This window comes from Mirounga leonina, unplaced genomic scaffold (assembly GCF_011800145.1).
Source record: "Mirounga leonina isolate KUSES-001 unplaced genomic scaffold, KU_Mleo_1.0 Mir_91, whole genome shotgun sequence".
NCBI classification, from domain to species: domain Eukaryota; kingdom Metazoa; phylum Chordata; class Mammalia; order Carnivora; family Phocidae; genus Mirounga; species Mirounga leonina.
In genome coordinates, this window is record NW_023270839.1 from 9,554,944 (window position 1) to 9,623,595 (window position 68,652).

At 46.3% G+C, this 68,652-nt stretch overlaps 5 protein-coding genes and 1 non-coding gene across 12 annotated transcripts in view; 3 read left to right on the forward strand and 3 right to left on the reverse strand.

Moving 5' to 3' along the window:
• Positions 1 to 11,333: 11,333 nt before the first annotated feature.
• PNP (purine nucleoside phosphorylase) lies at positions 11,334 to 19,831 on the reverse strand. The gene is made up of 6 exons (XM_034993610.1): positions 19,623 to 19,831; positions 16,467 to 16,636; positions 13,479 to 13,582; positions 13,101 to 13,276; positions 12,791 to 12,981; positions 11,334 to 11,999 (listed from the first exon to the last, which is right to left on the reverse strand). Exons 1-6 carry the CDS (start codon positions 19,631 to 19,633, stop codon positions 11,782 to 11,784), a joined length of 870 nt encoding a protein of 289 aa, XP_034849501.1. The 5' UTR covers positions 19,634 to 19,831; the 3' UTR covers positions 11,334 to 11,781.
• LOC118003798 lies at positions 15,526 to 15,681 on the reverse strand. Its single transcript, XR_004677429.1, has one exon. It is a non-coding gene; the product is annotated as a U12 minor spliceosomal RNA (small nuclear RNA).
• Positions 19,832 to 37,948: 18,117 nt separating the features above from the next.
• PIP4P1 (phosphatidylinositol-4,5-bisphosphate 4-phosphatase 1) lies at positions 37,949 to 42,508 on the forward strand. 3 transcript variants are annotated; one of them, XM_034993603.1, is made up of 7 exons: positions 38,167 to 38,514; positions 38,826 to 39,016; positions 39,392 to 39,498; positions 39,944 to 40,049; positions 40,256 to 40,308; positions 40,410 to 40,500; positions 40,983 to 42,508. In XM_034993603.1, the coding sequence occupies exons 1-7, from the start codon at positions 38,352 to 38,354 to the stop codon at positions 41,124 to 41,126; spliced, it is 855 nt and encodes a 284-aa protein (XP_034849494.1). In that variant the 5' UTR covers positions 38,167 to 38,351; the 3' UTR covers positions 41,127 to 42,508. The 3 variants fall into 3 exon arrangements, with proteins under 3 accessions (XP_034849496.1, XP_034849494.1, XP_034849495.1); XM_034993604.1 differs by having other exon boundaries at positions 38,169 to 38,493; XM_034993605.1 differs by having other exon boundaries at positions 37,949 to 38,514; positions 40,410 to 41,825.
• On the reverse strand, positions 41,908 to 45,079 carry APEX1 (apurinic/apyrimidinic endodeoxyribonuclease 1). Of its 4 annotated transcripts, none has more exons than XM_034993601.1 (5): positions 45,038 to 45,079; positions 44,578 to 44,703; positions 44,194 to 44,378; positions 42,985 to 43,177; positions 41,908 to 42,679 (listed from the first exon to the last, which is right to left on the reverse strand). In XM_034993601.1, the coding sequence occupies exons 2-5, from the start codon at positions 44,633 to 44,635 to the stop codon at positions 42,162 to 42,164; spliced, it is 954 nt and encodes a 317-aa protein (XP_034849492.1). In that variant the 5' UTR covers positions 44,636 to 44,703; positions 45,038 to 45,079; the 3' UTR covers positions 41,908 to 42,161. The 4 variants fall into 4 exon arrangements, with proteins under 4 accessions (XP_034849492.1, XP_034849489.1, XP_034849493.1 ...); XM_034993598.1 differs by having other exon boundaries at positions 45,007 to 45,063; XM_034993602.1 differs by lacking the exon at positions 45,038 to 45,079 and adding an exon at positions 44,853 to 45,000.
• A 359-nt stretch (positions 45,080 to 45,438) lies between these two features.
• OSGEP (O-sialoglycoprotein endopeptidase) lies at positions 45,439 to 50,783 on the forward strand. Its single transcript, XM_034993597.1, has 11 exons — positions 45,439 to 45,723; positions 47,583 to 47,702; positions 47,897 to 48,072; positions 48,567 to 48,662; positions 48,798 to 48,847; positions 48,994 to 49,072; positions 49,643 to 49,708; positions 49,822 to 49,912; positions 50,152 to 50,227; positions 50,326 to 50,424; positions 50,572 to 50,783. Exons 1-11 carry the CDS (start codon positions 45,609 to 45,611, stop codon positions 50,609 to 50,611), a joined length of 1,008 nt encoding a protein of 335 aa, XP_034849488.1. The 5' UTR covers positions 45,439 to 45,608; the 3' UTR covers positions 50,612 to 50,783.
• An 11,074-nt stretch (positions 50,784 to 61,857) lies between these two features.
• Positions 61,858 to 68,652, forward strand: part of KLHL33 (kelch like family member 33) — a 7,694-nt gene continuing 899 nt past the window's right edge. Inside the window, exons 1-5 of one of the 2 annotated variants that reach the window (XM_034993925.1) lie at positions 61,858 to 61,968; positions 62,250 to 63,005; positions 66,393 to 67,317; positions 67,433 to 67,600; positions 67,708 to 68,652. The exon at positions 67,708 to 68,652 is cut by the window's right edge and continues 899 nt beyond it. In XM_034993925.1, coding sequence (XP_034849816.1) covers positions 62,261 to 63,005; positions 66,393 to 67,317; positions 67,433 to 67,600; positions 67,708 to 68,260 — 2,391 coding nt within the window. In that variant the 5' untranslated portion in view covers positions 61,858 to 61,968; positions 62,250 to 62,260 and the 3' untranslated portion in view covers positions 68,261 to 68,652. Of the gene's footprint in view, positions 61,969 to 62,249; positions 63,006 to 66,392; positions 67,318 to 67,432; positions 67,601 to 67,707 lie in introns of those variants that run through there. The other variant, XM_034993926.1, reaches the window with a different exon arrangement.

Sequence of the window (68,652 nt, forward strand, 5' to 3'; positions counted from 1 at the left end):
CACTTTCCTCATAAGCGAAGGCCCACACAAACAAAATCTCTCTAAATTGCTCTCCTGGAACAAATAGCTTCTTTCTCCTCTGACGGTTCCTCTGTGCAAAGCTTCTACCCATAAACCAGTCCATCCCCAAGGTTCCTGTGTCACCCTTCCCCCACATATCCTCTCTGAGTCAGGCCCCTGGTGAATTCCTCCCTCTGTGTTGCCAAGGGTTTCTCAATTGCTGAGACAAAGAGTTGCCCTTCCCTGCCCAGAGCAGTGAATTGCTTCCACTTTTGTCTGGGATCAGTCACAGCTCCCTCCTCTTCCTGAGCTAGCCTCCCAACTCCTCAGCTCCCATCCCAATTGGGAGCAGGTCAAGCAGAAATGGACATGCGTGGTGTATAATTATTGCAGCATGAAGGCACAGTGTAACATCCCATCTTCCTTTCAGGGAACTGGAGTGTTGGGAAAGCGTACTACTGTTACTCAAGCTTTTTGCAAACAAGCCCTAAATGTTTCCAGAGACTTCATTTGAATAGAATGTTAGAGGTTGTAACGTCAAAGAGTCCCCTCTGCAGCCTTGTCAAATAGTCTGCTAGCCCCTGCTTCAACACTTCAAGAATACAACTCGACAATTTCTTTTTTATGGAGGTCCTCACAAACTGAGTGGAATCTCTCTCTCTGTTCTAGTCTGAACTCTCCAAAGCTGCACAGAAAAAATTTGATTCTTCTACATCGGTATCAACAACCCTATTCAGACAGAGGACTGCTCCTCACTGCCCCATTTCATCTCCATTTGCCATCAAGCTTAAGCCCCTTCATACCTTTCATATTCGATCTAAACATGTTATGTGTTTCCACACAGTAACCCCCACAAGTCACTCTCTGTAGATGCAAAGGTACGGAGATGAAAGTCCTGAATCTGAGCCCTGGATTAGCCATTCCTTAGCTGTGTGATGGTGGAAAAGTCAGGTGACCTTTCTCTAAGCCTCTCTTTTTTCATCCGAAAAGTGAAAATGAGAATAACATCAGTGATATTTACTCAATGGTCTCTATAAATATCAAATGGAAAAAAGACAAAGACTGTGAAATCTTTTGTGGGCTGGAAGATCCTGTGTACATGTTCTAGGCTGTGGTTATTCACATTCAAGGTCAGTCAGAGCTGGGTGTCTTCCTCCCTCCACCATAATTAGGTCTTTCTCTACTTGGCTTTTTTTTTCTTTTCTTAAAATTTGGCCACACATTTTGTACATCAGCATCAATGTTTCTTTTGGAATGATTGTGGCAGTGATTACTCCAGGGGAATCGGTCTATTTATAATAACGATGGTCCAGCCTCAATTTATAAAAAAAATGCTTCACCATAATAGCTACAACTTCCCTCTGTACTGGCCATTCTTCCATGCTCAGTCAGCTTTATCATTGCTTCCTTCCCTCCACATCTCAAAGCCTGGCCACATTTTTCTCAAGTATGCCCCCAAGTCTGGAGACTGTGGGGTCTCTAAACTGGATTTGAGTGTTGAGGTTCCGAGGAGGACAGGTTGCATTCCCTTGAGTATCTTTGAAGACTATGTGACAGAGTCATTACCTGCCAGGGACCACCTTGCAGAACCTTCTCTGCTGCCCTCTTATGGACAGCTATGAAGTCAAGTCAAGCTCCCAGGGTGGACTCGTTTCCTTTCACTATCAAGGGACCCTATTGCACAATCCAGTTGTAACTGTACTGTCGTGTAAACTGTAGCAAGTCATAAGTCACTGTATCAATAATCAAGTAAAGGTCCCATTTAACTCCCAGACAATAGTACAACCCATCTTGTTGCCTCCCTCATCATACCCAAGGCCCACTGGGTTCTTTCCATTTCAAGATGTCTCCCATCATTAAAAATATAATTTTAAAAAAAATTTTAAGCCCCTTGCCTTGACCCCCACATCCTTCCTCCAGCTAACCACTTCCCTACATTGTAAAATTTCTCAAAGGGGTTGTACATATTGTCTCTACTTCCTCATCTCTCATTCTTTCTGATGGCCCCTCCAACCAAGATGTCATCCTTGTTGCTGCACTGAGACTACTTGTCAAGCAGTGACCTTGACCACTCTCTTCATTTGCCCCCTAAGATATCCTGCTTCTGATTTTCATACTACCTCACTAATGGTCATTCTCAGCTCCTTTGCTGGATCCTTCCCCTCATCCTGATTTCTGTCCCTATATGATATCCGGATCATTTGTTTTAATGCCATCTATGTGCTAATGACTTCCAAGTTTATATGTCTAGCTTACCTCTTTCTTTGATTCCAGACTCATTTATCCAACTGCATACTCCTCATGTCCACCTGGAGGTCTAGACTTTTCAAACTTCACAGCTGTAAAAACAAATTCTTGATTACCCACCCAAACTGTTCCACTCTTAAGGGTCTCATCTCAGTAAAGGACAAATTTTTGGCCTGCTATATTAGGCAGGCCAAAAATTTAGGAGCAATTCTTGATTCTTCTCTTTGTATCACACCCAATTCCCAATAAACTAGCAAGTCCTATCTGCTCCATCTCCAAAATATCTCCAGAATCTGACCTCTTCTTACCACCTTCATCATTACCACTGGCACAAGCCCAAACTAACTTTTGGCCTTGTCTACTGCAGTTAGTCCCCTATCTGATCTCCCTACTTCCATTTTTGCCCCATACAATTGATTTTTTAAAAAATATTTTATTTATTTATTTGAGAGAGAGAGCATGAGCTGAGAGGAGGGGCAGACGGAGAGGGAAAAGCAGACTCCCCACTGAGCAGAGAGCCCAACCAGCACTGAAGGCAGTTGCTTAACTGACTGAGCCACCCAGGCACCCCTTAATGGTCATTGATTTTCTTTTCTTTTTTTTTTTTAAAGATTTTATTTATTTATTTGAGAGAGAGAGAGCATGAGAAGGGGGAGGGTCAAAGGGAGAAGCAGACTCCCTGCTGAGCAGGGAGCCCGATGCAGGACTTGATCCCGGGACTCCAGGATCATGACCTGAGCCGAAGGCAGTGGCTTAACCAACTGAGCCACCCAGGCGCCCTCATTGATTTTCTACAAAGTAGGCAGTGAGGGTTTTGGTTTTGTTTTTTAAGGTAAACCAGTTAAAAATCCTTTCGGTAGACTTCATGCTCAAAATAAAACCCAAACTTCTTACCATGACCTACAACACCTGCTTACATCTTCAACCTTACTTCCCACAATTTTGTTGTTCACTCCACTTTAATACCATGGCCTTCTTGATGCTCCTAAATTGCTAAGTCTCTTTGGATCTTTATGCTAGTTGTACTTTCTGCTTCTACACTCTTCCCTAATCATTGCATTGCTCACTCCCTCATTCATCCAGGCCTCTGGTCAAATGCCAGCTCCTCAGGAAGGCCTTCCCTGCACTAACCCACTTGAAATATCTCACCCCTTTATTACTTTCTTTTTTAAAAAAAAATAACCTTCTGAGTTTATTTTACATATCATAAAATTCACCCATTTCAAACGTACAATTCAATGACTTTTAGTAAGTCATTGTAGTAACTCAGTGATGCACCCATCACCATAAATCAGTTCTGGAATATTTTCACCCCCTAAATAAGGTCCCTTATGCCCATTTCATTTCCATTTTCACCCTGAGCCCCAGGAAACCACTATCTACTTTCTGTCTCTACAAGTTTGTCTTTTCTGGACATTTCATATAAATAGAATCATAGAATACATGTTCTTTTGTATCTGAATTATTTTACTCAGTAGGTTCTTGAGGTTCATCCATGACATAACAGTGTTTGTAGTTTGTTTCTTTTTATAGCTGAATAGTATTCCATTGTATGGATGTATATATTTTGTTCACCATTTGTTTCATTTTTTGGTTATTGTAAGTAATGTTCTGTGAACATTTGTGTGTAAGTCTTTGTGTGGATACAGTGGTTTTTTTTTAAACATTTTATCTTATTTTATTTAAAGATTTCATTTATTTATTTGACACAGAAAGAGACAGTGAGAGAGGGAACACAAGCAGAGGGAGTGGGAGAGGGAGAAGCAGGCTTCCCGCTGAGCCGGGAGCCCGATGCAGGGCTCGATCCCAGGACCCTGGGATCCTGACCTGAGCCGAAGGCAGATGCCTAACGACTGAGCCACCCAGGTGCCCCTTGGATATAGGTTTTGTTTTTTTTTTTTAATTTCTTAAGATTTTATTTTTAAGGAATCTCTACACTCAACGTGGGGTTTGAAGTCACAACCCCAAGATCAACCTCTACCGACTGAGCCAGCCAGGCGTCCCTGGGTGGATATGTTTTTATTTCTCTTTGGTAGATACCTAGAAGTGAAATTGCTGGGTCATATGGTAGTTTTATGCTCAACTTTTTGAGAAACTGCCAAACTGTTTATTTAAAGTGGCAACACCATTTTACGTTCCCACCAGCGATGCATGAGGTTTCTTGTTTCTCTGCCTCCTTGCCAACATTGGTTAACATCTGCCTTATTATAGACATTCTGCTGAGTGTGAAATGGTATCTCACTGTAGTTTTAACTTGCCTTTCCTTCCTCTATTGCTATCCATTCCCTTACTTTATTTTTTCTTAACACTTACCATTTCCTTAGATTTTTTTACATTTGTATTTATTTGTAAATTGACTCCCCCAATTTAATGTGAACTCCATGAAGACAGGAACATTGTCTTGTTTTTCTCTGTTCCCCAATTCCTGGAACATTTATTAAGTGAATGAATAAACATACCTTCCTCATGTGTTCATCTTTTTCCCTGATGAACAGCCCAGAAAAATACATTTGAAGAGTGCCCTGTCTGAGACAGTGGAAAGCTTCAAGCTTCTTCAAGGTTTCATGGGCAGACAAGAGTTTATAAGTTGATAACTTTGGTTTTTGCAGACATATGCATATATGCACACACGTGCACACATGCACACACACACACGCATATCCCAGCATTTCTGGCTTAATATATCTGATTATAAAGGGACAAAGTTCCAAATAAATGGAGAAAAAATGGACAAACAAATGCAATCCAGGGTTGTCAGGTAAAAGTTATGGTTATCTGAGTGGCCATTACGTTGATACATGTCAAACCTAGATGCAGATTAATGACAAGACCGGACACAGACATCCCTTGAATAAAAACCAAGCAGGATTATTTATCCAAAGGGCACGAAATAGCTCAATCAGAGAGATGAACACATTCTCCAACTCAGACGGGACCACAAACATCTTGACTCCAATGCCTTTACCAGAAGAGTGCATTGTTACTGAAAACTCTAAGTAAGCGAGGGTCACATGAGAGTCTATAGAAATATAGCAGTCTCTCAGTCCAGCCTAGTTGTATGCATAAACAAGAGTGACTATGCCCAGAGCCCCTCCTTGGATGGAGGCAGCTCATGTGTCTAAGGGTTATACAATACACAATACTGCTGCAGGACGTGGTTTGGTTCTGTAAAGCATCTCTCAGATTCTCCAAACTAGTAGATCCTGGTCTAAGAACATTTCTGAATTGAGTATTGTGGAACCATAACGGGATCAGTTTCCTAGATCTTTGGGAATCCTGCTATCAAGTCCTTAGACCAGCCATAGAGGTATCTTGAAGTGGAGAGTCACTAGGTAGGAGATATTTTAAAAGCTGGACAACCATAAAGAATGACAGATTAGCAGAAAATATCCAGAATTACTCCTACCATAATTCCATTCTTGTTTTTTTAAACACTAGTGGTTCTTATCCATTTGTGAGGGAGGTGAGAGAGTTGGCAGAGTAAGCATCCAAGGAAATGACTCTCCTGGCCCCCAAATTCAGATGCTCACATAATTTTGCATTTCCGGGGCTTTGCGGGCTCCCTCACATCCTATCCATGGATGTCCAGAGTGAGAACCTTTCCACTCCAAAACACGTATATCAAAAACAACCACTGTGCTAAGTATCAACTTTATCCGTGACAGTAATTCAATTATTTTCATACTTTACTTGATGGGCTTGGTGGAATACTAACAATGATGGTAATTATATATTATTATGGGGGGGGGGGAGGGGAGCAGTGAGATATTGTGAGCTGGAATTGACCTTAAACAACTTTTGATGGTTGCACTGATAGAACTAGAACAGATCAGGCTACACATAGAGTAGTACTATGTTCCTACTAATGTTTTGTGGGGGTTTTTTTTGAGGAGGGGAGGGGCAGAGGGAGAGAGAAAATCTTAAGCAGGCTCCCTGCCTCGCACAGAGCCCAACACAGGGCTTGATCTCACAACCCTGAGATCATGACCTGAGCCAAAATCAAGAGTCAGACGCTTAACCGACTGAACCACCCCGGCACCCCAATTCCTACTAATCTTTTATTGTAAAATTATTAGCAGGAGTTCAGATAGAAATAGTCCAAAACAAAATAGGAAAATGGAAGGCTAAGGCCAAAATCAAATAGCCAACAGACAAAATGGCATAAAAAACATGAATAACAGAGAAGACAAAGAAAAAAGAAAAAAAGAGAGATTGGCAGTTGAGACAGTAAGCTTCCTATAATGAAAAAACTCAGAATGGAAGTGAATATGAAAACCAAATGGAAGGGGTGGGGGAGATCTTTGACCTAAATACCAGGGAATAAGGATTCATTCCAAACAATATCAAATCTAATTGAGTCCAAAACTAAAAATCTGGGGAAAAGGTTAAGGACTGGAAATTTTCCATTTTCATTAAAGTCCAAATCTACAATAACAGAAACACCAGGTAGAGAGCCAGTGTTTTTTCAAAAGATATCCTTTAGAAACACAAAGTAGTTATGAAAAGCAGATGCAGGTTTACAAAGAAAAAAGGAATGCAAATCAAAACCAAATCAGATTTAGACAGAGGGCACAGCACAGAAAGAACAGTTCTGTTCTCCCCCACCTTCTTGTTTTAAAGGGATGTCAGGTGGTGTTATCTCTGGCTCCTAATGGCAATCAACAAATGGACTGGGCAGTGGCTAAAGAACTTCAAGGCCATGTTCTTCCTTTGCTTCTAAAAAACTTGAGGTGACAGATGTGTATCCTTGACAGAGCTGACCTAAGTCATCAAGAAAGCACACTAATATATGATGCAAAACGTCTCCAAGACATAAAAGAAAGTAACAATCTCTCTCTCTGACAAATAAATAAAATCTTAAGAAAAAAAAAAAGAAAATAGCAAGATGCAGGATAACACATTTAATGCATTAACTTCCATGAATAATAAGAGGCAAAAATAAGAACATGTATTTGCATTTATTTTTTTTTTTATAAGTCCTGGAAGAATGCACAAGAAACTATTAAGTGGTTACCAGTGAGGTGGGGAAGGAAAGACAGGACAGATGGAGGACAGGATGCGAGGGAAACTTCACTGTACGCATCTTACGGTGCTTAAGTTTTTAACTATGCGCTCAAAGTTTTGTTTCTACCATCAAAACAGCCCTTTCTGCTTCCAGTTTGGTTTCTATCCATCAAAACAGTAGCATGATTTTCACCCATCAGTCCCTACTTAAAAAGCCTTCAATGGCTGGCCATTTTGCCTAAAGAAGGTTCTCACTCCTCAGCTTGGGATCAGACCCTTGAACAATCTAGCCCCGTTCCACCCTATCTCCCATGGCTCCCATTCAAGATTTCTTCAATTTTGCCATTTTGTTCTGTTCAGTGATCAAACATTCCTCAATTTGCCTGCATGGAGTGCCTTCCACTGTATCCCCTTTACCTATTTTTCCTGTGAGGCCTAACTCAAGTCTCACCACCCCTTCCCACTCCCCATCCTCTGCTGGTTCTCTTTGAATCCCTGTAGCACATTTTATCATTGGCACTTAGCATATGCTACTTTTCACACATTATTCCTTTTTCAAAAATGTTCCAAATGGTGACAACATAGGAAAAGACTAAAAGCAGGTGTAGAGGGCACAACTGATTCACCTTTTCTTTTTCTTTTTTTTTTTTTTGATTTTTTTTTTGAGACAGAGAGAACGAGAGAGAGCACATGAGAGGGGGGAGGGTCAGAGGCAGAAGCAGGCTCCCTGCTGAGCAGGGAGCCCGATGCGGGACTCGATCCCGGGACTCCAGGATCATGACCTGAGCCGAAGGCAGTCGCTTAACCAACTGAGCCACCCAGGCGCCCCTGATTCACCTTTTCTTTTATGCATGTATCCTGTCTCCCATTTAGATTGGAAGCTGTTTGTCTTTTTACTAATTTATTTTATGGTTTTTAGGACAATACAAAGTCTAGGATATACAAAGTACATGACTAATAAACTTTATTGGCATTGATAAAGATGACCATGATAAGGCCAGGGCAGAAAGCCTGCCTTGAAGTGTATGTTTTGACACCTATCCTGAGATCAAAGAGAATCCATTTTGGGGGGGTGCCTGGGTGGCTCAGTCGGTTAAGCATCTGCCTCCGGCTCAGGTCATGATCCCAGGTCCTGGGATTCCTGGTATCGGGCCCTGTGTCTGCGAGCCCCGTGTCTGGGTTCCTTGCTCAGCAGGGAGTCTGCTTCTCCCTCTCCCTCTGCCCCCCACCCACTTCTGCTCTCTCTCTCAAATAAATAAATAAATAAAATCTTTTTTTTTTTTTTAATCCATTTTGCAGGCCCCTCTAGAGAGCAATAGTCTCATCACAGGCTGTTTTCAAGAATTACCCTTCCCTGAATTACCTATCTCCCTTGACTTGCTTTTATTTTCTTGCTCACCTAAACTGATACATTCAGTTTGGGTTGAGTTGGTTGGCATTTTGAAGATACTTGATAAAATGCAGTATATCCATGCAATGGAATATTACGTGGTTATAAAAAGAAACAAAGTACTGATACACGCTACAACTTGGATGAACCTTGACAACATGCTAAGGGAAAGAAGCCAGATACAAAGTCCACATGATTCCCTTCGTATAAAGGTCCAAAATACTTCTATCTATAGAACAGAAAGTAGATTAGTGGTTGCTTGGGGCTAGGGAGTGTTGGGGGCAGAGTAACTAAAAGGTACAAGGTTTCCTTTTGAGTTGATGAAAATATTCTAAAATTTACTGTGGGGATGATTACACTTACCTTTGAAAATACTGAAAGCCATTGAATTATTTACTTTAAATGGATAGATGTTATTGTACGGAAATTATCTCAATAAAGCTGCTTTTATTCTTCTTTTAAGATGTTATTTATTTGAGAGATGGGGGCGGGCGGCAGAGGGAGAGGGAGAAGCAGGCTCCCCACTGAGCAGGGAGCCTGATAGGAGTGGGGTGGTCTCGATACCAGGACTGGGATTATGACCTGAGCCCAAGGCAGACACTTAACCTACAGAGCCACCCAGGTGCCCCAATAAAGCTGCTTTTAAAAAAGAAACTGAAGGCATTTTGTGTTCATGTTTTCTCCCTCCAACCCATACACCTTGAACTTAGTACTCTAGTGAATTTAGAATACTCATTATACGTGATTAAATAGTACTTGCTGATAGTATAGCTACTATCCTTATCGTACCTTAGTCTTACTATAAAGAACGTACAGTTTTGTTTTGTTACCATGATAATATATTTAATGGCCCAACATGAATATAATAAACACTTGTATAAAGTCAGCAAATCCTGTTTTTCATACTTTGACTTAGAACTGAAAAATTAAGATTCTTGAATTAGGATGCCAAATGCATTCTTCTTGAATCTAGTATTCTATCATGAATAGGGCAAATGGGCAAACGGACTACTAAATCTAAAAAGCTAGAGATGCATTTAAATATTCCACTTGAGTCTTTCTGGGACCTATTTTTCAGATGGCACCATTCTCATTCCTGAGACATCTCACCATGAGGCAAATCAGGGCTAAGAAAGCCGAACACCAAATGTGTTCTCCTTCTAACCTCCAAATATGTTTGCCCGTGTCTCATTAGAGCCTTCATGTCCTCTGTTCTCATCACACCTGTTGGGACAGTGACCCATGAACATGTCTAGTGCTTTTTATAGCTCTGTGCTTTGGCTCACCTGGTGTGAAATCCTTTTCTTCCCTTCCATCCTTTAGGACTGAACTCAAAGTTTTCTATGAAACTTTCCTTCAACAACCCAATCCTCAAGGTCCTGTGTATGCAATTGGTCTATCTGTTAGGCTCCCATTCTATTTAACTTGTACATATTTTCTACCATCTTCTATTAACAGTTAATGGTTTCACAAATGCATCTTTCTTAAGACTGAAGGGCAGTTAAGAGGACCATTGTCATATTCTCCATTTAACATTTTCTTGGCTGAGTGTGTTATAGAGGTAATTCAATAACTTGATTAAAAAAAACCGTTTATAAACCATCTCATTAAATGAACAAGTTAGAGTCCATATATATCTGAAGGACACACAGTACTTCCCTCTAAACCAGCTCTCATGGACACATGGCAAATGCTAGCAGAGCGCCTAAAGATCCAGGGAGGGTTTTAGAGCTGCTGGAGGTACAAAGAACTGACGAGATAGAGAGTGGGGACAGGGCCACTCCAGAACGCTTTTTCTTTGTGCTGGACTCAGGTAGGTAGGTCAGTTACCAAACAAAGGATGATTTCAGAGGTTTTTAAAAGTTTTCAATGGACAACTGACATATCACTACTATTAGTGGCTCATCCAACTCGATCTTTTCTCAAAAGGCAAAGGGGTCTGGGAGAGTAGCGTGGTTTTGCGACACACGGGCCAGCTGCATGCAAATTGATAAGTGCATAGAATAGTGCAGCGAGCCAGCAAAGGGCAATGCCTGGATGCTGTGTCACAGGCGGGTTCTGACCAAGCAAAAGTGAAGAGAAAGATTAGAACCCAGAAATGAAGCAATAGGACGGAAGGAGGGGCTCAAAGAGAAGCGAAGCATGAGCCAACTTCACAGGTCTGCCTGGGCCTGGCAGGACTCTAATCTGCAGCGGGGTGACTGTAGTAGAGAAAGAGGTATTCGCCACTGCATTGCCAGAATGCAGAGAAGGAATGTAGGGTTGCCGTTAATTACGGCAGAAGTTAGAGTAGGGGAGAAGAAAGAAACCAACAGGAAATATCATCAGGCCTTAAGAAGAAAATAGCAACTGTGGAACAGCTGAGACCAGTGAAGCAGTTCAGATACTCATGAGACTTATAGACAGGCATGAAACAATCAGAAGGCAAAGGACAGAGGCAAGACTGGTCTGAGGAAAGGGGCCCTCTTGTGCCAGTCGTTAGCCCTTCTTTCTTTATCTTCTAACATCTGTATCTTTCCTCCTTCCGTGCGTTCACACACCACCTCATTGTTCTTAGCTGCTTGTCTCAGAAGCAGATAGTCACACAAGACATGGGATCTCAGTCTTTCATGCCAAACTCGGCCTGTGCCCCTACCCTCATCCCAAAAAATATATTATTTTATATTATTCAAATATATATGCACAAAAAATATATTATTTCATCTTTTTATTCTTAAAATAGGGTAATACAAAACTCCAAGGGGTATTGGACTGGGCCAGCCCCCGTGTGGGCTCTAGTGCTTTGGAGGAGGCAGAACCAAGTCCCCAGGAATGTGAAAGCGTTACAGCAAAAGGACAGCAGTAGCTACCGTGCCAAGTTCAACAGCCAAGTCACACCCAGGGCACAGACACAGCAGGGGTTGGGTTCCAGCTCTTGGTGGGGAGGGGGGGAAGGAGATGATTAACTGCTTTGAGATAACTGAGCAAAAGAGCCAGTGCAGAAGGGTCTGGTGGGAGAAATGGGGGAGGTGAAGGATAGGGATCTTTCTCTCTCTTTTCCTACTACTGAAGGGCAGAGGCACGTGACCCCAGCAAGGGGCCGAAGTATGTAGTAGCTACTTGGATCCCATTATGGAGAGACCAGACCACTCCAGGGCTGGTTAGCTGGCTTTGGCAGGTGGTGGAATACTGGTCATAAGAATAGAGACAAAGCGTTCCAGTTTTTGTGCTGCTTGTCTCCCAGCCTCTAGTACTTCCTCATGATTGGCCTTCTCCTGGGCTTCATAATCCAAGATGACTTTGTTAGTGATGAGGGAGAAGCCAAAGACTCGAAGTCCACAATGCCTTGCAACTATAACTTCTGGTACTGTGCTCATGCCTGATGAGGAGAAAGAGGAAATCAACCGTCAGGATCCTCAAAGGACTCTTTTCTTCACCCTTTGGCCTCATCTCCATTCATTACCTCACTGACAATTTAACATCTCAAAAAATCATCCAAAGAGGGGCACCTGGGCAGCTTAGTTGTTAAGCGTCTGCCTTCGGCTCAGGTCACGATCCCAGGGTCCTGGGATCGAGCCCCGCATCGGGCAGGGGCTCCCTGCTCCGCGGGAAGCCTGCGTCTCCCTCTCCCACTCCCCTGCTTGTGTTCCCTCTCTCGCTATCTCTGTCTGTCAAATAAATAAATAAAATCTTAAAAAAAAAAAAAAATCCAAAGAAGCAGCTAATTTCCTGTCTAGCTTAGGTTGTTCTGTATTGCTTCAAAGAGTGGGGCCTCAGAGGGCCTTACACATTACTTACAAATATTATCATTACTTCTACATCTGTTTCTGGTCATTTTGAAGTCAGTTCTAAGGATGCAGCTCCATCTTGCAGCCAGAGGTACACAAAGTGGCTATAATACTATTTCTTAGAATAATCCTTAGAACTAGTATGGAATCGTGGATGGGGCATCAGCATTATAGCCATTAAAGCCCTAAGGGCTGCGGGGGGAGGTTTGAGGCTGACAACACACCAAATCTCAACACCTTTCAAATCAGTTTAACTCAATCTTCCCTTAAGTTAGATCCTCTCTCAACTTACCATCCAGGTCTGTAATCTTTGATCCCTTTCCATCCCTACTTTTACCACGTCCCTCCCTCTTCAAGCCTCCAGCCACGTTCCCCTTCTCACCAACAGCATCCGCCCCCAGCTTCTGAAGCAGCCAAGATTCAGCCACAGTCTCAAAAGACGGGCCTGCCACCATCACGTAGGTGCCTTCCTTCAGCTCCCTCTGCTCCCCCATCTGTTGCCAGGCCCTGTGAGCCTTCTGCCGCATATCCCGGTCATAGGCATCGGACATGGCAGGAAAACGAAGTCCAAACCTAGGGCACAGGTTGGAATCTCAGATTATTGCAACCACATGAGCCCTCTCCTGACTCCCAGACAAGTCTTTGAACCCTACCCAGCTATAAAAAAAAAAATTAAAAGGCAAGATACACACCTTCCGTCATTGGGCCCTATGAGAGGGTTCACACCACTGAAGCCAGGTAAGTTGATGTGATCACGGATGAGCATGATATCTCCGACCTCAAACTCAGGGTTGAGTCCTCCAGCAGCATTGGTGACCACTAGGGTGTCCACGCCCATAAGGAAGAAAACCCTCACCGGGAATGTCACCTTATGAGCCCAAGATAAAAGATCAGAAAGTGTTCTTTAACATTTCATCAATCCACCCACACAGATATGCAAGATATAGATCAGGAAAGAGGAGAAAGGAGGGGACCAAAATCTATCTAGCCTAGGCAGCTAGGCAATAAAATAGGATTGAGAACTCTCTCCCCCTTCTTCCAGATCCATCCAGGCTATGCCCCTGATTTACCTTCCAGATCGAGTAGCCTTCGTACATGTGGAACCTGCCCTGCATCATCACACAGGCCCTGCCATTCAGGAACCCAAACACCAGTCGACCAGCATGACCAGGCACTGTATGTAAAATAGAAAGGAGAAAGAATGGGGTGATGCTTTCACAGAACACATATCCACTGAGCACCCACTACCAGCCAACTCATTGCGCTCAACATGTGAGGCCATAATTAAGCCCAAGAAACATTATTATCTCTGCTTTCAGAAAGCTGAAGTCTGGTGGAGACAGAAATAAATCAATCATAAGCCTACAAATAAGTATATAAGTACATCCTGAGATTGGGACTATGTGAAGGTAAGGATGTTCAATGTGAACCATATATCAAGGCAAAGGAAGGAGAGGTATTTTTAAAGAAACTTCAAAAGAATGAGGAAGCCATACTATAAGAGAATGAAAGTGAGTAAAAAATAGAATAAGTGGGTAATAATAATTGCAGTGAATGCAGTCATTACAGATCACTTTTCCAAAAATTTTAAAATTCTCAAAATGTGTTATCTTGTTTCTTACCCTAACTAAACCATGTGCCTCCTCACTCTTGAAAGGGAGCTCATGGTATATTCTGGCTTCCCAAAGAGGCTACTGAACGGCAGGGCAAAGGGGCTGAGTTTGGACCCATCTAAGTCTCCTCCATTATGACCCACAAAACAGTCCTGTAGGAATACATGCCCCTGATGGGGCCTGCAGGGATGTGGGAGGGCAAAATAACTCTCCACACAGGACATAAGAACAACTATTACCATTTCCCTTCTCTGGCATTTCTCCTCTAATGGACCGGACCACCTATCCTGGAGGGAATGTGTGGTGTGAGAGAGGGACCCAAATCAAGAGGAAGAGTTGAGGGATGGTCAGAGATAAAAGAGCTTGTAAAAAAAAAACTGCCAGTAATAGAGCAGAGATAACAGAGTTAGGAAACCGAAAAGTATAAGCAAATAGGTCGATAGATAAAGTCTAAAAATTAATCCACTAATCACTTAGTGCAGCACCCTTCTTGGGGTGGGAGAGGACAGGCGGAGCCAATATCATTGTTATCTCCCTCAGAAAACTTTGCCCTCCAGGGCACCTGGGTGGCTCAGTCGGTTAAGCGTCTGCCTTCAGCTCAGATCATGATCCCAGGGTCCTGGGATCGAGCCCCGCATCGGGCTCTCCGCTCAGCGGGAAGCCTGCTTCGCCCTCTCCCACTCCCCCTGCTTGTGTTCCCTCTCTCCCTGTGTCTCTCTCTGTGTCAAATAAATAAATAAAATCTTTAAAAAAATTTTGGAAAAAAAAAAAAGAAAACTTTGCCCTCCCTCTATCTTTTTAAAGATTTATTTATTTGAAAGAGAGAGAGAGCGCGCACAGGGGGAGAGTCAGAGGGAGAAGGAGTCTTAAGCAGACTCCCTACTGAACGCCAACAGGATTCTGGGCTCCATCTTACAACTCTGAGATCAGACCTGAGCTGAAACCAAGAGTCAAGGGCTCTGAGCCACCCAGACGCCCCACCCTCCCCCTCTTTTTAATACTTCTTGCCCCAACCCCCACTCCCACCTCCCTGCTCTGGTCTCCCAATCTTGCTCCATAGGGTTTGAAAAATATCTGTGCAAAGTCTTAATTCTCTGGAGAAAAAGGGAAGGAAGGTAGAAATTTATAACATTAATAAATAAACCAATGGATGTTAGTTATCTGAGAATTAATAAGCAAATCAAATAAACTACCCTTGCCCTTATTTTATCTGGCCTCTCCGCCCTTCCCTCTCTTTTCCTCAGAGAACTGGCTAAGGTCACTAACCTAAGGTTCATGATCCATAGATAAAAATAGAGTTTCACAGGTGGTAAAATAGAAAAATGTTGGTAAATTAAGAGATTCAGCCAACATGGGAGAATAGTGAAGGGAAGTGCGGGCCGCTCCAGGGGTTGCCCACAGGGGGCCCATAAACCCCGGAGTTAACCCAGTTTATTACTTATAGGAAATAGGCACTTCCCAACCTCTGGGAGTCGCGATCTGCTCCTGCTCGACCCCTTTCACACGGGGGGATGAGCCTTGCGACTCCCAGGCATCTTGCAAAGTAGGCGCGTCACCTTAGGGGCAATCTTTACCCGCTCAAAAATTCATCTCACATTAGCATTGAGGATTCGGGCATCACCCCAATTTGTTATTTTCCTTATTCATAAATTGAAGATATGGCTTCCCCCCCTTTTTAAGTAAACTCTACCCCAAACATGAGATTTGAAGTCCCAACCCTGAGACCAAGAGTTGCATACTCTACCCACTGAACCCATCAGGTACTCCCTACCTGCCTCTTTTCTAAGGGGTAGCCTCAGAGTTTTCTAGCTGCTATTAGGTTGCTGGATATGCTATCCTCAGATCCCACAGAGCTCCATGTGCATAGGGGCCATCTGCTGCTTTCCCCCTCCAAAGGATCAGTGTGAATCAGGTCTACAAGAACATGGCAGTCTGTGTGTTCATTTATTGCTGTGCACTTGTGTGTGCCTTATCCTGGGACAGGAACTAGAGCTGGGGAGATTGGGAATGGCAGGAAGACGTAGGACAGGGCTCGCCTGACTGTCCTGGGAGGTTACGGGCACTACTTTTTCCATTTAATCTGCAGACTGAAGAAATGAGAGGGGCTGTGTAGATGTGCTGACTACATGGTGTGTGGCGGGGAACAGCATGGGAGTGAGGTGCTGCAAAGCTTTACGGAGTTCAGAATCATTACAGCACCGGAAATATGTCATCACGTGGTACCCCTGCCGCACACATGCCCTGTGTGTTATGAAATTTCTACTGGGGGGATTTCTAAAGTCATTCTGATTCGTGGTGGCCTTTTTTTCCCCTCCCGTAGTAACCAAATTGTCTTGAGTCAAATGCTGTACAGGCCAGTGGGTGCAGGCATGAGAGAAGCATGCCTTCTCATCGGCATCCCATCAGTATCCTTCGGTCCCATCCTTCGCGGCCCCCTGCCAGTACCTGTACTTTGGGGAAAGTTTGGAATCTCGCTGTAGTCAAAGCTCTGGCTGTCAGTTAATTTATTGACCAGATTTCCTAACCCAGAGCCACAGATGACTGCCACTTGAGGTCGGTGCTTGGTGTGGCACAGAAGCCATTCACTCGTCTTCTGATAATCATCATACATAAATCTAGGAGAAAAGTAAAATCAAGGTAAGTTTCTTTCCCATCCCAAGGGCATCACAGACTAATGACCTTCGGTGCAGAAAGGCTGGGAGGTGTGCCGGGGTGGTAGGGGACACAGAAGCTAGCCAAAGAGCTGCCCCAGAGAGGAGGATCCTTGCTCTCAGGAGGCGCCACACTAAGCTCATCCACCCACCCACTCCTCTTTCTGAATCAGACCCACCGAGAAAAGACTGCTGGGAAACTCCCTCCTCATTCCAGAGCCGGGCAAAAGTTAATGATACCTATGTTTCCACCTCCCAGCCCCAACTGTAGTTTTGCGATCACTGGCAGGTTTAATATCTCTCTTAATGGCAAAGATTTAGAGAGGAAGGGCCTATAGATTCTACAGAGAAGTACAGTGAAATAATCAAATCAAGGAGGCTAAAAGGGCCGGGTTTCAGGATTAGACCTTCTTTAGGGCAATGACAAGCCCAATGCAATCCTCCTACCCTATCTATCACAAAGGATACTCAAAATGTAATTAAGACTACCCTGAGGGCAGGAATAAACCCAATTTCCTTTTGGACCCTTACCCTCCACATCCTCCCTCAGACAAATACTTTTTTTGGTTAACCTCCCCCACCGCCGAAAAAAAAAACAAAAAAAGGAAATGGGAACACTCCTGGTAGAAATCTATGTGCCAGTTAGTTCCCCCACATCCATATTTCTGGTACACCCAGACCAATACAGACCCTGTCATATGTAACTGCAAAGGGTAATTCAAGACCAGCGACCAGGTAAGCACAAAAAAGCAGAATTTGTTGTCAATGGCTGAAACAGAACTGACCGCCTCAAGTTTCTCAGCAGCAGCTGGTTAAAAATACAAATTCTGGAGCCCACCCCTAGAGATCCAGAATTCTGGGGAGAGTCCCGAGGATCTGTATTTTTTACAGAAGTGTTAGGTAATTCTGATTCAAAAACCAGGTTTAGTTATTTCTGGTCTAGAGGAAAGCAGAACTCAATCTGGATTCTAGTCTCAATTTTGTCTTTTTAAGCAAATAACCTGTGTTTCAAAGTCTTTCCTCAAGTATAAAGCAAAGGATCGCCATCATCCCCACCTATTTTATAGGTGCAGTTTGAAAATGAATTAGAGGGGCGCCTGGGTGGCTCAGTCGTTAAGCGTCTGCCCTCGGCTCGGGTCATGGTCCCAGGGTCCTGGGATCGAGTCCCGCATCGGGCTCCCTGCTCAGCGGGAAGCCTGCTTCTCCCTCTCCCACTCCCCCTGCTTGTGTTCCTGCTCTTGCTATGTCTCTCTCTGTCAAATAAATAAATAAAATCTTAAAAAAAAAAAAAAAGAAAATGAATTAGAAACTTATCTGTAAGTTCCAAAGGCCCTAGACTCCATAAATCAGGGTTCAGGTCCATAGTACTTGAACCTTTCTCCCACTTTCGCCCCTGCCAGTGTGCTCCATCCTGCTCTCTTTATCTCCTTTCTCCTTCAAGGTTCTTTGCTCTTTAGAGACCTAACCACTGATGCTTACCCAGAACCCATACGTCCCCAAGAACCAACTCAGAATTTTTCTCACAATCCAATCCAATTCTCAAACACCCATCTGGAAAAACCAAAGACTGGGGGAGAGGGGAGTGGGACTGAGGTGTGACAAGAGCTGAAGACAGCTAACCAAACCTCCTAAGGAAATCCTTTTCTTCAAAAGCAGAGGCCTTGAAACTAGATGACTCTACGGTACAACAGGCTACCCTCAGGGAAGTAGCTGGGCAAAGGGACGGGGGTGGGGACAATGGATCTGGGGCCACAGGATGATGCAGAGAAGCAACGAAATGGTAAAAAGTTAATCAAATAGCATCCCCAAGAGATGCAAAGGAAATGAAAGAAGTGAGAAGCCCTGGACACCTAGCATATCTAGCAACACCTTATTCAAACTTCTTCATGGGCCATCAGTCTCCCAAGAACACGCTGGATCCCGGTGCATCCAAGAGTTACCACGATCCCTAAAGCCAGTGACTTGGAATGGGATTTCTGGGACCAAAGCAGACGGAAGAGTTTTCAAAGGTGTGAAGTGAGAGGAATGCACAATCTTTTGCTCAGTTCAATAAATAAGGATTTCCTTCTCTCCTTGGAGACTCCATCCCCAACTTATTAAAAAAAAAAAAATGGGGGGTCGGTGGGCGCCTGGGTGGCTCAGTCGTTAAGGGACTCACTTCGGATCATGGGGCTCGGGTCATGATCTTCGGGTCCCCTAATCGAGTCCGCCCTTGAGCTCCTTACTCAGCAGGAAGTCAGCTTCTCCCTGTCGCTCTCCCCTCCCCCCTCCTCCTGCGCGCATTCTCTCTCAAATAAATAACTAAAATCTTAAAAAAAAAAATTTTTTTTTTTTTTTTTAATTTTAAGTAGACTCCACGCCCAAGGTGGGGCTTGAACTTACGACTCTGAGATTAAGAGTCACATACTCTACGGACTGAGCCAGCCAGACGCCCCGACTCCAACTTATTTTAATTGAATCTCCAATTCGGAAGGAAGGAAAGGTGTGTGGGACTTGAGCTCTCTCTCCTCGGAATGCAGGCACCGGAAGAATCTCGCCGCTTTACCTAGAACCTACAACGGGAATCTGTGACAAGCACACGGGGTGGGAAGACCTCTTCCCTGTGTGCGTGTCGGGGTGGCTGGGGGATACGGAGTAAGCCTCCCCGCGACACCTGCACCTCAGTGCGCGCGCGCACGCACAAACACACCGGCTCCTTTCCCAAGCAGACTACACCGTACTACATACACGGGTCCCCTTCCTGCTCCCGCGACGCCAGCCCTGCTCGATTCCTGCCGCCCCACTGCTCTGCCGCCCTGCCCCGACACCTGGCTCCCCGCCAGGCCTCTCTGCCTCTCCCGGGCACTCGTGCCCCCCCGTGGCCCCCTGGGGGCCCGGTATCGGGCTTCCAGGTCTCGGTGACAACCATTCCCCGCCCCCCCAGGTTCCCCGGGCCTGGTGGCCGCCTCACCGCTTCTCCATGGTGCCGCCTCCGCCCTCTCGAGGAGCCCGCCCTTGGCCTCTGGGATCCCGTCCGCTGAGCAGCGCCGCGCTGAGCAGTTCTCGCCGGGAGCGCGGTGCACAGTGTCTGCAGTTACTCGCGGCTGGCTTCTATCCCAGCCCGGAGTCCCCAGCCAATGGCAGCCGAACACGCAAGCCGGCCCCCATCTCCATGGTGACACACCCAGATTCAACTGCCCAAGGCTGGGCTAACAACTTAATCTGAGTTCTTTCCAACGCTGGAACCCGACTCGAGCCCCACCCCACCCGCTGGAGGCTTCTAGCACTGCATCCCTGCCCTCACTTCCGTTTGCGAGGCCAAAGTTTCCCTCAAGGAAGCCTCTGCGAGAAGAGGGCTAGAAGCCCGAGGAGAGCCCCGAAACCTTTGATCTGTAACCCCATTGCCGGTTGTGTCTAGAGCAAACCGCGAGAGATTTGAAAAGACAAGAATTTAAACCTTACATCTTGCAACTGCAGAATAAAATTAAGTGAGCCCGTGTCTGAGTGGTGTCACACAAAATTTGCAGTGAGGCTGCAAGGCAAACACAAATTTATTTGGGGTCTTAGGAACTACAGTTTGGGAGACTTGGATTCCGGAGGAAAACCAAATTGTTTTCCCCTCCGCTGAGGGGAAAAGGGTAAAAAAAGGCCGGGGGTGGGGGGAGATTCCAAGAAGACTTACGTAAGTTGTTTTGCAAAATTATGATTGGCCAAAAGAGTCTAATTTCCATTGAGTTTCCAGTTTGCCTTCTGGGACTGCAAGAAGCCAAGATGTTGCAGTTTGGCAATGAACTATAAAGTTTATGCTCCGTTCGGAGGTGCACTACATAAGCCCCACTTCCTTAATAGCTTCCTGGCTCCATTTTTCCTGACAGGAATGATTCCATTTCAGATTTTTCGCTTCATATTCTCCCCTTTTTAAGATTTTTTAAATTTATTTATTTGAGAGAGAGAGTGCAAGAGGGGGTAGGGTTAGAGGGAGAAGCAGACTCCCTGCCGAGCAGGGAGCCCGATGTGGGACTCCATCCCGGGACTCCATCCCGGGACTCCAGGATCATGACCTGAGCCGAAGGCAGTCGCTTAACCAACTGAGCCACCCAGGCGCCCCATATTTTTCCCTTTTGACCAAGATCTTTCCTTGGAAAGCATTGATGATCAACCATAGGATCATCTGTTGTCCACCTAGCTCAGAAGGTTCATTCCTAAAAGGTCATGTCCCACAGAGGAGGGAAAGTGAAATGTTATAGATGATGAATGTCAGGGAGAGCATATAGTCGCAGCAACAAAGAGGTTTTCAGGAAGCAAGTCTTAGACATTGTCCTCATCTTAAAAGCCCATGGAGTTGACTTGTCTTCAGGGATTGCCAATGGATAGCTGTGGTTGATCATTTTAAGCCTTTGTGTGACCATAATTTTGACATCTTGGATGGCCAAACAACAGCGAGATATACAAAGCATCAGTAATTTAATTATAATTAAAAAGGAGCACGTAAGTACAATAATAAATATGATTATTTGTAATCCAGATCTTAGAAGGGCTTCAAGTCCTATGGGGAGTCCATTGAAAAGGTCTGAAAACTTAAAATTAAACCGACTTAGAGGGCTGAAAGAAACTCCTTTTAACGATGGCAATATAAGTATTTTGGTGGTTTTCAACTGAGCCTGTTTGTGAGGTGCAGCAGGAAGTCTTAGGGATGGCACAGACTCCTTGAGCAGCCCCAAGTAATCCAAAGCTCTTCTGTTGTCTAGTACAACTCAAGCAAGGGAATCTAGAGACCTTTGCGCTTTAATGGCCCTAGCAGTGGATCTGGCTATTCTATTAACAGTCCAGGACGGATTCCATATCATGACCTCATTTGCAACAGATCCTGCCAGAAAAAAGTTCCAAGGAGATCCATTGCTTCATTAGGATTGTATCCTGTGGGAGGTCACAGTCCTGAGAATGTCTATAGCGATTGTCTTCCGATTTGGAGGAGTCATCGTCTGGGTGGTCATTTATAATGGATAGAGCTCTCTTGTTTCTTTTTTTTTTTTTTCTTTTTTAAAGATTTTATTTATTTATTTGACAGAGAGAGAGAGAGAGATCACAAGTAGGCAGACAGGCAGGCAGGCAGAGGGAGGGGGAGAACCAGGCTCCCTGCTGAGCACGGAGCCCGATGCGGGGCTGGATCCTGGGAGCTAGGAATCATGACCTGAGCCGAAGTAAGACGCTTAACAGACTGAACCACCCAGGTGCCCTGAGCTCTCTTGTTTCTATGGTGTCTTTAGGGCAGGAGAGATCCCTGTGACCAATTGAAATACAGTGAAGGGAGAAACTGCATATTCTAGGAGACACTGTCCTGTCATTCTCTGACTATGATGAGGGAGCAGAAGGCAAGCTGAGGACAAAGCACATGTTGACACCCCACAATGCACACCCCCTGCCCCCAGGTGGGATCTGTGTGATGTTCCTCAGGCACTCCTGGCTGCCCTAAAACTAAGGAAAGGGAAAAACAAATGGCTAACTAATAGAGAATACAGTCCTGCAAGACATGAGTCTCCATCAGTTTACCAATGTCTTAGCGATTTACAAGATAAAAGCATTCTTATCAATAGCCTAACTCCCAGAGACCCATAGACTCAATTTCCTGGAGCCCTAACATCACCCTCCCTTCCTTGAGTGATGTAGGAAGCTGAGGCAGAAGGGAAAGTAAACTAAATTTCTTCGTGACCTGCAGCCCACTGACAAGGCCCTGAGAAGGGCAAAGTATGACGTTCCTCCAGGAAGCTCCCAACTGTCTTAAGGTTGATGCCTTACTAGAAGGAAAAACAACCCTAGCTTGACAGTAGCAAGGCCTGTGGCATCCTGAGAGTCTTCTTTAGCAGATCAAAGTCCTTTTGGACACCTCCCTTTTTCCTTACCTCCCCCAACTGCCAAATATATAATCAGCCACTCCTCAGAACCCCGGGGCAGTAGATCTTTCTGCCCATGGATCCTGTCCCCGTGCTTTCATAAAATCACCTTTTTTTGCACCAAAGACATCTCAAGAATTCTTTCCTGGCCATTGGCTCCAGACCTCACCAACATTCAAAGACTACATCATCTAGGCAGTCAGATGTCCAAGGTTGCCCCTTGTAGGCATGGACAAAAATACATCCTGTGGGAGCGCAAAATATTTCTTTTCAAGTCTGATTATTTACAGACTCATCTGTAGGTATGGAGGGTAAGACAGGAGAAAACCAGGGGTCTATTTTGTTCAAGCAGCCAGATAACTGCTTCTTTTGATATCAAAGCTTAGTTGACTCTTTTGCAAAGGAGGGTCTTACAGCCGGAAATGTCTATTGGAAAACCAGTTGGGCTCCCATGTGTTTTTACGAGCCAAGTATAAGTGGCAGGTAATTCTTGATGAAATTTAGAACAGGGATGGAGGGTGACCTTATCAGTGGGTTAGGTCAGTAAAATGAGATCCCCAATCACTATGAAGTTCAGAGGGGACTCCCCAGGCAGGAATAGTCTTTTCTAACAATGTCTAGCTTACGGCTGTAGTGGTGGCTCTCCAACATGGAAATGACTCAGCCTGGTGAGAAAACATAAAAATCATTACTTATATCCTTGGGAGGGAGGCAACTGGCTGAAGTCCATTTGCTATACCATGAAAGGTCCAGAAGGCAAAGGAAAATACCCCATATAAGTATGAAAAGGCTTTCTGGGTTATGCTTTGGGCAAATCTGACAACTCAGGTATACCTGTGAGGTAATTTTTTTTAAAGATTTTATTTATTTATTTATTTGACACACAGAGAGAGAGTGTGTGGCAGGCAGAGAGAGAGGGAGAAGCGGCTCCCCGCTGAGCAGAGAGCCGGACATGTGCCTCAATCCCAGGACCCTGGGATCATGACCTGAGCTGAAGGGATGCTTAACCTACTGAGCCATGCAGGCACCCCTGATAATTTTTGGTGATGACTTCTAGTGGTATTGTTTACCCCATGAGACCACCTAATCAGTTTTCTAATGTGTCAAATCATGTATATATTACAGGACCTATCTCTGTAGGCAATCAGGGAGAATGAGCTGATTGTGAGGACCTATCCATAGATTTCATCTGGGGTCAAATTTACAACCTTGTTCTGCCTATTTCTTTCTAGTTTGCCAGTTAACTGTGGGGCTTCTGTTATTTTATCTTTTTGATAGCAAATTCAGGAGACATGGAAGTTGCAGGTGGTAAGTAATAAGGTAGGGACTGACTTAAAGCAGCTGGGTTAGTAGCTGCATCAGCCAAATGATTTCCTCTGCTTTTCTCCATGTTTGCCATAGAGTGTCCTGGAATTTTAATGACCACCAAAGATTTGGGCAGTTGGATAGCATTTAGAAGATCTAATACATAAGAACAATTTTTTTATTTTCTGTTCAGAAGTCAAGAACCCTCCTTTATTTCCAGAGCATACCAAAAACATGAGTAACCCCAGAGGCCATCTCCTACTGGTATAGATGTTAGCAGCCTTATCTTTACCTAGAAAATAGGCTCTAGTTAGTGCCAGAGGGTTCTGCCTGCCGAGCAGAAGTGGCCTCTGGTATGGGTTTAGCCTCAGTGGTTTCAGTTAAGGATATTATAGCATCATTGGCTCAGTAGTGACTGGTTTCATCCTTTAAGTAGGATCTGTCAGTAAACCAGATTAATTCAGCATTCTTTGTTTTTCTTTTTAAAGATTTTATTTATTTATTTATTTGAGAGGGAGGGAGAGAGAGAGTGAGGGAGGGAGGAGCAGAGGGAGAGGAATAAGCAGACTCAGCGCTGAGTGTGGCGCCCACTCGGGGCTCAGTCTCACGACCCTGAGATCAGGCCCTGAGCTGAAATCAAGAGTCACACACTTCACCGAGTGAGCCACGCAGGCGCCCCTAATTCAGCACTTTTTTTTTTTTTTAAAGATTTTATTTATTTGAGAGAGAGAATGAGAGCACAAGAGGGAAGAGGGTCAGAGGGAGAAGCAGACCCCCCGCCGAGCAGGGAGCCCGATGCGGGACTCGATCCCGGGACTCCAGGATCATGACCTGAACCGAAGGCAGTCGCTTAACCGACTGAGCCACCCAGGCGCCCTTCCTAATTCAGCATTCTTGAGAGGTATTTCCTGTTTATCAATTCAAGGGGTTAAAAGTTGGTCAATCAGCGTTAAATGATTTTCATCACGTGGCAGGGTGTAAAGTGGTACAGGAAGCAGTGGTCATATGGCAGGGGGAGCGAGAAAGAATTTTGTAGGAGCCTGCCAGTAGATAAGAGCTGAGTGTGGGGAGAGTAAAGCAAAGCTTCTGGTGAGCGGGGCACATAGATGGTAAGTGGAGAGAGCCTATCACTGTTCCTGTTACGCGTTGTAGGAAGTTGGCTAGGCAGGAGCGGCAGTTGCCCTTACTCAAGGAGGGAAGCCCCTAGCTACTGGATCTAATTGTTGGCTCTAATATCCTATGGACCTGTGTTGATTCCCGTGGCATTGAGTAAGTGCCCCTAAGGCATTTCCCTTTCTTTTGTGGACAAAAAGGAAGAAAGGCAACTTGTAGTTTAGGTGACCCAATGCAAGTAAGTCACGAAGGCTGTCTTTGATAAGGCTTCTTGGGTCTCTTTTGACCAGATGAGAGATTTGGTCTGATTAGCTATTAGAAGAAAGTATAACCACTGGGCTATGGGGAAAAAAAACACAAAATTTAGAATCCAGTCCCGGAAATCCTCTGAGCTGTCCTGAGGCATAACAGTCCAGCTAAATTGTTGATTTTTTTTTTATAATAGAGCTGTACTTAGATTTTATTTATTTATTTGACACAGAGAGGAAGGATGGGGGTATTACAAGGGCTTGTATATAGAACAATTAGGCCTTGTTTTTTTGTTTGTTTGTTTGGGGGTTTTTTGGCATTGTTTAATATATTCCTCAATTATGGGCTTGATTCTTTGCATAGCCTCTGTATTTAATGGATATTGGTAAATATTTGGCAGAGGCTATCTTTCATCCACTAGAATTTTTGTAGGTGGTGCAGAGTGGATGTGGCTTTGGTCGGTGGCATTTTTTTTGCTCAAAGTTCCTCAGGGATAGAATCTGGGAGCCTGTTAGGTATATGAGCTATGTTATTAAAGAACACAGGGCCGGGGGCGCCTGGCTGGCTCAGTCGGTGGAGGTAGAGCATGTGACTCTTGATCTCAGGGTTTTAAGTTCGAGCCCCACACTGGGTGTAGAGATTACTTAAAAATAAAAAGAATCTTTAAAAAAAAAAAAAAAGGATAAAGAACACAGGGACAGTAACCAAGATATCTTCTTGAGGTTTTTTCATCAGGTTCAAATGTAAAAATATTTCCCTCCTTTGGGAAAAAAATATATGTGCCTCATGGGCCTCAAGGAAATCTCTCTCTCTTTTTTTTTTAAGATTTTATTTATTTATTTGAGAGCGAGAATGAGATAGAGCAAGCATGAGAGGGGGGAGGGTCAGAGGGAGAAGCAGACTCCCTGCCAAGCAGGGAGCCCAATGTGGGACTCGATCCCAGGACTCCAGGATCATAACCTGAGCCGAAGGCAGTCGCTTAACCAACTGAGCCACCCAGGCACCTGGGCCTCAAGGAAATCTCATCTTAAAGGATGAACAGCTGCTGAGGGACTAAAAGGAATTGGCGAGTCCCTTGGATGAGTCCCATCTGAAAAGGGACTGGTAATGATTTTAAAACAGTTATAGGTATATTAAAAACTCCCACTATTTGAGTAGTTCCAGTACTCTGGGGAAGAGTGTAGGGGAGGCGGGTGGGGCTAGGGACAGACAGCGTTGCCCACTGTCTGCAAGCTCTGGTCACCTCATCTCCTGCAGTGAAATCTATCTCCTCCAAAGGACTGATCTGGAGAGTGGGAGAATAAACAAACCAAAACCTGTGGGGCCCCAGAGCAGCCCTAATGTTGAAATTTGGCTTGTCTTCCTGGGAAAGTTGCAGTGAAATTTGAGGATGAATCATCTTGTCATAGCCTCTCAAGTTTGAGACAGTTCTTCCAATGCCTAGGCTTTCTGCAGTACTGGCAATCCCTTAGGGGTGATTTGCCTGGAGGGTTTTGGTAAGAAGGTTTAGTCAATTGCTGTTAATTGCAGGCTCATAACCTGGGTTGCTTATATTTGAGTATTTAGGGCTTGTGTGGGTTTCCTTTTTGTAATGTTTTGAATAGCCTGCCAGAGCTTCCCAACAGTAATTAACTGGATCATGGGGTTGATTGCATAACAGCCCAGTTAAATTGCAGTTTTTTAAAATTTGATTTGCAAGTTCCTCTTACAAACCTTCAGTAAAAGCAGAATTTAACAGAGTGGAAGTATGATGGTCAACTTTTTCAATGCCAGATAGTTGTTCAAAATTTTTCTCAAATCTTTCAAAATAATAAAGATCCCATTCATCAGATCTTTGGACACATATTTGAATTTTTTTTTTTCAGTCAGTAGTATGGGGGAAACCATTAGGAATCTTTTTGTGGAGTCTTTTAGTTAATTTTGAGGCTTCTTTCATGCCTCAGGCCTTTTTGTGGGGAAGTCCAATAAAGACTCGTTCAATCCCCCTTTTGCATCCATTCTCTGGCAAGTTTTTCGCCTACTAACATGTGAAAGAGCTGATAAGAGAAAGAGAATACTGGCTTGTAAATTTGGACTACAATCAAGAATTCTCTAGCAAGGTGCCTGGGTGGCTCAGTGGTTAAGCGACTGCCTTCGGCTCAGGTCATGATCCTGGAGTCCCTGGATCGAGTCCTGCATCCGGCTCCCTGCTCGGCAGGGAGTCTGCTTCTCCCTCTGACCCTCCCCCCTCCCCCCTCTCATGTGCTCTCTGTCTCTCTCATTCTCTCTGTCTCAAATAAATAAATAAAATCTTTAAAAAAAAAAAAAAAGAATCCTCTAGCAAACCCAACAGGGTTTTCTTTAGGGTTGGGGAACTGCTTGGTAATAGCTCAGAGTTCAGCTTTAGTCCAAGGAGAATCAGAGACCTGGAGCCCTAAAATGTCATCTCCTGGCTTAACTTTAAAAGGGGTACATCATGGCCCACCTGTACATCGTGGGACACCTCTGTGGCTCAGTTGGTTAAGCGTCTGCCTTTGGCTCAGGTCCTCAGGTCACGATCCTGGGATCAAGTCCTGCCTTGGGCACCCAGCTCAGCAGGGAGCCTGCTGCTCCTTCTGCTTATCTCTCTCTCTCTCTGACAAATAAATAAGTAAAATCTTTTTTTTTTTTTTAAGATTTTATTTATTTGACAGAGGGAGACACAGCAAGAGAGGGAACACGAGCAGGGGGAGTGGGAGAGGGAGAAGCAGGCTCCCCGTTGAACGGGGAGCCTGATGCGGGGCTTGATCCCAGGACCCTGGGATCATGACCTGAGCCGAAGGCAGACGCCCAACGACTGAGCCACCCAGGCACCCAAAAAGTAAAATCTTAAAAAAAAAAAAAAAAGGGTGTACCTCCTGAGGAGCCTCCAGATAATCATTATAGAAAGGAAGTTCAGCCAGCAAGGGAGATGGATGGGGGATAGATAAGCAGGGGTGGAGCTGATGGAGGGCGGGACGGAGCCGCAGAGGATTCTTCTAGTTTAGTAGGTCTCTGAGACAATTCAGAATTTGCCTTAGTTTAGAATTAGTATCATGGAAAGAAGCAATTTTTGAGTCATTAACACATTTTGAGGCCTTGAAATACTAATTAGAATAAGCTTCGCATTCGGGTTGTTGTTGCCTTATATCCTTTCTCTAATTGATTGCACAGATAAACTAAATTAGGAATCTCGAAAGAGCCCCAAGTTGACCAATTAAATTTTAAATCATTCCAGGTAATCGTTGTCCAGACAGACAGGAATTTGCAGGATGAGGGCCCATAATTCTCACCCATAAAACCAGCAGGATTTCCAGAAGGCTGCCCAGCAGCCTATGCCTCAGAAAGCCAACTTCCCATTTTTAAGAGAAACTGAGTACTCACTCAGGCCGCAAACAGAAGTGAGGTCCTAAGAACAACAGCTGGCCACAGAGGATGCTCCAATAAAGCAGAACCTCAAACTGGGAAGTTCAGATTACAAGAGGACTCAGCAGACTCTGACTGGGAGCACTGGGGAGATAACGGGGCACAACGGACTATGTAAGTACCTTATTCGAATCCATGGTAGAGTCAGAGAGGGGAGGTGAGATACTGCAGGCCCACTTCTGACACCATGTAATATCAAACAAAATTTGCAATGAAGCTGCAAGGCAAACAAAAAATTTCTTTGGGTAACATCCCCGTATGATGTGAAAAGGATATTCAATCATTCTCTTGCTTTGTTTCCAAGTTTGGGATAATTTTTCTTAAGAGCTCTCTTTCATTCTCCCAACACGTCCCAGTTCCGGCAATAAATTACATGGCGACCAAACGTATAGCACATCACGGACATATTCTCCACCTTCTTGGCTACCCTTCTCTTGACATATTCTTATACAGGTTTATCCTTTAGGATGTGGCACCCAGAACCAAAAACTAAAAATCTCCACATATGCCTTGAACCATGCAGGCTACAAAGTAATTCGGACCTCCCATAATTTCAACACTATCTCAGCACCACGCATGGAATGAACAAAGATCACATTAGGAGCCACATGGTATCATTGGCTTATGTTGAACAACTGAAATCTTCAAAGTCTTCTTTATCTAGAATGCTCCTTTTGTAAATATATTTTCCAGTGATGATGATCATTGGATGATCCCGTTCCTCTGTAACATAAAGTATGGATCCTAAATTTGTAAACTCTTAGAACCATAGCAATTATCACATCCTACCTACCCCCCAACCCAGGCAAACTGTATCATAGCCACCTAAAGAGTAGCCTCATCGGGTGCTCAGCACCTGGGCCATGAGTCTCCAGTTGCCCCACAGCCCTCTGCTTCTGGCACACTTTTGTTGGTTTTGCCTCCTAGCTCTGATGCTCAGTTATTTGCTCCTTGTTCCTGGCCTCTGATCCACTTCTCCTCTCTTGAATAATATTCCATCCCTCTTATAGATCCATGGATAATGAGCCCTTCTTCCATCAGACCCCAGATACTTCTTTCTGAGTCCTGCCCTTTCATGCCTGTGGACAAGCTTGGTGTGTCCCCAGCTGTGCTCTACTCTTGATAATCCAAGAATAGTTGAGGCAGGAAGAGGATTGCCAGAACCTGTATCAGTTGAAATTCAAGGTCATGAAAACTACTCCCACCTTCTGCCAATTTCCTTTGTGAGTACTTCACCGTCACATTCTGAAACAACTTCATCCCGCCCCCATCTCCTCCCAACCTCTGTATCCTTTAGTTCATCCTCCAGATCAGGGATTGGCAAACTGAAGCCCACTGGCCACATCCAGCCACTGCTTGATTTTGTTAATAAAGTTTTGTTGAGGGGCACCTGGGTGGCTCACTCAGTTAAGCATCTGCCTTTGGCTCAGGTCATGATCTCAAGGTCCTGGGATCAAGCCAGGCCCCACATCAGGCTCCTTGCTTGGTGGGGAGTCTGCTTCTCCCTTTCCCTCTACCCCTCCCCGCTCCTTGTACACACACACTCTCTCTCTCTGTCTCAAATAAATAAATAAAATCTTTTTTAAAAAGTTCGATTGGACTATGCCAACACCCCCCAAAAATTTATTTGGGGTCTTAGGAATTGCAATTTGGGAGACACAGATGGGACAAGATCCAAATAGTGCTCTGCTGATGGGTAAAAGCACAGGGTATCTAAAGGCAAAAAAAAGGAGGGTGCCTGGGTGGCTCAGTGGTTAAGCGTCTGCCTTCAGCTCAGGTCATGATCCCAGGGTCCTGGGATTGAGCCCCACATCGGGCTCCCTGCTCTGCGGGAAGCCTGCTTCTCCCTCTCCCACTCCCCCTGCTTGTGTTCCCTCTCTCGCTGTGTCTTTCTCTGTCAAATAAATAAATAAAATCGTAAATAAAATAAAATAAAATAAAGGCAAAAAAAGGAATTCCAAGAAGGCTTACATAAGTGGTTTTGAAAAATTATGATTGGTTAAAGAGTCTAATTTCTGTTGAATTTGCAGCTTGCCATCTGGGGCTATAAGAAGCAGAATACTGCAGTTTGGCAGTGAACTATATTTAAAGTTCATGTTCTGTGCAGGGGTAGACCTGCATAAGCCCCACATTCCTAGTGGCCTCATGATTCCAGATGTGCTTTCTTGACAGGATTGATTTCATTTCAGGTTTTTACCTTCCGAGTTGCTTCCTGGACAAAAGAAATGGTCAACCCTAGAAACAGTGTTGACCTGGAGGTTACAAAATTTGTGAGAACATCAGATCTAAACCCAGGCCCATATGGGGAGAAGAAAGAGTCTCAGGGAAAGAATTCCTGGATCCTTAAAACAAACAGAGAAAGGATGGGATGAGGTGGGGATGCGGTAGGGATGGAAGGGGGAAACGCAGACAATCTGTACATTGACAGCATGATTTTAAATGATGGATAAGATCAGTCATAAGTAAAAATCAGCCCAAGGAAATATTTATCTATATTTGATTGCTGAAAGTGTTCTTTAAATGCCCCAAATCCATTCCAATTTACAGAAAAGACAAGATTATAACATGATCATATTTAAGAAAGTGCAAACTTAATCAATTTTATGGACTCTGTCTAAAGTAAGTATATGTAAACCAAAAGATGGTCTGCAATAAATCTACAAAAAGGCAATCGGGGATAAGGCTCAATCTTCTGTAGCATTTCTTCAGTGTCATGTGGGGAAGAGTCTGCAGTATACAAATATAAATAAACATTTTGGGCACCAAAGAAATGTACTGTTATGTGACAGGCAAGGAGAGTTTACCAGACTGCTCCTTGGCCAGGGTGACATAATGTTTAGAACTTCACAACATACTTTATTCTGAATTCAAGTTCAGCAACCAACCCCCAGTATAATCACTTAGACCCCCAATCTCATTGGATTCACCAATGGCCCGGAGAGAAGTTTTCCCTGTGAGATTCAGCAGGCCTCCTCAGACCAATCTTTATCTTGGGTCTATCCAAAAAGAGGGCCCAGGTTCCGGGTCACATCAAACCCTACCTTGAATCCCAACCTGCCCCTAACCTTGGTTGGTTTACAGCCCTTACTGCTTTCCTCACAGGTTTTTGACCTTTAAAGGGTATAGACTCAGGCATTTTAGTGTGTATATCTGCTGCATTGTGAATATTGTTGTACAGTAGATACTTAATGGTTGAATATATGAAATGTCTGGTATTTCTCTTTAAGCCATCTCAAGCCAACTCCCCACACTCTATTCCTTTATGACCATTCTGATCTGCTTTCAACATCCCAGTCCAGACATTCCCAGTTTCTCTGTTTATAGTGCACTTAGTATCTCAGCAATTTTTTACAGCACCTGTAGGTCAAAATAAATACCTAACACATATACATTTTAAGTACCTCATTCCTAACAACTTAGCAACCACTTAGAAAAAAATAATACACACAAGTTGAAGGAAAAAATATATAAACAAATACTTGTTTATATTTTTTTTCCTTAATAACCACAAATAATGATTAAGGGGATGTGTGTGCCTGTTGGACACTGCACAACTTCTCAAACTTGGAATCCAACACTGCTACCCTCATTTCCTCTTCGGGGCTGATTTCCACACAGTACTTACTTTTTCATCAGAGGGACCTCCTAAAACCCAGCTTCACAAAAATATTTTGTCATCAAAAGGACTGTTGCAACAAACTAATGTTCATATTATGAATTAGTTTGAGCCAGTAGTTTGCATAGTATATGAGAGATATTGAATGTGGTTGTGTTTTCCTTAAAATTTTAAAACATCCCAGTGCGCCTGGGTGGCTCAGTCGGTTGAGCATCCAGCTCTTGGTTTTGGCTCTGGTCAGGATCCTGGGGTTGGGATCCTGGGGACCTGGGATCTAGCCCCATGTCTGTGCTCACCCCAGAGTCTGCTTCTCCCTCCCCTTTTCCTCCTCCACATGCTCTCTCTTTCCCCCTCAAATTATAAAATCTTAAAAAAATTTTTTTTTTAAAAATATCCATGGTATCCCTGAGAATTTGCACCTTGGCACAGTTTGGGAATTATGGCCCCAGTCACCTCATGCCCACCTATATTACTGAGTCTATGTAGTGTAGATGAGTGGACTGTGTAATCAAAAAAAAAAAGTGTGGTAGGAATGAAGTTGTGCTAATGCTGGAGCCTAGGCCTAAAGATGTCTTACAACTTCTCCTTTCACCCTCTTGGATCATTGCCTTAAGTAACACCATGCTACAAAGAAGCCCTGTCATTGGGACATCTGGGTGGCTCAATCGGTTTAGCATCTGCTTTCAGCTCAGGTCATGATTCCAGGGTCCTGGGATGGAGCCCTGTGTTGGGCTCAGCAGGGAGGCTGCTTCTCCCTCTCCCCCCTGCTCATGCTCTCTCTCACTATCTCTCTCTCAAATAAATAAATAAAACCTTTAAAAAAAAAAAAGAAGCCCCATCAAGCCAGCACATACTGTTGCTAGACATGTGAGTAAGGCCATCTTGGGCCATTCAGTTATTTCCAGTCACCCACTGTGTATTCACAAATGAGCCCAGGTGAGACCAGTGAAAGAACCATCCAGCCAATATGCAAAAACACAAGGAAAAAACACATATCACTTTGTTTGGGGGTTATTCATTATGTAGCAATAGACAACTGAAGAGCAGAAGAAGTATTTCTCTCCTCCATGCTGGTAGGGTTTTTTCCTACCTCTTTTATGGCCCTTCTCACAAATTACTACCTTGCTTTCTGGGTATGTGTCTTCTGACCGCTACCAGACTATAATGTTACTGAGGGTGAAACAATTTATTGGCCTTAGATTTCTCCTAAAGTACTATACTCAGAACTGTAGGTAGTAGATGATGAGTCCGTTTGCAGAATAAGTAATGGCTCCTTGGAATTCAAATCCCAGAGGAATTTATTATAAGGCAGTTTTCATTGTGAGAGCGCTTAGAGAGCCACTGTCCTTCCTTAGCTCTGTCCCACATGTATATGGGTGGAGGTGAGTCCAGCATTGAAAGGCATCTCTAACAGGACACATTCAGGGATTATTCCATCACACCTTCCGTCAGTGCCTCACATTCCTGTCCAACAGAACATGCTTCTTATTGGTTAATATTTACGTCTCCTTTTGCTTCTCTAGCCACACATTCCTATATATAACCTAAAATGAAAACATCACCAAGAGCCCAAACTACTAAAGACATGAGCCATTCTAATCATCCATCCCTTTAGGATCCTTAGTACTGTATCCCCCTTTCCTTTTCTCTCACATTTTTATAAAGATAAAACTAGATTTAAATAGACACCAAGGAAGGGCCATATGCACCCCAATGTTCATAGCAGCGATGTCCACAATAGCCAAACTGTGGAAGGAGCCGAGATGCCCTTCAACAGATGAATGGATAAAGAAGATGTGGTTCATATATACAACGGAATATTACTCAGCCATCAGAAAGGATGAATACCCACCATTTGCATCGACATGGATGGAACTGGAGGGGATTATACTAAGTGAAATAAGTCAATCAGAGAATGACAATTATCATATGGTTTCACTCATATGTGGAACATAAGGAATAGCATGGAGGACCATATGGGAAGGGAGGGAAAACTGAATGGGAAGAAATCAGAGAGGGAGACAAACCATGAGAGACTCTGGACTCCAGGAAACAAACTGAGGGTTACAGAAGGGAAGGGGGTGGGTGGATGCGGTAACTGGGTGAGGGATATTAAGGAGGGCACGTGTTGTGATGAGCACTGGGTGTTATACACAACTAATGAATCATTGAACACTCCATCAAAAACTAATGATGTATTATATGTTGGCTAATTGAACATAATAAAAAAATAAAATAAATAGACACCAAATATGGCTTTGGGGAAGGTGGAGAGAGTCATAAAAGGACAGGTTTTGGAATGTAAGTGTAACCAAGGTACAAATAATGATTGCTGCTCCACTCTAGAGTGAACATTTGCATTTGTGTGCCAGAAATACCAGAAAGAGCTGCAGACTGGCCTGTCCCCCTGTAGAGCTACAAACCCATCCCCATTTTGTATCCAGAGGTTCCTTAGTTCATTAGGTGTCTGTGGGACGTAGCTGGCGGAGGGATACAGCATCTAAGTAGAAGCTGCCCCGGCGAAAGTTGTCTAACAATCAGAACCCAGGGGAAGTCTCCAGCTCCTGTAGCAGTCACAAGTGCTAGACAACAGCAAGTCCTTTATCATCGTAGAGTTGGGGTGGGTTGTACTTCCTTCAATGTTAGGCTCAGTGGAGAGGCTTCTGGCTAAACTGGCCATGGTCCTTGGAGTTGTCTTTTCAATTCCTTGTCGCCTCCCAGATGTAAAGCAGTTAGTTTGAGCTATGACCTGGGGAAACCCCAGGTGTGGTTTAGGCTCCCATAAAGACCACATGAGATTGGAAAAGGAGGCTGGTGGGGACACTGTCTGCAAAGGTTGGGTTCGGAGGTTACTAGTAGACATCAGAGTTCTCCTTTGGTTTCTGGGAAGGGGGTAAGGTAGAACCCTCATCTGAAGGGTTCTTCAGGAAAAGGCAGCCATTCCAGCATTATTTTCAGTTGAGGAGCCTCTACATTTAATAGGCCTGAGCTAAAATGGCCCGTCTGTCTCAATCAGATATTTACCATGACCATGAGCTGGAACCATCTCCCTGGACCTCCCAGTAGTTCTTTTTCCTATGACAGTGGGGTCCTTCCCATCTGTACTTGCTTAACTAGAGGAAATTACTTCAGTAACATCCAAAACAAAGACGATCTCTTTAAGGTGACTCACTTTTATTCTATCATCCATCATTAATCCCAGAATAATAGTCTACTCATCCTACACTTACATAATTAAGGAAATCCTCCTACATTATTCTTTACATAATAAGGGGTCATTCACCTTGACTTCTGACCCTGCCCAACTTGAAACACCCAACAAAGTTGAAAGAACAAAGTTCCCTAAGTGGGGGGATCCTACACATTTTATCTCTGTCTGGGTACCCATTTAGTAGAGCACTTTGGTAGACTTGAAAATTGCAGGTATCCCCTACTTTTTGCAAGTTCAAGTTATGCCACTTTGGTTTTATGAAAGACCTACATTAGTACAAGTATACCTCAGAAATATTGCGGGTTCAGTTCCAGACCACTGAAACAATGAGAATATCACAATAAAGTGATTCAAGTGAATTTTTTGGTTTCCCAATGCATATACAAGTTATGTTTACACAATACTATAGTCTTTTAAGTGTGCAATAGCATTATATCTGAAAAAAGTACTTACCTTAATTAAATACTGCTAAAAAATGCTAACCATTAATAAAAAAATTTCAAAAAACCCAAAGATACATACCTTGTCATCACTGTCTACAAAAGAAAATACAGATGGACATAAATATTTAAATGTAATATATTTTTGGAACAACATGGCCTAGTTGGACATAGAAAGATATAATCCAAAGGAGGTGAAGCCAACTCAAACGTGCATTCAAGAAGGAGCATAAAGAAGTAATTTAATATTCCTAGGATCTGTTTCCACCTAACAAGTAGCTGAGAAGGGAAAAGCCCTTGGTATACGGACCCAAAACATTTCCGTAATGAGGCTTACTCATTTGTTAACAAGTAACGCATATTTTTGAAAATTTCAAAATGTCATAATTTATTAGTGTTGCTTTTGGAAGGATGGATTTCATGAGGCATCCAATTATGAAATAAAATTTCCCACCTGGTGAGAAAAAGGCTAACCCATCATCTGCGCTTTCAGCAACTTATCATCACAGATCACCACAACCAATATAATAATAATGGAAAAATTTGAAATATTGAAGAATTACCAAAAGGTGACTCAGACACGAAGTGAACAAATGCTGTTGGAAAAATGGCGCTGATAAAGTTGCTTGACACAGGATTGCCACACCTCCAATTTGTAAAAACCGCAATACTTGCAAGGAGTAATAAAGCCAAGCGCACTAAAACAAGGTATGCCTGTAAATAGTTCCCTGAGAAATCTGAAGAGGATTTTCGCTTAAAAAAAAAAAAAAAGGCAAAATAGCTTTCACTGTTTTGCCCCGAGCTCCGGTGGAGGTAGTACGCCTAGGAGAAGGGAAAGTGGCACCACCCAGCTCCTTCCCTGGGAACTACACTCAGCATGAAGCCGCCGTAGATTTGAATTGTGTCTTTGAACATCTGTGCCTTTTTTCTCCATGTATTTTGTTCATCTCTTAACAAGATGTGTCCTAAGGTATGAGAAAAGCCTAAGAGAGATTATTTTTCGGGTTTGGGACCACTGAAAAATTTTTCCATAATAATTAACGGTAATTGTTTCTTCCCTTTATTCACTTCAGCTGAGGAAAGACTTCATAGGACTCTCTCCTTTCGGATCTGGGTGTATGGGGGGGGGGGGGCTTGTAGTCTTATCAGCTATGCAAGTTGAGTATGGAGGAATAGGGATGAACAGGAGGGTCAGTAGGATTGGCTCTATGTTTAAACGCCCGAGCTGCTCATGAGCTTTTCCAGTACTTGTCAGAATAATCTCCATTAGCAGTATCCTGGTTGGGGCAAAGTTGTGACCAGTCTAAAAACTGTCTCCCATCCAAGTACTAACCAGCCCCACCCTGCTTAGCTTCCGAGATCAGACGAGATCGGGAGCGTTCAGGGTGGTATGGCCGTCTCGTCAAAGTAATTAAAATATCCTTACACTTAATTGGTTAACTCAATCAAAAAACATTTATGCATACGTATTTAGGATTGGGACGGGTCAAGAAATTAAGTGAAACGTGAGATATCCTTGTAGTGGTAGATCCAAACTCATTAAAAAGGTAATTTCATAACCAGGGATGGGAGTGGGAAGGTGGAGTCTCCCAGGCAGGTTCCTGGAGAAGCCAGGCTTGGGTTCTGTTCCAGAAGTGACTCCAGCGAGAAAGGTTGGGTGATAACCTTAACGTTTCAATCCATTTCCTACTGGTACACCTTTACTCCAACTTTTTACAGGTTTTTGTTTTTGTTTTTGTTTTTTTACAGGTTGGTTACACGCCGCCAACCTTCCTCCTTTCGCTACTCCGCCCTAAGCTCCGGCACTTTCACGGCCCGCTCCTTCAGCCACGCCCCCTGCTTCTGGACCTAAGTTCGGACCAATACAGTTGCACCCCACGGGTCACGGGACCAGAGAGGCCAGCCAATTGGAGACCAACTATAACCGCAAAGAGGAGATGTCTTTTAGTGGTACCTTTGGACCAATGAGGAGCAATGATTATGCACCTGCTCTGGGCGCGTAACGGAGGACGCGCGGCTTCCTGAAACACGTGACCAGTGAGCAGAAGCAGCCTAGCCCCACCTCCTGGTCTGGAGGTAACGCGATGGGCCACGCTTCCAATGGCTCGCAGAACCTCTCGTCACGTGCAGTTTTTGCAGGCCCAGCGGCCTCCGGGAAGTCATGTGACAGTTGACGTTACCGCGGCGCTCCCCAATGGAAAAAAAGAGCTGCCTTGGCAGGACCAAGAATTGATTTGTCGCCACTAATAACAGCACGGCCGGGGCGGGGATAACCTATCACGTGCTTGCGGGACGGAATCGGGCGGGGTAGGCCACTGGTTGCGGGGCGAGCTGGGCGCGAGGCGCGCAGGCGCCCTGGGCACCCGGTAGCGGCGGCGGCGGCGGTGGCTGCGGAGACGGCAGCGGCGGAGAGCCGGATCCTTGGCTGGAGCAGGAGGCGGTGGTGGGGGCCATGGCGGCAGACGGAGAGCGATCCCCGCTGCTCTCCGAGCCCATCGACGGTGGCGCCGGCGGCAACGGATTAGTGGGGCCGGGCGGGAGTGGGGCTGGGCCCGGGGGAGGCCTGACCCCCTCCGCACCACCGTACGGAGCCGGTAAACATGCCCCGCCCCAGGGTAAGCCGGGGTGGGTCCGAGGTGTCCCGGGGGTGCTCTGAGACGCGGGAGGGGGCGGGGCCCAGGGCGGAGGCGGGGCCCAGGCGCCAGGTGCGGAGTAGCTGCACCTGTGACTGGGTGAAGCTCTCTTCCTTTCGCAATTGCCACGGAGCTTGGGAAAGGAAGGGGCTTCTGGGGAAGCTGATCGAAGCACGGATTATAAGCCCGTCGAGCTAGGTCAGAAGGGTTGAGGACCAAAAAGAGTTCCCTGACCCTTTGGAGCATTAGTGGGGGTGTCTGCAAGTGATGCCACTCTCCTTTATACTTTCCAGCATTTCCCCCGTTCCCTGAGGGACACCCAGCCGTGTTGCCTGGGGAGGACCCGCCCCCCTACTCACCCCTGACCAGCCCGGACAGTGGGAGTGCCCCCATGATCACCTGCCGAGTCTGCCAGTCTCTCATCAACGTGGAAGGCAAGATGCATCAGCATGTAGTCAAATGTGGCGTCTGCAATGAAGCCACTGTGAGTTATACATATCTATGAAATGGGCCCTGTTTCCTAGATCCTCTTTCTGATTCCTGGATTCTAGACCCTTGACCTTCAGGTGTTAGCTAAGTGATAGTCATGAAACCCCGGTTTCAGTTCCAGGAGTCTCACACCGCCATTTCCCCAGAAGCCACTCACCAAAGCTAATGTTTACCGTCCTGCACCTTCACACCTATCCTGGATACTTAAGCCTAGTCTTTATTTGCAAATCTCATGCTATATGCTTTTCTTTCATCTCTCTGTCCCGGCTAAGACCTTATCTCTCTGATCTCTCCTCAGAAGGTGTTTTTGGAGGAAATGGAAGGGATTGGAATTAGAGGTTTGCTTACCGATGTCCTCATTATTCTCTAGCCAATCAAGAATGCACCTCCAGGGAAAAAATATGTTCGGTGCCCCTGTAACTGTCTCCTTATCTGCAAAGTGACTTCCCAGCGGATTGCCTGCCCTCGGCCCTACTGGTAAGAGGCATAAGGTGGGGAAAGGCATCAGTGGGAAAAATTGGAAAGCCGTAAAAGGGATGAATGTTTGCAGAGAATGTAAAGGTGAGAGAGCCTGGTGTTTATTTAGAAGGAAAAAAGACTGCGGACCATTGTACCTTTAGAATGCTATAGCCATCTTACTCATCTCACAATAAAAAGATTGGGATGAAATGGTGTCTTATAGGAAATAGAGAGTCTAAGGGGCTGGGTGAATTAGCATGAGATAAAAGGGAAATTAGAGACCTGAAGTTTAAGCAGTGTTATTCCTCAATTCCCTGGGGGTAGTGTTGGGGTGGGGCGGGGTACATTACATGTACAGAGAAGTAGAGGAACTTAGGCAGGGAATGGGGGATGTGAAGGAGGGATAGTGTGGAAACCTTTAGGATTAAAAATTATTTAAACATAGTCATTTTCTCCTTTATAGCAAAAGAATCATCAACCTGGGGCCCGTGCATCCAGGACCTCTGAGTCCAGAACCACAACCTATGGGTGTCAGGGTCATCTGTGGGCATTGCAAGAATACTTTCCTGGTGAGGAGGAGTATTGGGAAGCCTTGAGAAGGAGGGGGAGAAACAGAAGTAATCATAAATGTATTTTTGAGTTATGATAATGAATCCTAAGAAGGCTTGTTCTAATTTCCCTTATGTTCCATTTCCTACCCTCCCCTGCCCCAGGGCCTTCACTGGACATGACCCTGCTTTTGTTAATTGGTTTCTTCCTTTTTTGTTCTCCATAGTGGACAGAGTTCACAGACCGAACTTTGGCCCGTTGCCCTCACTGCCGGAAAGTGTAAGTGATTGGAGAGTGGCATTGTTGAGCTGGTAATTGTTAACATGTGCAGGAAAACCTATAGGGCCATTGCAAACATCCATCCATTTGCCTCCCCACAGGTCATCTATTGGGCGCAGATATCCACGAAAGAGATGTATCTGCTGCTTCTTGCTTGGCTTACTCTTGGCCGTCACTGCCACTGGCCTTGCTGTGAGTAACCTTGATCCAACCCCTCTCGTTCTTCAGCCTCATCTCCATAGCCTAAGATTGGGGAAATGGCTACCCTAAAAACAGTGAAAGAAACTGAGGGATTTTTGTTTATTTTGTCTTGTTTTAATATCTAGGTGAGCTGAAGTCGAAGGTAACGGATAATCTTCATTGTTACTATGGGAGTAAAAAACAGCCATCTTCTTTATGCAGAAGATAGGGCAATGGAGAAGTGGGTTAAATTAAGAGTTGCTGTTAGGAAATCTGGCTCGCCTGTCATACACTAAGAAAAACTGACAAATATGTGGGATTGTATGACTAATGTACCTGCCTAGGGGAAGGGAGCAGAACTGGGCCTTTAAGAAGGTCCCTGAAAGTGGATACACATGGATAGGGGACCAGGGATTGAAGCTTCCATTCTGTTACTGGGGTTTCTAGAAAGTGGTCAGAGCTCAACAGTAACGCCATCTTTCTTCCTTCATCAGTTTGGCACCTGGAAGCATGCACGGCGATATGGAGGCATCTATGCAGCCTGGGCACTTGTCATCTTACTGGCTGTGCTGTGTTTGGGCCGGGCCCTTTATTGGGCCTGTATGAAGGTCAGCCACCCTGTCCAGAACTTCTCCTGAGCTCCACGAGGACCCACAGACTGTGCCTGGCCCCTCCCTGGTGGGGACAGTGACACTACAAAGGGAACTGTGGTAAAAGGCTCCCGAGGCTTCTGTAAGGAGAGCCAAGCAGCTGCCTTCCTTTTCCCTGGGGAGAGGTAGGAAGGAACCAGGCCCTCACATAGGTTTGGAGGGGTAGAGACCACTGCTGGCCATCTGCTTTCCTCCAAGGGCTGCTGTGTTTAGGGTGAAATAGGCAGAATGTTGCCCCTAAACCTGGGTCCTAAAAGAGGGTTCTAGCCTAGTCCTTCCTAATATGCTCCCTGAGAGCCATTCCTGTCCCTTAAACATTCCAGGGCAGGGTGGCCATGGGTAGCCCTGGGGGTTCCCTCCCTCTTGTGCACCATTAGGACCTTGCTGCTGCTATTGCACTTCACCAGGGGCTGGCTCTGGCCTCAGTACCCTCAGTCTCCTCTCCCCCCATTCCGTGTCCTGGGGGGGTGGGGTCAGCCGCTGCTCTGTACAGAACCACAGGAACTGATGTGTATATAACTATTTAATGTGGGGTATGTTCCCTTAGTCCTGTATTTCCCTTAATTCCTCCTTCCAACCTTACCCCCTAGTTGCAGTATTTAACTGGGCTGGGTAGGGTTGCTCTGTCTTGGGGGAGGCTAGGGATCCATCCTGTGCTTGTAAATAAATAAGGTCATGACTATCCTTTTCCAGTTGTTTATCTTTATATGTGAAAAAACGAGGGGAATTTGTAGCCCCACAAAGGGGTAGAATACAAAGACAGCAAGGCTGGAACTATGGCTCTTTATTTTCATGTGGACAATTCAAAATCATCAGTAGCTTTTGTTTAATGTAAAAAAAAAAAAAATTGGGGGTTTAAAGAAAAGCATCAGTAGGAGACTGGCTGAAGGATTCGTATTTTTAGAAGGGAAATACAGTGCAGATATCTCTAGAGAGCAGTTTTTAAAGAAGTTTGGGGAGGTTAAGTTTTAAAGCTAGCTTGGGGGGCTTATTTCCCAGGTTTGAAGTAATTTGGGGGCGGTGTCACAGTGCTAAGTATAAGGTGATAGGGCAGTGGTCACTGCCCAGGGCCTTGGAACGGATCTTGCTGTCACACAATGCAGGTAACAGAGAGTGAGACAACAAAAAGTAATCAAGGCGCCAACCGACATTTTTGGATCGAGCATTCATCATGTAGGTCCAAAAGGTATAGGCATAGGCCGTGTTGGGGTAGAGGTGCCGGAAGCTGTCAGCCAGTGGCACGGCCTGTAGTAATTCCCCAAAGCCTTGACGCTCTTGTGGAGTGAAGCCCGCATTCTTTTTGTTTCCCTTGGGGTTGCGAAGGTCGATTTCTTCATGAGCCACATTGAGGTCCCCACACAGCACAAGGGGCTTGCGGGAAGCCAAACCCTTCAGGAACTTGCGAAAGGCTTCATCCCAGCGCTGCCGGTACTCCAAGCGTACCAGACCTCGGCCTGCATTAGGTACATAGGCTGTTACTAGCACAAACGTGTCAAATTCAGCCACGATCACTCGGCCTTCCTGATCATGTTCCTCCTCACCTACAGAAACGATGAAACAAAATCAGCATAAAAAAGTGTAAGGGGTGGCTCAGTCGTTAAGTGTCTGCCTTCAGCTCAGGTCATGATCCTGGGGGGGTCCTGGGATCAAGCAACGCGGGAGGCCTGCTTCTCCTTCTCCCACTCCCCCTGCTTGTGTTCCCTCTCTCGCTGTGTCTCTCTCTGTCAAAGAAAATCTTTTGAAAAAAGTATAAGAAAAGGGAAAGTAAAGAAACATTAGGGGCTGGAGTGGGGTATTAGCAATTGGTTTGGAAGAGTTCAGGGATTAGGAATCAACAGGGTCTCACCAATGCCATAGGAGACTTTGAGGGGGCACTGGCGGGAGAGCAGGCCCACACCACTGTACCCTTCCTTGTCTGAAGGAGCTGACCAGTACTGATGGGATAGTCCAGGTAACTCTTGAAGTTCAGCTGGTAGTTTGTTCTCTGAACATTTGGTCTCTTGAAGGCAGAGGATATCTGGGGCTTCTTCCTTTACCCACTGTGAGTGAAATGAAAAGTAGGAAAAGTACTGTCAATTCAGACATTTACTGAAGACTCTGTGCCAAGTACTAGAGCTACACTGCTTAGACACAGTCACTGCTTAAGTTTAAGAGTCTAGTAAGCATGGGGCGCCTGGGTGGCTCAGTCGGTTAAACGTCTGCCTTCAGCTCAGGTCATGATTTCAGGGTCCTGGGTGAGCCCTGGGTTGGGCTCCTTGCTCAGTGGGGAGTCTGCTTCTCCCTCTCCGTTTGCCCCCCCACCGCCCCGCCTTGTGCACTCTCTCATAAAGTATTAAGAAAAAAGTCTGGTAAGCACAACATCTAAACAACTGGAAAAAGATAAAATGAGTGTTACATTCAATACTGAAGAGATTGTATTTTTTCATAGGCAATGGATGACACGTAAGACTTTTAAGCAGTGTTTTTACAATTTTAAGTAAACTCTGGGCCACATGTGGGGCTCCAACTCACGACACCCCAACTGAACCAGCCAGGCACCCCTAAACAGTAATTATTTAAATGGAAGATATACTGGAAATGAAATGAAGCAAGTCCAATAACAAGGTTTTTTTAACATGCTGGGAAAGAGATGAAGCCATTAATTAAAACAATGGAAATGGAGTTGAAAAAATGGACACTTGAGAAATACAGTAGTTCTGGGGCGCCTGGGTGGCTCAGTCGTTAAGCGTCTGCCTTCGGCTCAGGTCATGATCCCAGGGTCCTGGGATCGAGCCCCGCATCGGACTCCCTGCTCCCCGGGAAGCCTGCTTCTCCCTCCCACTCCCCCTCTCGCTGTGTCGCTCTCTATCAAATAAATAAAATCTTAAAAAAAAGAAAGAAATACAGTAGTTATAACTTGGTGAAACCCCCTCCTTTTAACTCACAACCCCCCCCCCCCCACACACAAAGGAAAAATAAAACCTACATGTTGGGACTAAAATGGGAAAAGGTGGTTAAATCCCAAGATCATGCAATATTAAACAATGTCCCTTTCCACTCCCTGTATTCCACTCACATCTAAACCTTTCTTCTTAATCCAGGCCCGAAGCCCATCCACATTCCAGGAGCAGATCTTGAGAGTGGCCGATTTACCATTGGGCGAGGTTTTCTGATCTGGGGGGTCCTCATACAGGACTGGCCCCTCTCCTGCCTCTTTTTCGTTTTTCTTTGTTCCCACCTTACTCTTCTTGGCTTCTGGCTCTATAAAATAATACACATTTATAAAAAGTTGTCAGAAAGCAACTTTGATCCGATTTACTATAGACCCACTGAGAGCCTACAGTTGCTGCGACTTTACAAACTGCAAGAACAGAGTAGGTTCCCACTTCCCGTTCACCGAAGGAATCGGAAACACCCCCACGGCAGTCTCTAGGGAGAGGGGCTCATTTCGTTCTCTTACCAATCTTAGGTTCTTCCCCGTCTTCTGCCACAGCTCCCTTTTTCCCACGCTTCGGCATCACTGTAACGAACGCCCTCCTGAACTTGTACCACGTCGCCCACCGAAGCAGTATTTTTACCGCGTTACCTGCACACGAGAGGTCGTGAAACCAGCTAAGGCTGGGGAAAGACTCTTCCCTCGGGCGCCCCCGAACTAGGTACCACCTTTCAAACCATATTATCTCTGAACCCTTTCCCCGCCTCCAGGCACCACAGGCCCTCCAGCCCCTCACCCACAAGACTAGATCATTTCAGGGTGCCTTGAGCCGTCCTCGCGAGATCTGTCCTCCGGCCAATCGAGGGCCTTAATTTAGGCTTCTGACTTAGGCTTGCGGATCAGACGTCCAAGAAGCCCCTCTGCTGGGCAAACAAGAGCAACCCTGTATCTGACCTGCTCGGGACTCAGCCTGGCTCCTCCTTACCCGAGCACAAAGAGTCGTGCACGCTGTGCCCCACGTGGGTACCTGGAGTGGTCACGTGACACGAGGAACGCGAGTGACTGGCCTGTCTGTGACCACGTGACAGAGAGGCTCGGCCTTCCCCGCTCCCCGCCTCCAAGTCTCCAAGGGACTGAAGGCCCCCAGCCTTTCATTCTTGGGCTGTTTATCGGTGTGCCAGATGCACGACTCATTCTGCCACCCCGACCGAAGATTCCCAGTGCTGGGCAAGACGGAAAAAAGTCAGTGAAGATGTCTGGGCTGAGCCACGGGAGAGAAGTAAGGGAATGGATAGGAATATAAGGAGCAGATGCCGGCTCAGCATCCCTGGCAGTTAGGAGGACAGGTTCTTGAAGGGGCCTTGACGGGGGCGGGGCTGGCGCGAGCGCGCGACCCGCGGGAGTTCTTTGGGGTTAGCCTGGGGCGCGCCGGTGCCCGGCACCTGGGGCCTGTAGTCTTCCTGTGCGTTCCGGAATCTGCGGCCCCGCGCGGCCTGGTGAGGGCTCCCGGGCTCCAGTGGTAGCTAGCCCTCCCTTGTTTTCTCCCCGGCTCGGCCATGCCGACGGTGCTGGGGTTTGAAGGCAGCGCTAACAAGATTGGCGTGGGAGTGGTCCGGGATGGCACGGTGCTGGCGAACCCGCGGCGGACTTACGTCACGCCTCCGGGCACAGGTGCGTGTGTGGGGAACTTAGAGTTCAGCGCGCGCTTCTCCGCACGGCAGCACCTTCCATCTGCCTAAACGCTAGCAAAGTAGGGCGTGGAGCGCATTGTCCCCTCGTAGAATTTTTGATCCGAGGCTCCGAGATTTATGTGACAGTATTAACATCACAAGGCTGATGGTTAGAAGAGTCGCAGGCACTTGGACCTGTATCTTCTGGGTTTGTTTTGCTTTTATTGAGCGCCTTTTATATGCTAATCGGCTGCTGGATACAAAAGTAGATGTTACGAACTGCTATAGAGTCGGACATAGAAGCAAAACTTTACAGTATGAACAGTATAATGTAGATGCAATCACAATTATCTAGAATGAGAAGAAGTGTAAAGACTTCCACCTTGGGTGTTAGGAACAGCAATATTTGTGTTCAGTATTTGGTTTTGGACTTACGTTCCTTACTCTTTAAATGGAAATAATAATACCTGCATTATTGGGTCTTGAGAAATAAATGAAATTACCAAACATATTGCAGCTTTTAACAAATATTATTTCTAAGTTATTATGTTGTATTTTGTCTACCCTCCCCTAAAATTCCTGTATATAAAGGAGAAGAGAACTGACTAGCTTATACCTGAAAAACCTCCCTGAACAGGTGATGTTGTGACGGGTTACTCGTTAGAAAAAATATGTATCTTATGTTTAGCACTCACTTTTCTAGGCATTTTGGCACCAGGAATACAAAGATAAATAAAATAGCCAGTGCTTTATGATACTCATGGAAACTGGGAAGCTACAAATAATTCTCTAATTCTTACATATCTAATTCAGTGTTTAAAGTATAATCGTGTGAGCGCCTGGGTGGCTCAGTTGGTTAAGCGACTGCCTTCGGCTCAGGTCATGATCCTGGAGTCCCGGGATCGAGTCCCGCATCGGGCTACCTGCTCAGCAGGGAGTCTGCTTCTCCCTCTCCTGCTCCCCCCTCTTGTGCTCTCTCTCTCACTCTCTCTCTCAAATAAATAAATAAAATCTTAAAAAAAAAAAAAGTATAATCATGTGATCGTGCATGGGGTTTGTAGGGTCACAGAGATCACCAAAGGGTATTAGGTAGGTATCACTCGAATTGAGTCCTGAAGGCTGAGTTGGATTTGGGTATGAAGAAGAGCATTTCTGAGAGCTGATAAGCCTAGCTAAACAGGCTAGAAAGAGTGTATCTGAAAACCTGGAAGACAAGATGCTTGAGGAGAGTGAGAGGGACTCTTCTACACTGTGTAAATGTTAAAAACAAAATAGCCAGTTGTTTTACCAGTAAAATGGGTTTATTCAGGAATAGTAGAGAATTGCAATTTGGTCAGGGAATCTATGGCAAAACCGTAGACGAGTCTGGAGAACAAGCAAAAGGGGTAGTTGGGAGGAGCTCTAATTTAAAAAAGTCCATTGATGGGGTGCCAGGTTGGCTCAGTCAGAAGAACATGTGACTCTTGATCTCGGAGTTGTGAGTTTAAGCCCCATGTTGGGTGTGGAGATGACTTAAATAAGACATAAAAAAAAAAAAAAAGTCTTAAAAAGTCCATTAAAGTAAACCGAGAATTCCAAGTGTAGTGGCTTTTCATTGGCTGGAAAATCTCTTCCTCTTGCTGGGGTGGTAAGTTATAGGCTTCTTCCTGTTGGGAATGCAAGGTATATTCTCTTCCCATTGGGGTCTGCAATTGAGAAGGAGTGGTAGGGTGTGAAAGCTTCCCCTTCTGGCCTCCTGACTCCATTTTAAATGAGATTTCTTTTACTCTGTTTCACAGCTACTTAAACAGCTGCTTTTGACATCTCCCTACCTTTGCTATAGAAAAACCCTATGATCTCTGACCTGTGTCCATCTCCTAGGATTCCTTCCAGGTGATACTGCTAGGCATCACCGAGCTGTTATCCTGGACCTGCTACAGGAGGCACTGACAGAGGCTGGATTAACCTCCCAGGATATTGATTGCATTGCCTACACGAAAGGTATAACTGGGAGAGTGGTTGACAATGGAAGAATATACCTGGAGCTTGGCTAGGTTAGAATAGCCCACTGTTCTCCTCTCCTACCACCAGTACCCCTACCTCACCTCTCACATCCCTTACTTTCCCCAGCTCTGGTTTTCCCATTGTCCATAGGATTGTCCATAGGATTTAACTCCCATTTCTGTCCCCCCTAGGCCCTGGCATGGGTGCCCCACTGGTTTCTGTGGCTGTTGTGGCCCGTACTGTGGCCCAGCTGTGGAATAAGCCATTGCTGGGTGTGAACCACTGTATAGGCCACATTGAGATGGGCCGCCTTATCACTGGAGCCACCAGCCCAACTGTGCTGTATGTCAGTGGAGGAAATACACAGGTATTTGGAGTACTTCATCATTCCCTCTTGATTTCTAAGGCACTGTACCAGCAACTTTCATGTGGTACCTCAGTGGTGGTAACTGCAAGAACAAAGCTGGGCTCATCTGAACCTAAAATGTTATACGCTAGAAAACTCACAAGAAAGTTTGCAGTATTGCAGATTTGGGCAGGATGATCACAACGTTGGATGGCATTCATTCATTTTTTCATTTATTTATTTATAAGATTGTATGCATTGATTTGAGAGAGAGAGCATGAGCAGGGGAGAGAGGCAGAGGGAGAGGAATCTGCTCTGGGAATCCTCAGGGTACATATAGGCTTCTGAGATAAGAGCTATGAGAAAGTACCTATTCAGGGTTTGGGTGAGTTCTTTTGTTCCATTTCTTATTGGAAGCTGCAGCGGCCATATTGATCCTCTGCTATGTTCTTCCCCAAAGCCAAATACTCCTCTTTACAGACTTGAGGTTTCATGGACATCCTCATCACCCTTAGGTGATTGCATATTCAGAACATCGTTACCGCATCTTTGGGGAAACCATCGATATTGCTGTGGGTAATTGTCTGGATCGTTTTGCTCGAGTGCTGAAGGTAAGCCACGGGGGCTAGAGAAAACATAAGGTGTGGATAAATTCTGGGGAGCCATGGAAACGGAAGTAGAAAGTAGTAAATTAGCTTCTTTTGCTTCCTGGATATCTGACTCCATCCTCTTTTTCCTTCTGCTAGATTTCCAATGACCCAAGTCCAGGCTACAATATTGAACAGATGGCAAAGCGGTAAGGGGACATAAGGTGGAAGGAGGCTGACTGGTGGGGCTTCCGGGATTTCCCTGTATATACAGTAAGGAGGTTTGGGAGGGCTTTGGAGGGTGAGCAGCCAGCTGACTAGAGGCTTGGTGCCTTGTACACTCACTCCCACATAGAGGCAAGAAGCTAGTTGAGCTGCCATATACAGTAAAGGGGATGGACGTCTCATTCTCGGGGATCCTGTCTTTCATTGAGGTGAGTGTGGGACCGGTGAGGAGAGAGCACTGTCATGCTTTTCAGTGAGGCATATCTGTTTTGTTCACCACTGTATTTCCTGCCTGTAGTTTAGTTCTGGTCTATGTTAGATGCTGAATAAATTCATTTAGCAGATACTTATTAAACATTTTCTGTGTGCCAGCCACTGTTTTAGGCAATAGCAATACAGGATAGAGCAAAATAAAAATCCCTGTGTACTTGGAGCTTACATTCTAATGAGGGAGGGGGGTGACAAATAAAGAAATAAGCCGGGGGAAATAATAAAATAAAAAGGGTCAGCTAGTGATAAGTGTTATGGAGAAAGTTAAGCCGAGTAAGGGGTTGGGGGATTGTGGGTGCCAGGGCAGGCATTTGTAATTATTGAATCCCGAACGAATGTTGCCCGTTCTATGGCTCAGTGCCAGTGAAGAGCAAAGTGTGATGTAGACAGACTGGTAAGTTGAACTGTGGTGAGACACGGTGATCCTCCAGGTGCACTAATTTTTGCTCTCATGTCATCCCCAAACCACAACTCCTTGTTTTATTTATTTTTTTCATCTTTAATTATAGGATGTAGCCCAGCGGATGCTGGCCACAGACGAATGTACTCCTGAGGATTTATGTTTCTCTCTGCAGGTAATGGGATAAAAAGCTGGGAGAGAAAGTTGGGACTGGAGGAGCTTTTATATAGTAGAGCAGAACTAAGCTGGGCTCTCCTCTGGTGTTCTCATTTTATCTGTCGCCCACAGGAAACCGTGTTTGCAATGCTGGTAGAGATCACAGAGCGAGCCATGGCACATTGTGGCTCTCAGGAGGCCCTCATCGTGGGAGGTGTGGGGTGTATGTATCTTTGAACTGTGCCCCTCTTTTCCTGTTCTTGGACATTAGCGTCTCCCTCCTACTAGTCTAAATCTCTTAAGGGTTTGGGGAAATTAGAAGTTTCTTCTTCCCAACCCTTGCCCCTTAAACCCCTACTTCATTTTTGTAAGTAAACACACATGAGGTGTGTTTGAGGTGTACAGCTGAATCATGCGGAAAGGGCTAAAACCAAGGCAACCCAACCCCCTACCTCTTCATAGGTAATTTGAGGCTACAGGAAATGATGGAGACAATGTGCCAGGAACGTGGAGCCCGGCTTTTTGCCACAGATGAGAGGTAAAGGTCCTTTCCCTTTCTTGATTTCTTCTTTTTTTCTCCAATGACTATGATTCTCCACCTGTGAATCCCAAATTTCTTATCTTTTTTCTTCCCAGATTCTGCATTGACAATGGAGCCATGATAGCTCAGGCTGGCTGGGAGATGTTTCGGGCAGGGCACAGGACCCCCCTCAGTGATTCTGGGATCACACAGAGGTGTGTACCCTTCTGGAGGGGGTAGATAGGATTATATGGGAGGTAGGCAAAAATCAGCAGGGAAGAGGGTCCAGAATCATGAGGGCAGAGAGGAATGGAAGAAACTAAGGGGTAGCTGTCCACCAAGTTTTCCGTGTTTTTTCACAGGTATCGGACAGATGAAGTAGAAGTGACCTGGAGGGACTAACGAGGTTAACAGGATCAGAGTAGATAGTGCCCTAAGTGGAGCCTCCAGGAACTTGGGCCTTAATCTCTGTCCTGACCTGGGTGTCCTGGCAAGGCTGTGGACTCCTGTCTCCCATCCTTTGAAACTCAAGTTGACTCAGCAATAAAATATTTTTGGTTTGGTATGTTGGTAATTGGTTTGTGTTACTCAAGAATGATACAAAGCTGGCCCTGGATAAATTCCTGTTGATGGGGTGAGTGGATGAGGAGGCAGGGGTCAGAGCAGGGCCTTGGCTGACCAGGGCTGCTGCTCTGAGCTAAGACGGAAGGGGCATCTTAGATGCTTGCCTAACATCCCCTTAATAATAGTGTTAGTATTACTAATACTGTTTTAGTGTCCTGCTTTGTGCCAACTGCGTTGTGTTTGTCATCTCATTTACTTTCTCTGAAGTAGGTTCTCAGGACTTGCCTCAAAATAGCCTGGAGCCAGGTCTTATTCTGTACTGATTTGTAACTGAAGAGTAAAACTGTTCCTTCTCCGTGCACTTACTCGTGCATACTCCTCTGTACACTTCCAGGGGCAGGCTCGTGAGGGTGCCCCGATCCTTCCTGGTCACAGCCGCCGGAACTAATGTCGTCATGGCCTTTCTCTTGTTTGTCAGTCACCACCAGAAGTCCCAAACTACCAAGTCACCTCCCAGCTTTGCACTCTAATAACCATTACTCTCCACCCCTTTTTTGTTCCTTCTCAAATTATTTTGTGCTCTCTGGAACTAATAGCTGGTTATTAGTAAAATTACCTGTGTCCTCACCCTCTCTTCTGAATGTTCTCTTTACATTCCTGCTCAGAGCCCAGGTGTCTCCTGAGGACTCTGCTTCTCCTACCACCTCTAGTGGTGCTGTTTTCTCTCCCCCACATCCTCTGTACCCCTGGCCCTGGAGATGGTACGGGTGTCCTCATTTTTCCTCACACTGTGTTCAGTCGATTCCTTTTCATCCCTAACACACCTTAGCTTTGAAACTCATACCATTCTTAAGATTATACCATGCCGCAACCGCTCCTGTCAGATCTCGATTTTAGGGGCGCCTAGATGGCTTAGTTGGTTAAGCATCTGCCTTCGGCTCAGGTCATGATCCCAGGGTCTTGGGGATTAAGCCCCATGTTGGGCTCCCTGCTCAGTGGGGAGTCTGCTTCTCCCTCTCCGTCCCTCCCCCTCGCTTGTGGTCTCCCTCTCTCTCAAATAAATAAAATCTTAAAAAAACCCCAAATCTCAATTTTAGTACCTGTATGGATCATCCTTCTAACACTGGTCTCAGCTCTGTGCTCCTCTGGTGATCTTGTCCTCCACCCCCACTGCAGCTACTCATTCCCTTGGTCCTAGTCTAGACCTACAGCTCCTCCATATCTCGATCTCAGACATCCCTCCTGTCTTTCCAGTTCATTCCCTTTAGTGCACTGAACCTAACAGTTCTCTTTATCAGGCCCTGCCGTCTGTCGATCTTCCTTTCCACTGACCTCATCCCCTACGTGTCTTCATTTCCCTCCAGCTAAACTCCAGTCATGAGCACTTCACTACAAACGCCTCACCTCCTTTGCCTTTCTTGCTTTTGTCATGCTTCAACTCTTCACATACTTGATTCCTAGAGCCACGCAGCTGAAAGGGCTAGTGAAAAACAGGCTGACTCGTCTTACATTAAATTCATCATCCTAAAACTTAGGCCACCTTGCAATATTCCCTAGTCCTTTCACTTGCTTTCTTTCCAATAACCGTTTTATACCTTCTAGCCCCTCAAATCTATGTCTCCCCTGATTCTCACTCTTACTTTGGCTCCTATTTTAGTGAGAAAGATAGAAGCAGAGAACATTCACGAGCTCCCACCACTACATCTAACCACCTTCCAGTATTTATTCCAATGTACTCTGCTTTCCCTTTTGTTCCTGTATTAACATTAATACCTGTTACTGTATACTCAGTTGGGATTGATTTTGCTCCCCAGAGGACATTTGATTGTCACAACTGGGAGACAGGGCTACTGGGTAGAGGCCAGTGATGCTGCAGAATACCCTGCAATGTACAGAACAGCTCCCCACACAAAGAATTCCCTAGGCTAAAATGTCATTGGTGTCAAGGTTGAGAAACTGCGCCATAAACAAACTGTCCGTGCTCCTGTCCAACTACTTCTAAGGTCCATCCCATCCTCTAGCCTTTCAGGGCATCTCTCAACAGTTCTTTCTCCTCTTCTGTAGAGTCCATATTTCCCTTTCTTTCCTAGATCTTCTCAGCACACAGTTATGCTTTCATTTTCCTCATCTTAAAACACATGATTATCCCTTGAGCCCATTTTCCCCTTTCAGTTGCTTCCCATTTTTCTGCTCCATTTTGTAGCAAAACATCTTAAAAGAGTTGTTCCCAATTTCTCTCAACCAACTCCCTATGAAGGCTACTCCACCAAGGCTATTCTTTTTTTTTTTTAAGATTGTATTTATTTATTTGAGAGGGAGAGAGAGCACACATGTGTACATGAGCAGGGGGAGGGGCAAAGGGAGAGGGAGAAGCAAACTCCCCGCTGAGCAGGGGCTCCATCCCAGGACCCGGAGATCATGACCTGAGCCACCCACCAAGGCTGTTCTTATCACGGTCACCAATGACTTCACATAGCTAACTCTAATGGCAGATTCAGCTTCATCCCATGTAGGCGATCAGCAGCATTTGACACTCCCTCTTTGAAATATTTTCTTTACTTGGCTTTAGGACACGTTCTCTGGTTTGCCTCCTAGCTTACTAACTGCTCTTTGTCTCCTTTGCTGGTTTCTCCTCATTTCCACAAGCTAGTAACTCTAGGGTTCAGTCCTTGGACCGCTTCTCTATTTACAAACACCTTCAGTGATTTCGTCCAGTCTTATACATTAAAATCATTTCTTTCTTTTTCAAGGTTTTATTTATTTGACAGAGAGATAGCGAGAGAGGGAACACAAGCGGGGGAGTGGGAGAGGGAGAAGCAGGCTTCCTGTGGAGCAAGGAGCCTGATGCAGGGCTCGATCCCAGGACCTTGGAATCATGACCTGAGCCGAAGGCAGACGCTTAACGACTGAGCCACCCAGACGTCCCACATTAAAATCATTTCAATGTGGATGACTCCCGATATTTTAGCCCCAACCTGGACTTCTGTTCTGAATATCTAGCTGCCGATTGGCATCTCAACTTGGATGGCTGATAAGCATCTCAAATTTGGCATACACAAAACTGAGCTTTTTTTTTCTCCCCATCTTCATGCTGCAGACTTCCCTATTTCAGTGAATGACAACCCCATCCTTCTAGTTGTTCATGTCAAAGCGCGCTGGCACCTCTTTTTCATCTCATCCAATTCATCAAATCACACTGACTTTACCTTCAGAATATATCCAGAATCCTGTTTCTTACTTCCACTTCTGCCACCCTGGACCAAGCTAGAATTCTCTGTCTCTGAGATTATTGCAGGAGCTGGTGTTACCTGCTTCTACCACTGTCCATCCACTTAAGGTCCGTTTTCAACGCAGCAGCCAGAGTGAATAGTGTTCCCGTAGAAGCCAGATTATGTCACACTGCTGCTCAAAACCCTCTGTGTCTTCCTATATTGGAGTAAAAACTAGAGTCCTTCAAAGGCCTGTGAGACCCTCCATGATCTGCCCTGCCTCCACTTACTGTCTTGACCTCATTTCCTGCTACTCACCTTGTTCACTCTGCTCCAGCAACAATGGTCTTTTTGTTTTTCCTTAAACACTGAAGATGTGCCAGCCCCTCAAGGTCTTCGTACTTGTTGCTCCCTCTGCTTCGAAAGCTCTTCCTCAGCTAGAGCTTGTTCCAGCAGTCTCATAATCTTTGTCTTTGCTCAAAGTTTTTCCTGTTTCTAGTGAGGCCTTCCTGACAACCCTACTTAAAATTACACTTCTCCAGCACTTTCTAGCCCCCTTCCCTGTTTTATTTCACTTCTTAGCACTTACCATCTTCTAATCTAATAGTTTTATTTGGTTTGTTGTTTGACTCCTCCCATTAGAATACAAACTCCATGAGACAAGAGATTTTTGTTTTATTCATTGCCATGTAATCTCCCAGTACTTAGAATAGGGTGGATATTCAGTTACCATTTGCTGAATGAATGGATAAATTGATGTGGCGGTAAACCAGAGATAAAGACTATCAAGTAAGAGTTGGGCCAAAAGATAAAAAGAATTAGGATTATATGCACTTGGGAAAAGAGTAAGTTTCTGGTTGCTTACTCTTTTTGGTTAAGTAGAAAGTACTGATAAACACTTTTTTCAAAAAAACAGAACAAAACAAAAAACCGCTTTTTTCATTGACAAAGGATAGACCCATAAATGGGTTGAAAATACACTAAGACATGGACGTTTACAATCACATTTTGGAGTGGAAGATAGAGTGTTTGGGATACAGGTAAAAAGATAAATTCTTCTTGAATATATTTGAGAACAAGAGTGATCTCTGCCTCTCTAGGCTTGGGGAGTTAATTTTATAAATGGGAATCAAGCATGTTATTATGTATTAGCCTCGGGTATTTATTTGTAAGTTTTTTTTAATATTATGGGATGGAATGGATTTTGGAGGGAGGACCTTCTTTAGCACTGTAGACCCAGCTGGTACTGCTTAGTAGGAGACTTCTTTCTTTAGGGAGCTTTGGGCTCTTGGCTGAGGCTTCTCAAGATAGCCTCACAGTTTTGTAAAATCAAGAGACTAAAAGCATGGCTCCTTGAGTCCTAAATGGTGGACTTCTCCTAGCTCAGTCTCTCCCGAGTCTCTTATTGGCAGTACAGGGTCAGTGTGTTCTGCTGATTTCCACGAGTGAAGGCACCGGGGGATTGTCAGGCCCCTGGACAGCATGCAACTGTGTCATATATAGGGCCCCAGGGCAGGCTGATTAAAGGATCTGAGGTAGGCTCCTGTTACAGAAGGCAGTGTGAGGAAGGGAGCCTGTTTTTCAGTTTACCTAGCCATTGGACTAGCTGAACCCCTGGGATCTTTGCTCTGTAGTTTGGATTTCCTCAAATTCATGACTATGAGGGCAGCATCCTGGGAATATTGCCGTAGGACTTCATGAAGATACATGCCACTCAGACTACACGATTAGGAAGAATGAGCAGAGGAGAGGTGAGCACCATGGTCAGTTCCTACTCTGGGACAATTTCCCCACTTGGTGGCACTGTTCCTGAATACCTACTTTTGATTTGCCTGTAAGTCCTGCTCAGGGATGTAGCCTGAAGGAACAGGAATGTTGAAAGAAGTACATTTAGGGTTTCCCCTTTGGTGGTTCTGCTTCTCTGGTATAAGGCCACCGTATCTTCAAAAGCCTTTCGGCTGCAGAAAAAAGAAACCCCAGATTCAGCAAGGAACAGAGATCAGCTCTTCCCCACCTATTGGGGAATTTTAGAGAGGATTTTAGGGAGAAACCAAGAGTATTAGGCTTCTCCATCTCACAGCACAATGAGGGAGGCTGGGAACCCTGATTCCTGTGGCATCTGCTCTGCCATGGAGCATCCTTCCCCAGGGAGGCCTACTCTGTCTACCCTGTCCCTCCTGGATTTGGGGGAGCTAGTTTCCTTTTATGGCTAGAGCAGGGATTGAAAACTCAAAAGCCTGTAAGAACCAGACATCTAATATCAAAGACTAAAGTGGACCAGGTGGGAACTTGTGGCAAACGGAAGAATACGTGCCCTGTCCCATGGAACAGCAACTTAATTCGCTCCAGCTGAGTGTGTCCTGTGGGATGGAGGCCCCAAACTACCAGATGCATGTTAAATATTGGCAGTTAATTTTAAAAATTGTAAATTCTGTACAATCTGAACTAAACTTGTGCAGGTAAGATCCAGTCCAGAGGCCACCAGTGTTCAACCTCTGGTCTAGAGACTCCCTCACCAGAAGTTCTTGACGTGGTCCTGCACATTGATCAAGCTTACTGAGTCATCGGTAGATGCCCACTTGGACCGAAGAGCTCCAGTTCACATCTGCTGAGGAAGGGGGTGCAGAATGACTAGAGGTGGGGCCTCATTTCTCAGGCAGGAGAGGAAATGAATTACTGTTGGTAGTTCCGGGTTTCTTATGGGTGTTGGCCTTGTGCTGTATCTCATGTCCTCATTCCCTTACCTGCCTGCCCACTTACCAGGTTTCTTACAGAATGTGTAGAGCAGCAACAGAAGGATAAGCAACATAGCAATGAGTGCTGCCCACCAAGTGAGAAGGAACACGGTGAGCGAGCAGAGCAGAGAGCCCACGAAGGAGAGCCAGGGCCTGTACCAGTGGAAGGAAAGACACCAGACGTCAGGGGAGAGTGAATGCAGCCTATCTCTTGTCCAAGCCTCAGTACCATCCACTTCTGCACCACAAGGGTGCTCCTCCAACTCTCCCACGTCCTCCCAATCCAGAGGCTGACCCCATGCTAATACATGCCCACACTAACCAGGGAACCACGTAAGGAAGGCGTGGAAACAACCAAAGTTGACAAGGGCATAGGAGCAGAGGAAAAAGTTGGAGATGACGGGGGTCGTGTTCAGATCAGCTTTGGGAGAGATGAAAGGTCAGAAGGTCGGTCTCCAAATGAGTCATGGGTTTGAGGTCTAGAGAGACAAGGACAGCAGATTCTGGCTTCCTTCCCCCATACTCTAAAGCCCTAGAAGTCAGAGGTAGGGCAGTGAGGGGCACTGTAGCCTGGGAAAGGTGATTCATGAAGGCCTGTGTAGGGGTGGAGGAGGAGTGCTCACTGATAAGGATGAAGGAGCAATAAGGAATGTGAGCGGAGGGCCTCACATAGGTTCATGCTTCTTGTCTTAGCTTTTCCCAAAAAAGCCCATGACGGTACAGTTTGTTCTGGCACAGCAACTCTTAAGAGGGCATGGCAATCACTGGGGAACGGTCCCAGGAAGAGGGAGAATGATTGCTCCCTCCTCCTCTCGAGAGGCAGGAGGGAGTGAGGAGCACAGGGGAAAGAGCTGAGGGAGCTTAGGGGTATTAACGGGAAGAATGGATGACAGTAGAATGCAGTGGGACGCCTGGTAATATGGGATGGGAAAACGGGAGGCAGGTGGAAGAGAGAGCCCCTCCCTAAACTTTGCTTGATGTACAGGCAGACTTTGAATTTTGCTATGTGAGCTTGGACTGTCTCTACACCGGCCAACCAGTCATCTCCACCTCCCTACATCATCATCTAACTCCTGGTTGCTGAGACGGAGCCCTCTTGTACTCCTCCTCCTCCAAAAATTATACTCTTAGGATGGCCCTAGACTCTACCTACATTTTCTCCTTTTCCCCTCAAGCCTCTTGGTAAGATACCAACTAACCTGGAAGACTTTGGGGGTTGAAACAAAGCAAGAAAGGGCAGAGGACAGAATGGCACTGAAGATTCTGGGCAGACATCAGGGGGCTAGAGGCAGACACCATGCTCAGTGCATTCCACTCATATTTTTACCTAGCTTTCCCACAAGTTGCTAGACATATTAAATTTTATCTTGTCTTTGCAGGTTTTACCCCACCCATATGAATCCCCTTAGGTCATTATTGGTTTTTGAGCATCTACTCTGTGCCAGGCAATGGGCTAGGTAGGGTTTACCCCTCTCATCTTCCCCTCTGGTTCACTCACCTGGTGGTGATCAGAGAGGGCATATAGGCAGGACCCTTGTTCTGGACAACTGTGGAAATCCTAGCTGTACTGATACTCTGGCCCCAGGCAGCTCCCATTCCGCACACCCACGTCAGTCCTATTTCCTGGATCTTCTCCAATCATACAGGAGCCTGGGAATGAGATTGGGAACACACGTTCCTTCATGGGGAGAGAACCACATCGCAGAGCAGTAGGACTATCTAGGTACCATCAGTGCCAAAGGGCGGAATGGAAGTTTGTATGTAAGATGGGAGTGGCGGGAATACAATTTTTTTTTCAAAAGATTTTAGTTATTTATTTATTTGAGAGAGAGAATGAGAGACAGCACGAGAGGGAAGAGGGTCAGAGGGTCAGAGGGAGAAGCAGGCTGTCCGCTGAGCAGGGAGCCCCACACAGGGCTTGATCCCAGAAGCCTGGGACCATGACCCAACCTGAAGGCAGATGCTCAACCCACTGAGCCACCAGATGCCCCAGGAATACCAGATTTGATAATCAAAGAACACCACACAATTTTTTAGTGAAATGAGGGATGGGGAGAAATGGTGAAGGGAGGTGAGGGGCTACCTGCATGTAAACTACTTCTAATGTGATTGATGAAGTCTCTTGCTCATTTCATCACCTATATCCTCAGCCCTCAGAGAGGCAGAAAGCAGGGTTCCAGGTCATTCTGCACAGAAGGCTGGAGTGGAGGGCCTTACCACTTGTGGCAGAGATCCCCAGGTAGGAAAGCATCCACATGATGGCAAGGATAGCTGTAGCAGGGTCCTGGAAACAAAAGTGGAATCATTAGTGGTGAGAGAGGGGGCAGATGACGAGTATGCTCCATACCTTAGTGTGGTTCTCACTCTGAGGTCTCCAGAGATATTGGTCCTTGTGAGTACCCCAGTGGCTAAGGAGAAGAAGATGGAAAACATACCAAAGAAACTGCCCTCTGGACCTCATCACTGTGGGACCATATTTTCCAAGAAAATTTGTATTTATGTAAAAGAACATAGAGAAAAACTGGGTTTTTGAGGGGGCAATTCCTGGCTTCCCTTCATTCAGCCAAGATCATAACCCCTGTACCCAGTTTACTGTCAGTGACTTAGGTTATGCTGGGACAAATAAGGCAAGATTGTAAACTAGCCAGTCCAGGGACTTGTAGGACTCTGAGTGTTCTGATGGTTAACTTGAAAATGACATACAGAATCAGAAGTCACGGGGTCTTTTCTGGGGAGGCTTGGGCTAATGAGGTACCCTGCTCCAAGGGGAGGTGACATTCTGAGGCATGCATCCCTTTAATACATTTCTCAGCCAGCTTCCCATTGTCTCACCTGGGTACTCAAAGAAGCAAGTGGCTTGTCAGCTGGGGTTTGTGAGGAGGAATGTTCTAGCAGTTAGTTGATAAAAAGAGAGGATCGGGGGGTGCCTAGGTGGCTCAGTCGGTTAAGCATCTGCCTTGCGTTCAGGTCATGATCCCAGAGTCCTGGGACCCAGCAGGAGAGTCTGCTTCTCCCCCTGTTCCTCCCCCTGCCCCTGCTTGTGCTTGTGCACTCTCTCAATCTCAAATAAATAAATAAAATCTTAAAAAAAAAAGAGAGGGGGGATCAGGAAGATCATTTGGAGGAATACCATGGGTGACCAAAAAAAAAAAAAAAAAAAAAGTGAGTGGAAGGGGAGAAAGAACTCCTCCTCCTCACTCTCCTCTCCCATCCTTTAAGTTCCCTTCCCATCAGCCTCTTCCCAGAAAGGAGTCCTTTTCCTTCTTGCCTCAAATTGTAAAGTTTCCCTTCCCTTGCCAGAGGGGTAGATCTCAAGATTGTAAATATCTGGGAGCAGGAAACGGCATTTCTCATCTGGTAGTCTTGTCTAGTGCTCATCCCAGCAGATCCCTAGAATGAGTCCTTATTTTTCCCTTAAAGAGTTGGCATATGGAGTCTGTTCCAGCAAATCTGTCCATTTTCAGGTTGGGTCCCTGAGAACCTGCTCTGCCAGCTACACACACACACACACACACACACACACACAATTCCGCATCTCCCCACATTTGGCCCTTTCCAGATCTGTCCAGCTCTCACGGCCATCCCCTCAGTTACTCTCACCCCCCACCTTGACTCCCTGGCCACTGCCTTGGACCTCCACTCCACACTGGCCATTGCTAAGCACAAAAGGACAATCATGGTCACCATGCCGACCAACCCTAACTTATTTTCCAGATCTATATTAGGTAGGTGCACCCATGCTCCTGGAAGGGCAGAACACAGAGGTAGTGGATTACAGAGACTTTAGTGACTGATTTGATGCCTCCACCTGATTCTTAAAATGACTTGTCCAGGCTGGAGTCACAAAAAGTGCAGGCTGGTGGTCAGCGGACTTGGGAAAAGGGCGTATCAAAGGAGGGGATGAACATTACCAGGAGCAGGTTTGAAAAGATCTCTGTGAAGCCTGCCTTGTGCCTAGCCAGGACTTGTTAGCCAAAGCGAAGATGATCCAGATGGAACTGCCAAGTGCTGGACCCAGGCTTCTTGAAACGGGAAATAGTGCCACTGAGAGGAGAGGAAAAAGGAACCCGTCTGGTGTCACCCCTCCCCCACGTGAACGCCACACTCTCACCCGAGTGTAAGGAACAATCGTGCTTAGATTCCCGGTTAAGTCAGCCTGTTGGGTCAATCTATCCAGCCTGGACCAATCTTTTTTTTTTTTAAGATTTTATTTATTTATTTGACAGAGAGAGAGACAGCGAGAGAGGGAACACAAGCAGAGGGAGTGGGAGAGGGAGAAGCAGGCTTCCCCCTGAGCAGGGAGCCCGATGGGGGCTCAATCCCAGGACCCTGGGATCATGACCTGAGCCAAAGGCAGATGCTTTAACCGACTGAGCCACCCAGGTGCCCCTGGACCAGTCTTTTTATTGGCCAGGGAATCCACCCCAGCAGCCCCCAACCTGTCCTACCTTCCAGGGAGAGGGGAGAAAAGAGGCATTGCTGTCCCAGTCCCTAAATTCCTTCCTCATGAAGATACCTAGAACTGCAGCGAAAACCCCAGATTTAGGGAGTCTCAGAAAGTGGTGTTATCCTGGGTAGAGGGAGCAGCTGTTGGTGTCCTGCCTCAGTGAAAATGTTTATGGCCCCCCAGGACTTTCGTCCCCCCAGCAATGGAGATCACCCCACCTTCCACAGTCCTCATCCCAGAGACCTAGGTGAGGGTTAGACTCACCCCGACTCTCTGAACACACAGGGTTGGGCTTCTCTTTCTCACCACTGACCCCACCCCAGGAGGGAGGAAATACTGAGTTGCGGGGTGGATCACCTGCGGGGTCCTGATCCCTGCCCCTTCACCTTCACCAAAGCCTAGAACTGACCCCAAACACACCCTTCCCTCTTCTGGCCCCATGCTCCTTCTGGTCTGCGCAGACTAGACTGCCTTCCCCTTCCCCCTCCAGACCCATCCGGTGAACACAGCCTTTCTCACCAGGCTCACTCCCCCAGTCGCATCCTCCTTGGCTTCTGAATTTGCCTTGCTCAGCACAAGGATGTGACCTACAGGTGGAAGGGAGGAGGTCATCTCGGGACAAGGCCCGGGGATTGGGTGTCAGAATTTGGGCACCCAGAGCCCAGTCCCCAAGCCCGCCAGCACCGGCTATAATTAGTCAGGTGGGGCCACTGACCTGGTTAAGGGGCAAGTTCTCTCTGCCACACGGTCCGAAGCTGAGAAGGTTCAAGTGAGAGACAGGAGGAACGCTGGTGTCTTCGGAGGGTGACTATCGGGATGGGATGGGGGCAAGCCGGGTGGGATACACTCAGGGTACTGAGTCCGTCCGTACACAGGCACCTTGTATGCTTTGCCGCGCTTCGTGAATCCCAGAGTTGGGCAGTATAGCCTAGCTGCTCGAGCCTTGGGATGGGGGTGGGGAGTGGGGTTTGAAGTAGGGAGAGGGGCTGTCATGTCGCTGGGCTGGAGGCCGGGGTTCCTCCGGCCTCTCTGGGTCCAGCACTGAACCCCTCCTCTCTTCCCTCTGTTCACCTGCGGCAAAACAGCCAACTGGACGATGAGCATCTTGGACTCCGCACATCGTCCCTCCGACCCGGGGAGCGTCTCTCTTCCCGCCCAGAAGGACCACCTTGACCTCCCTTTACCTGACCGGAGAATGCCCTCCTGGCCTCCTTCCCCGGACGAGGATCCCAGTTTGCCCCCCTTTCCTCTGGAAGAGCCTGTCCCCAGGCCTAAGGCCCCAGGGAACCTTCTGTCACCAGCCTTGTCCCTAGAGGAGGAAGAGAATGAAGACGAAGAAGGCGCGGCGGAGCCGGAGGGACTGCGCAGCGAGGAACATCCGAGCCAGTTTTTCGCTGAAGCACAGCGGCTTCGGGAGCAGAGGTTGTTGCTGGACGAAGAGGTGTCAGTTGGGGGGCGAGTATACGGGGTGCATCGGGTAATCTTGGCTGCAATTAGCAGCCTTTTCCGAGACAGGCTGCTGGGCGGCAGAGGTCCACGACCACCCCTCAGCCTCGATGTGGCCGCCGGGGCCTGGGAGGCCGTGCTGACCTTTGCGTATGAGGGGTTGCTGGGCCCTGCCCCGTGGGGAGATGTGCTGGTCGTGGCCGAGGCTCTGGGAGCACCCCGGGTGAAGGCCGCGGCCCAGGGGAGACGCAAGGGGACTGGAAGCGCCAGGGAAGATGAAAAGCAGCCCAGCCCGGCAGAGGAGCTGAGGGAGAACCTGCATAGCATCGAGCTCCTATACAAAGAAGGCGTTGGGTGTGACCTGGAGCTGGAGGCAGGCGGCTGCCGGCTGCGGGGTGAGGACCTGTGGGGCATTACCTTACTGCAGGTGCAAATATGTGTGTGCAGGCTGCAGGTGGTTTGATCCCTACCACAGCGGTTTTGATCCCTGCCGCAGTCAGAATTTCCATGGGGGTGGCCTTTGGTGTCTTTCCAGACCTACTGAGAGTGAGGCATGCGCAGCTGAGTTGTTTTCCTGGGAGCACTGACAGATTTAAGATGACCCTGTGGCTTTCCCTGGGGCCAGTAACAAGGAATTTCCAGCCAGCTGGCTGGTGTTAGGAGTATAGTCTAAGCCAGGAGAACAAGCAGAAAGTGATTGACTCAAACAGGGATTAACCAAAGACCCTTCTTGGCATCTTCTATTTAGGATACAGGAAAGCCAGAGGAATATGGTGGAAAAATTCACTGTGTCCTCTCACCTAAGAATGCTTGACACCATGGTAGATATGAGTCCTACAGCTAACGAACAAGGTCTGGTTTTGTTTTGCCACAATCTTAAGACCACCAGGACATGGCACTTTGAAGTTAACTGTGCTCATCACCAGGAAAACTAACGAGGGTTGAATAAGTTGAGTGTTATTCAGATTCTACTAACTTAGTGAGGTACTGGGGTCCAGGAATTTTTACACACCTCATCTCTTTTCATTCTCACTGTAAACTAGTGAGGTGGGTACCATTATTCCTAGGTGCAGGGGAAGAGCGGTAAACTCAGAGATGTTAACTGGTGAGAACCAGGATATAAGCTGTTATTCACTAGCCCAGTCTGCTTTCACTAGGCCATGCATTCCCTCCTAAGCAACCAAACCAAAGACACAAAGGATCTGACAAATGGGAGTTGGAATGCAGGCACATACAAATTTAAAATTAAAAGGTATTGATTCAGAGATTGTCTACTTCAGCTTGTATACTTTACTGATAAAGAGACCAGACTTTAAGACATGTCCAAAGTCACATAGCTACTGGTCATTAGAATGACTGGAACCCAAAGTGCTTCTGGGACTCCCAGAGGAAAAAGCATCCTGTCTTAGCTTGGACTGCTTTAACAAAACATAGACTGGGTGGTTTCACAACAAATTTATTTCTTACAGTTCTGGAGCCTGGAAGTCCAAGATCAGGGTGCCCCTATGGTCAGGTTCTGGTTAAGGCTCTCTTCCTGGTTTGCAGAGGGCCACCTTCTCACTGTATCCCCACTCGGTGGAGGGAGAGTAATCTCGCTCATGCCTCTTCTTATAAGGGCAGTAATCCCATTCACGAGGGTTCCACTCCCATACCTAATGACCTGCCAAAGACCCCACCTACAAATATCACCACACTGGGGACTATGGCTTTAACGTATGATTTGGGGGGAGGGGAGACATAAACATTCAATCCATAGCAGGTCTCTAAAGTGCTTGTTATCATTTCTGATAGTAGCAGATGGAGGGGGGATTTACAATTTCATAGTTATAAAATTCTCTCTAGGGTTTGGAATTTAAACATACTTATATCCCTGCTTTCATTTCCCTAAGAAACATTCCAACTGAATGGTGGAAACCTGCCCAGTAAAATTCTAGGGAATACTGATGAGTAGGAGGGAGAATACAAGTGGCTGTGACCCATTCCTGGTGGCCCTGAGCTGTAGGTTGGTTGATTATATGGGAACTGAAATGGCTTACCTGCTTTGATGAATGCAGATTTTCTCAGGCAATATGTTTTTGAAAGCCGTCACTGATGATCACTTCCTGGGAAGCACCGAGGCGCTACCGACTGCTTAAAAAGACAATCACCTGTCCTTTGAGAGAGGCCAATGTGCCACAGTTGGTCAGAGCAGCTGGAGGTTCGTAAGCTTCCCCAGGAGTTCGGCCCTGTTAGCTGCCTGAGAGGACTTCCAGCAGCATTTCCCCCTTTTTGGCTATGAAGCACTTCAAACACACAGCAAATTAGAAAATATTAATACGAACACTCAAACACCCATCTCCCAGAGTTAACAGTTAACATTTTTATGATATTTGTTTCGTCTCTTTATTTTAGTTATCACTGAAGTTTAAATCTGTGGCATTTTGCTGACAAATATTTGGGTCTGTGTCTCTTTAAAAGAGGACATTACCATAATACCTTCCTCATGTCTAACAAAAGGAACAATAATTCCTTAGTATTACCTAGTCCACGCTGAAATTTTCCCACTTGGCCAAAAAATGTCTTTTAGCGCTGGTTCATTCAACCCAGGACCCACTCAAGGACTATGCTGTGCTCAGATATATGTCTCTTATGCTTCCTTTACTCTTGTATGGTCCTCTCTCTCCCTTTTTATGACTTGACTTAACTGAAGAAACAAGATTAGTTATCTTAGAATGCTCCATTTTCTAGATGTGTATGTGTTTTCTGTCATTGTTTTAACTTGTTCCCTTAGCCTCTCAATTTCCTATAAATTTGAATTGAGGGCTAAAGGTTCAGTTAGATTTGGGTTAAATATTTTGGTCAGAATACTCCATTCTGGATGCCAAATATCTCAAATTGAGTTGCATTGGGAAGCATATTAGTCTAGGGAGTTAGTAGCATTTGTTAACCTGATATTTTCGGTGTCATGAGGCCATGCAGACAGGAAGGGCACTGATACGAAAGTATGCCCCTTGCAGCCTGACGTCAGTGCCAGTGGGTGGTGAAGATCAGCTCAGACAGCCATGGAATAGAAAATAGATCACTTCCTTTCTCTAGGACTCAGTTTCCTTCTCTTAAAAGGAGTGATTGAACAGGATGATTTTGAAGGCTTCCGGTTTAAAATTCACGACTCCATGAATTCTACTGAGATCAGGGGCGGGGGGGTGGTGCAGAGAAAAGCTGCACATGGGAAATCTTAAGCAGGAAATGGCACTTAGAGGAGGTTAGGTCACAGCCATTCCTGAGTGTGGTACCATTTTCTAAGTAAAACTGGACTAACGGAATGACTGAAGCCAGTGGCTCTTACAGTGGTAAAGGAAAGAACTTTATTTTGTGCACAACAGAGACCTATGTAAGTTGCACATTGGTCTTTGCAGTTTATTTTGTGCCCCCTTTTAACAAATGCTGTCTAGAGCATCTACTCAACTTGATTGATCAAGGCTCTTTTTCCAGTTGACCTGGATCAAAAAAACCGAAGCAATGTTTATCGTGGTGTCTTCAGGCCACTAACATGAGATTCATGCAGGGTGCTTGAAAATGTTAAGATACAAATTTCTAGGGTCTCCATCTAGACCTACTGAGTCAGAATCTCTGGGGGTGGGTCCCTGAATCCTGCATTTTAACAAGCACCCCGTGGTATTCTGTTGCACACCACAGTTCGGCCTGGGGCCTTGGGTGGTGGGCCCAAGTTGGGGGTGTGAAGCTGGGATCGTGCCTGGCAATTTGCAACACTCTGGATTCCCGTCTGCTTCTCCTTCTTGCAGTGCACCGAGCAGCCCTGGCCTGTGGCAGCGAGTTCTTTGGCGCCATGCTCCTGAGTGGGATGAGGGAATCCCAGGGCACAGAGGTGTCTCTGCACACCATCTCTGCCCAGGACCTGAGACTCCTCGTCTCTTTTGCCTACACGGGTGCTGTGCGGGCAGGGTGGCCAGGACTACTGAGAGCTGCCCAGACTGCTGTGCGGTACCAGAGCTCTTCTTGCCTTGCTCTGTGCCAGAGAGCCTTGGCACGGGGCCTCAGCCCTGCACGTTGCCTGGCCCTGTTCCCCATAGCTGAGGCCCCTGGGTTAGAGAGGCTCTGGAGCAAAGCCCGTCACTACCTCCTCACCCACCTGCCTGCCGTGGCTTTGTGCCCCACTTTCCCTTCTTTACCGTCTGCCTGCCTGGCTGAGCTCCTGGAGAGCGATGAACTACACGTGCAAGAGGAGTTTGAGGCCTTCATGGCTGTGTGGCGTTGGTTAGCTGCCAACCCCAAGACCGAGGAGTCAGAGGCCAAGGCCCTGCTTCGACGTGTTCGCTTTGGCCGCATGTCCACCAGGGAGCTGCGGAGGGTACGGGCCGCTGGGCTGCCTCCCCCCCTGCCCCCAGACTTGCTGCATCAGCTCCTGGTAGAAGCTGCCGTTCCGGGTCAAGAGAGGCGGAGGGAGCCTGACCAGGCACTGGTAGTGATTGGCGGGGATGGGCTCCGATCAGACATGGCCAGAAGACAGCCCTCCCGAGGAGTGTGGTGGGCCCGGGCCTTCCGCTGCGGCACGGGACTGGTTCGAACTGTGGAGTGGGGACGGCTCCCTGCCCTGCCTGCCCCGGGGCGCTTCCGGCATGGGGCTGCGAGCCCGGCAGGGAGCCAACTCTACGTGTGTGGGGGACAGGATTTCTACGGCCACGCCAACACCCTGGCTTCGACTCTCAGGTATGGGCCCCACAGAAGAGCAGGCCCCAAGGTGGGCAGCTGAGGGAAATCGTTGGCCCGGCCACCCACAGAGTCCCGGGGTCACTCTTCTCTTCTTTTGTTCCGCTGTGTCCAGGTGGGATCCCGGTCAAGAGGACTGGGAGGAGATGGCACCTTTGTGCCAGGCTCGGAGCTTTTTTCCCCTGCTGGCCCTGGATGGACTACTTTACGCCCTGGGTGGCCGAAATGGTGATGTTGCTCTCAACTCTGTGGAGGCCTATAACCCCGAGCTCAATGTCTGGAGGTGAGCAGGGAAGAGGCTTTCCCTGTTTACATCAGGGAAAGACCAGGGGACTTGGAAAAGAAGTCGAAGAGGACTTTTGCCTGATCACGTGCCCTGTTCTCCCTTAGGCCCGCACCTGCCCTTCCAGCACCACGCTTTGCCCACGCAGCTGCTGTTTTGGAGGGCCGATTGTACGTGAGCGGAGGCTGCAGCGGCGCTGGCCAATACCTGGCCTCGTTGCTGCACTATGACCCCAAGCTTGAGAAGCCAGGGACACTTCTGAGCCCTATGGGGGTACCTCGGGCTGGCCATGTCATGGCTGCTCTGGGTGGCCGGTTGTATGTAGCAGGTGGGCTAGGCGAGACGGGAGACCTACTGAGCCTTGAGGCCTATGAACCGAGGACTGATAGCTGGACTCATCTGGCACCTTTGCCCTCCCCCCATGTGGGGGCTGCAGGTGCTGCGCTGCAGGGGGAGCTACTGGTGCTGGGGGGCTACAGCCACCGTACTTATGCCCTCTCGCACCTCATCCATGCTTACTGTCCTGGCCTGGACCGATGGCTCTGCCTGGGAACTCTGCCCAGGCCTCGGGCTGAGATGCCTGCCTGCATCCTGACGCTGCCCTCTGTGCAGCACGTAGCTTTGGTTCCCACACGGCACCAAGCCAAACCTGCTGGCTGAGTGCGGAGCCGCAGTGGATGGGGGCGGGGGCGGAGGAAGGGATCAGAAACATCATGAGAGAAGGACAGAGATGATGGGGGGAGAAAGAGAAGGTTTTATTCACGATAGCATTTTATTCCAGCGCAGTGTTCTATAACTCACAAACTGCTTTTGTATATATGATCTTCATTGAGCAAAAGGTAGCTCCAGAATTCCTGGAAAAGGCTGCTGGAGAGGGGGAAGCAGCTGAATGCCTGGATAAGGCGAGGAGGCCCAGGAGCCACTCTACAAGGTTTAGGGACCCTGACCCCATTGTTGGTGGGGCAGGCGCATCTGGCTGGGAAGATAGTTAAGAAGGTCCAGTAGTCAATGTGTAGGGGCCATGAGAGGACAGTCAGAAAAATGATGATTCT

Coding starts and splice junctions, on each gene's coding strand:
- APEX1 (XM_034993601.1), bottom strand. CDS start 44,635: ATGCCGAAGCGTGGGAAAAAGGGAGCTGTGGCAGAAGACGGGGAAGAA. Junction 44,379..44,577: donor CGGGGAAGAACCTAAGATTG/GTAAGAGAACGA, acceptor ATTATTTTATAG/AGCCAGAAGCCAAGAAGAGT. Junction 43,178..44,193: donor TTAAGAAGAAAGGTTTAGAT/GTGAGTGGAATA, acceptor TTTCACTCACAG/TGGGTAAAGGAAGAAGCCCC.
- PNP (XM_034993610.1), bottom strand. Junction 13,277..13,478: donor AAGGCTACTCGATCTGGAAG/GTAAATCAGGGG, acceptor TGGGCTCATAAG/GTGACATTCCCGGTGAGGGT. Junction 12,000..12,790: donor GCTGGGGGCGGATGCTGTTG/GTGAGAAGGGGA, acceptor TCTCCTCATCAG/GCATGAGCACAGTACCAGAA.
- OSGEP (XM_034993597.1), top strand. CDS start 45,609: ATGCCGACGGTGCTGGGGTTTGAAGGCAGCGCTAACAAGATTGGCGTG. Junction 48,073..48,566: donor TCAGTGGAGGAAATACACAG/GTATTTGGAGTA, acceptor CATCACCCTTAG/GTGATTGCATATTCAGAACA. Junction 50,228..50,325: donor CTTTTTGCCACAGATGAGAG/GTAAAGGTCCTT, acceptor TTTTCTTCCCAG/ATTCTGCATTGACAATGGAG.
- PIP4P1 (XM_034993603.1), top strand. CDS start 38,352: ATGGCGGCAGACGGAGAGCGATCCCCGCTGCTCTCCGAGCCCATCGAC. Junction 38,515..38,825: donor TAAACATGCCCCGCCCCAGG/GTAAGCCGGGGT, acceptor TATACTTTCCAG/CATTTCCCCCGTTCCCTGAG. Junction 39,017..39,391: donor GCGTCTGCAATGAAGCCACT/GTGAGTTATACA, acceptor ATTATTCTCTAG/CCAATCAAGAATGCACCTCC.